The sequence below is a fragment of the Apodemus sylvaticus genome, chromosome 19 (genome assembly GCF_947179515.1).
Source record: "Apodemus sylvaticus chromosome 19, mApoSyl1.1, whole genome shotgun sequence".
NCBI classification, from domain to species: domain Eukaryota; kingdom Metazoa; phylum Chordata; class Mammalia; order Rodentia; family Muridae; genus Apodemus; species Apodemus sylvaticus.
In genome coordinates, this window is record NC_067490.1 from 44,087,852 (window position 1) to 44,159,940 (window position 72,089).

At 45.1% G+C, this 72,089-nt stretch overlaps 1 protein-coding gene and 1 pseudogene across 1 annotated transcript; both read right to left on the reverse strand.

Moving 5' to 3' along the window:
* Positions 1 to 4,461: 4,461 nt before the first annotated feature.
* On the reverse strand, positions 4,462 to 28,206 carry LOC127669215 (sperm motility kinase X-like; annotated as a pseudogene).
* Positions 28,207 to 49,799: 21,593 nt separating this feature from the next.
* Gpr6 (G protein-coupled receptor 6) lies at positions 49,800 to 50,891 on the reverse strand. The gene has a single exon (XM_052164318.1). It carries the CDS (start codon positions 50,889 to 50,891, stop codon positions 49,800 to 49,802), a length of 1,092 nt encoding a protein of 363 aa, XP_052020278.1.
* Between the last annotated feature and the right edge of the window lie 21,198 nt (positions 50,892 to 72,089).

Here is a 72,089-nt window from a genome sequence, read left to right on the forward strand (position 1 = left end):
TGAGCTTTAGGGTTTTAACAGTCATGTAAGAGTCGATGCCAGCACTTGGGAAGCAAAGGCAGGTAGATCTCTGTGAGTTTGAGGCCAACCTGAGTCATAAAGTGAGTTCCAGGACAACCTTTCTTGGTATTCAGTGTGTACTCTCTGCTTCTTGCTTGGGGTTCAAGATGTGAGCTGTTAGCACTTAGATTCCAGCTCCACATGTGAGGTCTGCTGCCTGATGTCTCTACCGTTACAAACCTAACTCCCCAGGACTGAAAACCTCAGATGAGCTCTTCTATAAATTGCAATGGTGTTTCTATAAGAAATTCAGAAAAGCGGCTAATACAGTCCAATTCGCTGTTCCTTAGAAGCATTGCAGCATCCGGGTCACTGAACTCAGGAGGGACATGGTCCATGGCTTGTAACCTTCCGAGAATCCCGGTTAAGCACAGAGCCCTGGGCTCCACCCCCACAGTAAGCATCTCTAACAAGTTTTTAGGTAGTATTGAGTCTATTGATACCAGATTTTACCTGGATTGACCAGAATTGGAAATTTAGGAGCCCTCTCTTGAGGACTAAAGGAATGAAGATGCCCACTGACCTTGTCCCTTCCTGTAACTCCGTCCCCAAAAGCCCTAGGTACTAATATATCTGCTAGTGCACATGGGTTCCCTGACCATCCCAGGGTTTCTATGAAGAGGGGAAAAAATATTGAGCAGGTTCATGACCACGTCCCTGCTTTGCCCCACTGACGGTCAGACACAGGGCAACCATAGTGTGCACTTTCTCTCTAGGCATGAAAGTTAGCCAACATCTGGCCATTGCAGCACCTTCCTGACCTGGTCCCCTTGCAGGATTTGCTTCTGTGAGCTTGGGGCACTTGGCTGAGTGTTGGCCGCTGTCCTCTAACCTGAAAACCCCCTCCATCCAGCAGACGGGCCAGTGCAGTGGCCCTGACAGCTGTGAGATCTAGAAGCTACTCATCACTGCTTCCGCCCTTACCTCCAGGCTACCCTGGCCCCGCCCCACACGCGTTGCCAAGTTACCAGCGGCCAGCACTCTCTCTCCTCACCAGCCTGTTTGGTTCCGCCTCAGACCCTGGGAGTTCCCCTACTCTAGCATCACCAGGAACTGTTCTGCCTGCCAGCTTCCACCCCCCAGCCCCCACCCCCGCCATTGACTCCTCCCAGTTCAGAGCCGGGACTTGGCCCGATTCCTGTGTGACTTTTCCTTGCCCAATTGTACTGTTTTGCTTTGTCTTCTCTCTCATTGGGCTGGTGTCAGGACCTTCCAATGCCCACCGCTCCGTTGTCCTCCATGTTTTATTTCACGAGGGTAGTGTCAGGCGAAGCAATTGTCGGTATACATGGTGTAATTTGTATCTGTTTCCTAAGAGATTCTTAGCCTAACTCTACAGCCTTGTTTCCTGTTGAAACTTAGCAACTTGTGAAAACTGGGTTTTTACAGACTCTTCTTTTAATAGCTTTATTGAGATGTAATTCATATATCACACAGTTACCCATATAAAGTACCCAGCTTAGTGGTTTTTAGTGAACTCACTGATCTGTGTAACCATTATGTAATCAACTTTAGAGCATTCCCAACATGTTAGAAGGAAGCCCTGTAACCTTGTCTGTCATCTCCTATTTCCTACCTACGCATGCCGCTAGCCCCAGGATACACTAGTCTGCTTACTATCTCTGTCAGTGGCTTCCAACCTGAGGGTCTCGATCTCTTTGGCAAACCTCTATCTACAAAAATATTTATGTTATGATCCATAATGATAGCAACATTAGTTAAGAAGTAGTAACAAGAATAATTTTGTGATTGAGTCCTCACAACATGAGTAAGTATATTAAAAGGTCCCAGCATTAGGGAGGCTGAGAACCACTGCTCTGTGTAGATTTCTCTGTTCTGGGAACAGAATCATAATATGGAGGAGGCTTTGTGTGTGACTTGCTTCTTTTGCTTAGAACAAGGTTTTTGAGGCTCATCCATATTGAACCATATGTTGGTGAGACGTTCTTTTTCACAGCATAATAATATTCTGTTGGGTGGATATACTACATTTGTGTTTCCCCTGGGATGTGTATAAATAACCTACTAGTTACTGAGTTTTCATAAATTCTTAAGAGGATGCAGTGGAGATGGGCCTTTGCATCTGGGAACCTAACACTTGGTCTTGTCCAGGAGTGGAGGACTCTGAGGCACAAGATCCCTTTCTAATTTCACATCATGATTCCCCTGACTGAGCTGAAAACAAACCCCCAGAGCCACCTGACTTACTGGTGGGGCCTGTCTGGCACTTATGATAAGAAATGTGGAAGTCGTTCTTGGTTTCGCAATATTTAAAAGTTTTTCCCTCTTCTTTTTCTTTATCAATCCTACATCTGATAGAGGGCTAATATCCAATGTATACAAAGAACCCAAGAAGTTAGACTCCAGAGAAACAAATAACCCTAATAAAATTGGTGTACAGAGTTAAGCAAAGAACTCTCAACTGAGGAATACTTGGTGGCTGAGAAACACCTAAAGAAATGTTCAACATCCATAGTCATCAGGAAAACGCAAATCAAAACAACCCTGAGATTCCACCTCACACTACTCAGAATGGCCAAGATCAAGAACTCAGGGGACAGCAGATGCTGGAGAGGATGTGGAGAAAGAGGAACACTTCTCCATTGTTGGTGGGATTGCAAGCTGGTAAAACCACTCTAGAAATCAGTTTGGTGGTTCCTCAGAAAATTGGACATAATACTGAGGACCCAGCTATACCACTTCTGGGCATATACCCAGAAGATGCTCCAACATGTTATAAGGACACATGCTCCACTATGTTCCTAGCAGCCTTATTTATAATAGCCAGAAGCTGGAAAGAACCCAGATGTCCTTCAACAGAGGAATGGATACAGAAAATGTGGTGCATTTATACAATGGAATACTACTCAGCAATTAAAAACAATGAATTGATGAAATTCTTAGGTAAATGGATGGAACTAGAAAATATCAATCCTGAGTGAGGTAACTCAATCACAAAAGAACACACATGATGCACTCACTGATAAGTGGATATTAGCCCAAAAGCTAGGAATACCCAAGATACAATTCACAGACCACATGAAGCTCAAGAAGAAGGAAGACCAAAGTGTGGATACTTTAGTCTTTCTCAGAAGAGGGAATCAAAATACCCATGGCTCACAGCCAACCAATGAACTGAGCATAGGGACCCCAATGGAGGAGCTAGAGAAAGGACCCAAGGAGCAGAAGGAGCTTGTAGCCCCATAGGAGGAACAACAATATAAACCAACCTGTACCCCCAGAACTCCCAGGGATTAAACCACCAACCAAAGAGTACACATGGAGGGACCCATGCCTCCAGCTACATGTGTAGCAGAGGATGGCCTTGTCAGACATCAATGAGAGGCCATTGGTCTTGTGAAGACTTGATGCCAAGTGTAGGGGAATACCAGGTCAGGAAAGTGTGTGTGTGTGTGGGGGGAATGGTAAGGGGGAGGGGGATGGGATATGGAGTTTTCTGAGGGGTAACAAGGAAAACAGATACCATTTGAAATGTAAATAAAGCACATATCTAATAAAAAAGAATACAAACAGGTTTCTAAAAATGAAAAAAAAAAGGCAAGGTAAAATAAAAACAAGCAAAGCTGAATAGAACCAAACAAACAAATGAAGAGACAAAGGCAGAGCACAAGAAATACATAGATGCGGAAACATAGTGACAAACACAGAAATCCCATAATGCCCCGGCCTTCGGGGGTTTTCGACAGGGGACCCTAGAAGAGACGGGCAGAGAAATAGAGACAGGAGACGGGAATAATGAGGCCAAGACCAACTTTGTTCAAGGCCCCCAAACTGTATTTTCTCAGGGAATTTATACAGGCAGGGGAAGAAGTAAGGCAAGTGGGATTTTCCACGTAGCCTGGGCATTCTGCCAAGGTGAATCTCTGGCAGCTGTAAGAAGTTTTCTTCTTCTGGGAGGGCACAGTGACCATTGATCACCTGATCTCTCCAAGGTCTGTAGCTGAGGAGAAGTCAAAACCTAAGCCTATCTTTAAAATGAACTCTAAACATAAAGTAAAGTCAGTTTGGCTCCTGGCACCATAAAGACACAAAAGCGGCAAACATGATAAATAAGCAAAAGATCTGTAGGGTCAGACCAATAAACAAGCAAACAAAACCACACAAACCCCACAATTGGATTTATTTTATGGGCCTGGCCTTAAGAGAGGTTTGTACACCCAGTACGACTCCATTGGAGAAAAATCACCTTTTCATTTACGAGAGGCCATCAGTTAGAGATGGCTTCTGGGTTAGGGTTGGGGGTGTGGGCCCACTTCCTCTCCCAGCACTGAAAACCCCTCAGGCCCAGACCTGTGCAGGCCCGGTGCATGCTGCCAGTCTCTGAGTTCATGAGTGCTTCAGTCGTTGTGTGTTTAGCAGGCCTTGTTTCTTTGGCGTTCTCTACCCCTTCTGGCTCTTACACTCATCCGGCCTCCTCTTCCAAAGGGTTTCCTGAGCTGTGAAGGCAGGGAGCACTGGAGGGGGAGCACTACTGGACAGATCATCCGCTGTCATGTAATGCCGCTTCATGGTGGTTCCGATGTCTTCTGCCTTCTCCGTCTCAAGGTTTCCAGATGCCAATGCACCCCAGCTTGAAGGATGAAACAGTCTGGAACTGACAGGACCTGGATCGGTGAGAAGCGAGTGCGGAGTGGGGCACTTCTCCACGGATCTTCAGTGAAACAGCTGAGACGATCTTGGTTCGTTCATGTATCGTTATTTGGGGTTGGCGTCTACACACACACTTTATTCGGAGTGAATCATGGGTTGTACTGCTTTGGGGAAGGGATCAGGAATATCCAGGGTGGGCAAAGGTCCTTGGCCGAAAGCTAAGGCCACTGAGATGCCTTATTAGCATGGGGATGCACTCCAGAAATCTCGGACGCAGGACGAGTGGGATCCCAGAGAAGAGGAAGCCCTGTTGATGAAGAGGGCCGTTCAGTTTGTACTGAGCTCTAGCGTGGACGGAGATGTCAGACTTTGATCTTAGCAGACGTTCCCAACGTTCATTTCTTTGAAGTTACCAAAAAAGAAAAAAAGTCCCCCAAACACTTTTATGAAGATAAAACAACACCTTGAATCGCATAGGCCTCCTCCAGGTAGCTTCCAGCTACACACTTCCCAGGGGGCCCGTGTCCTGTCATTCATTTCAGATTTCACCCTTGGACCCACCCTGCCCCTGGACACCTGTCGACGAAGCGCCCATCGCCCAGGAGATCTGAGATGTTCAGGGATGCGAAAAATGGCCCCCTTTGCCTTGGAGATTCAAAGTTTCCTAGTTTAGTTTATAGTGGTGTTTCCATAAGAAAAGGATGATTAATTAAGGAAGAAAACCAATCTGATTCTTGAGGGGGAAATTGCATTGGGTAATTTTCCTTTCTATCTACTGTCTTTTGTGGAAACCAGATCAGTGAGCCACTGAGGTGACCTAGTTCACACTGAGCACCCTGATGACAGGAAGGCCGGCCAGGTTGTTTTGTATTAACATGAAATTGTACACACAAGTATCCTAAAATATATCTAGCAAGAAATCCAAAGGTGTTAGCAGCTATTTTTATACGAAGAAGAGAAACCGAAAATGGTATCAGACTTTTAAAACCCAGAGGACATTTAGGAAGTTTACATCCAGTGAGTCTGGTATGAGTTTTGAATTCGTGTTTCTAAATAGTCAAGGGAGGGAGTGGTTATGTAAAGCGGCCAGGCAAGGGGGTGCGCATGTGTGGAAGGCTGCTGGTTTACAGCCCAGCTTCTTATAAGGCAACATGGGACTCCACATGGGGTCTTGTCACTGGATGTTGTTGGGAAGAAAAGTTCAGTATCAGTATAAGGTTTCTGAAAATTGCAACTAGCAAAAGTAATCCAAACCCTAGTGCCTAATGGGCCCAGGGGGTCTATGGACGCACACTCCCGTGTGTCACGTGACTCCCGTGCACCCTTGCTTCTGCACACACTGCAGGCATAGTTAGCATTGCACATGCTGTCCTGCCAGGCGATGACACCAATGACCCTGCTTGGATTGCAGTGGCTCAGCTTTGAGACTACTGTGGGTTACAAATCATGGTGTCCTTGATGGTGTCGCCTGTGGCTGTGACCAAGTGACATTTTTTTAAATTTTTATTTTAAAAGCTGTTCATTGGCTCACAGTTTGGATGGTGATTGGTCATACTGCAAAACAGCAATCAGGAAGTAGAGAACAGAACGCCTGCTCAGCTAGCTTTCTCCTTTTACAAGGTCGATTTTATTACATTATGTGCATGGGGGTTCTGTCTGCATGGTTATCTGTGCATCAGTGGCTGGCCTGGTGCCTGCAGAAATCTAAAGACTGCATTGGATCTGTAGCTGGAGTTTTAGATCTGTGAGCCACCCTGTGGGTGCTGGGAATTGAACCCAGGTCCCCAGGAAGAGCAGGCAGCACTCCTAACTGCTGAGCTATCTCTCCAGCTTCTATTTCTCTCTCTCTCCCTCTCTCTCCCTCCTTCCCTTCCTCTTTCTCTTTTTCTTTCTTTCTTTCTTTCTTTCTTTCTTTCTTTCTTTCTTTCTTTCTTTCTTTCTCTCTTTCTTTCTCCCTTTCTGTGTATGTGTTTACGTGTGTGTGCACACAGTATACATGTGCTTACTGTGATGTACATGTAGAAGACACATGATAATTTGCAGAAATAGATTTTTTTTCTTCTACCACATGGGTCCTGGGAATCAAATTCAGGTCAACATGTGTCTTTACCTACTATCTTACTATCCCAACTCTCTCTGCCTTCCCTCTGTCTCTCTGTCTCTGTCTCTCTGTCTCTGTCTGTCTCTCTGTCTCTCTGTCTCTCTGTCTCTCTGTCTGTCTCTCTGTCTCTCTGTCTCTCTCTCTCTCTCTCTCTTTCCAGCCTAGGACCCTGTCCGGGGGAATAGTACTGCCTGTTTTTAGGATGCGTCTTCCTATCTCAGTCAACATAATTCCTTACAAGTGTGCTCTGAGGCTTGCCTGATACACAATTGCAGAGTCCATCAAGTGAACATGGAACTAACAGTGCTTTTATTGCACACACAAAGCCTTTTGCTCTCACAGAAACAAAATGGTTTAATTATGGGAAGTAAGTGCTGTAATGCTTTCTACCCCATTTATTGGTATGTAAGTATCAGTGTGTCTTTGGACTCGGCTGTGTTAGGATATTTGATTTTAAAAACGGAGCTTTGAGTTGCTGACTTGAATTACACAAAAAACCATTAAATTTATGTTAGCTTGGGATTAAGACAGAATTCCAATAATCTCTGAAATGGCTGTAAATGTACTTCTTTCAATTTATATCATGTGTTTATAAGAAGTGGAGTTATAGGAGCAATAAAGGTGACAAAGTGTGGAGCAGAGACTGAAGTAAAGGCCACCCAGAGACTGCCCTATCTGGGGATTCATCCTATAAATGGTCACCAAACCCCTGACACTATTATGGATGACAAGAAGTGCATGCCAAAAGGATTCCATGGTTGTCTCCGGAGGGGCCCTGCCAGAGCCTTACACATGCAGAGGCAGATGCTAGCAGCCAACCATTGGTCTGGGCATGGGGTCCCCAATGGAGGAGTTGGAGGGTGGTCCAGAGGAGCTGAAGGGATCTACAGCCCCATAGGAATAACAACAATGTAGGCTACCCAGACGCCCCAGGACTCCCAGGTACTAAACCATCAACCAAGGGGTGCACATGGTTCCAGCCAAAAATGTGGCAGAGGAAGGCCTGGTCGGGCATCAGTGGGATGAGTGGTCCTTGGTCAGGCAAAGGCTCAATAGATGCCCCAACAAAGGGATATCGAGTGGGGGAAGGAGGTGGGAGAGGATATGGTAGAAGGGCATATACTTGGAGGCAGGGGGTGGGAGGAGGGGTTGGGGGTTTTCAGGAAGGGGGAACCTGGAAAGGGTTTACTTTTTGCAACATAAATGAATGTTATATTCAATAAAAAACAAAATAAGAAGTGGAGTTCTCAGCATTGAGGATTATAAAAATCAAAATCTGTCACCTATGAAAGCAGTTAAGATGTTCCCTGTTCTGCAGAAGCAAACTTTCCACTGAGCTTTAAGTCTTATGGAAGCTAAGCAACCCCTCTCTCTCCCCAGCTCATTGATTTACATCTTTCCTTTTCTCTTTCCTAGGCGCCAACGTTACATGCATCTCCCATGATTACTTTAAAGACATTTTTAAAAGATGTACTCTCAGCAGATGTTTGATGTGTGCTCCTGGGGTCATGCAGAGGTTTCTCAGTAAAACGGAAGTACTGGTAGAATTTTCAGTATTTTTTTTTTTTTGTTTTGTTTTGTTTTTTGAGTCAGGGTTTCACTGTGTAGTCCTGGCTGTCCTGGAACTCACTCTGTAGACCAGGCTGGCCTCGAACTCAGAAATCCGCCTGCCTCTGCCTCCCAAGTGCTGGGATTACAGGCGTGCGCCACCACTGCCCGGCCCAGTATTTTTTTTTTTTAATTTGATTTTTTTTATTATTATTTTTGATTCTCTCCACCTTTCTTTCTAAGACAAGAATATATCCAGGGGGAAATTTCCCATCTGAACCAGCTCCATAAATTCACGCCCATTTTCTCAGTACCATGTCTGGAATGGCCCGCGCTGCTCACAAGAACACTTCCAAAAGAACAGTTTCTAGAAGGCTTTAACGAAATCAGCTCCAGCAGGATAATGCTGCACCCTTGCCTGCAGATTCTACCTCTGCACATAAAGAGTTCTTTAGATAACAATCGTAAAGAGAAATAAACAACCGCCTCAGCCCCTTCTCCCTCCCTTGGCCCACAAAGCCTGGTCAGTCTCTTAGCCCCACCCTCGCCCCTCCCTCCTGGCATAACCTGACGAGTCTCTTCTCATCCCTTCTGCAATATTCCTTTGATTTCAAAAGCCAGTGGGAAATAAGCAAGGGAATTTGGAGAGAGGTTATTGCTTTTTAAATTTTCCGATGTACTTGCTAAATCTTTTCTTTCCAGCTCAAATACACTGGAAAAGAATGAGAAAAAAAAAGATTGTTTCCGTGAAAACTCATACTCTGTAGTTGTCTGTCCTTGGTTGTTCATCTGTCCATTCACAAAGGTTAAGGAGACAAAAAGACACAAGTGGACTCAGAGAGAATCACAATTTGAGGTCTTCCGTGTCCAGAGTTCTCCACATGGGTAGCTAAGAGGGGAGCCCTTTGGGTTTCTGGCCGGCTGAGATACTGTGTTTAAGCTGACCATTGGGAAAGCCTCAGGCTGTGGTCAGACACAGCTTCCTAGGAAGAGGGCAAGTCACAGCCTCCAACAGGAGCGGATTTCTGTTCAAAACCTGAAAATGTGGTGAGGTCCACCTACCTCTGTACTCATTCATGCTACCTCTTGATGACCCACCTGTACGAGCCACCCTTCAGCAAACCTGGGTTCTCACACCACCTCTCATCCCCTTCTCCCCAAGGGGTGCCAGTGCCTCCCCAACAGCAGGCACTCACTCACCTTTGGGAACTGAGGCGGAGGAGGCTTTGTTAGTGATGTGGCTGTCACATCCTATTAGCGCATGGGTGGGTTTCACTGGGTACAGGAGGTATGTCATTTATAGACAGAAATTGCATAATTAATCTTGATAGAATTTTGACTCTTCCTTGGCATGCAATTTTTTCGTCAAGTAAAAAGCCTTAGGAAGCAGGTCACGTGGAACCTGAAACTCTAAAGTTCAGGCCCAGGTGCTTCTCATAACTTCGAGCAGCCCTGTGGGCTCCTGGAGACACACTCACCCTCGGCTTCCGGCCTTCTTCCCTCAGGTCTGAGTGGAAGACAGGATGGTGATGAGGACAGGAAGTTCCCCAGAACTGCTTGAGAAGCTTCCCTGACTCCTCTATTCATTTTCTATTTATTGTAGGAATGCTATAACTCAGATAATAAGGGCCAAATGTATCTACATTGGTCAAGACTCTCTGGCCTGGTTAGAGTGGATGGATTCAAATCCTATGTCTGGCGTCCAACACTCGGGGTGGGAGACTTGTCTGTATTCTTCTGTAGCAGTGATTTCTCACTTCCATTGCTTGTTGAATTCCATTGTGTGAGGCCTCTCGATTCACCCATTTCCCTATTGATAGGCATGCCGACTGCTTCTAGTGTTACTGTGAGGAGCACCTCTGTGCACCTGCCTATCTGAGACACTCAATTGATTAACGATGTTCGGGTTCCACCTGGAAACTCTTTGACACTGCTGAAATGAACATAGCACAGGCTTAGGGTATCCATAGTCTCAACTTTAGTAGACTAAAGCCAAAGAAACAGTGGCAGTCATCTGGAGATGTTTCCACTAATAGTTTTATTGTCGTAAGATGTTCACTTCCAGGTGGGCATTGATGGCATCTCCCCAGGTATAGGTGAACGTTCTTGTCAGTAGGATGGCTTGGCTTTGCCTGTTTCTGATCAAATCCTTCAGGAAATGTCTCCAAAGAGGCATGGTCCTCTGAACATTTGTCCACAAGAATCAGCCAGGAAAAAAAAAAGGATGGTTTATAGTTTGGATTAAAACCACCTTTCATTTGTTTTCTAGAACTTGACCAGCAACATTTAGGTTTTGCATAGACTAGTGAGAAAATAAAATCCATTTTGAATTGCAGCAGACACAGGCATAGAAAGCAAACTTTTGACAACATGGAGTTCTGTAACAATGTCTGAACCTCCAGCATCCTCCTCTTGACACATACTCACATTTTGTCAGAATAAAGGATTTGGAAATAAGCAGCTACAGGCAAGTCTGATTCTGTCACTGCTGTCTGTCCCCCATGTGACTCTCCCGCAACTCTTTCCTGCCAGCTCTAGGTGACGGTTCTAGTACATTCCAAAGAGCAAGACAAAAAGACAAAAAGTTCATCCCTTGTCAGCATGGGACACACATACACACACACACACACACACACACACACCACAGACATACCACATACACATAAACAAAGACACACACACCACATACATACCACATCTATATACACCATACACACACACCACAAACATTCACACGCACACCACACAGCACACACACAGACACATACCACACATACACACACATATACACCACACATATACACATATCACACATAAACACACATATACACACATATACACACACCACTCATACACACACACCACACATCTACACACATCCACACACATATACACACACCACACATCCACACACATCCACATACATCCACACACACACTCATACACACATATATACGAATCCACACACACCACAGATAACACACATACACACACACTCATACACACATATACACACATATACACACATACACATACACCACACATACACACACACACTCACACATACACCACACACACAGACACACACTCACCACACACACAGACACATACACCACACACACATATACACACTCTCACACACAGACACACACACCATACACACAGACATACACACACACCACACAGCGCACACACATAGACACACAGAAACTCACACACATCACACATACACATACCACTTACTCACACACACTCACATACACACCACACATATGCACACTCACACACACCACACACATCTCCCCCCCCCCCCCCCACACACACATATACTCTCACAACACAGACAGTTGTAACTGCTTGGTAACTGAGAAGAAGAAGCCAGCACAACTTTTGGTTTCCCATGGAGGTTATGCATTTCCTGTGACTAGCGTTTCACATGAATTTATTCCAGGCACGGCACCAGTGACCACTCAGCAATAGCAGCAGCATTTGCTGCGTCCATGTGAGCCTTTTGGCACATGACTGCATGTGCCAGCCTTGTAGCTGGCATTTTAACTTGAAATTGTACACTGGCCAAATTGGATACAAAGCACAAAGGCAGCATGCCCAGAGAGATGGAGTAGGAGGAAAAGAAGAAGGAGGCCTCGTTGGGCGGTGGGAGGGCACTGCCAAGGATTTTCACGAGTCAGCACTTTAAACATGTGCCCCAGGCTGGGAACGCCTTGAAAGGATTTGGTTTTGGCCTGGGGAAAGTGCTGAAGTCAGGTTGTTAAAACATTGTGGTGTGTGTGTGTGTGTGTGCACACGTGTGCATGGTGTGCGTGTGTGTGTGTGTGTGTGTGTGTGTGTGTGTGTGTGTGTGAGAGAGAGAGAGAGAGAGAGAGGATCATGCTACCATTGCAGGTAAATTAATTATGTTCCTACATTCTCCAAAGAGTTCTCAGAGTTTCCCAAAAGAAGTTGTCAAACTAAATAATTGCTTTAAATATTTAGTGAGCTGCTGTAGGCTGCAGTAACTGACAGGAAAGGCAGCCGCCAGTGCATGGGAATAGCTTTAGAAGGCAGCTCCCATCCCGGGGTCAGAGAACAGCTCTGGGGCGGACCCTTGCCTCCGTTCCTAGCCTGGGTGACCCGTGCAAGGCTGTTGGGCCACTTCTAGCCAGTTCGTAGGGTAATAGCATGGCTGCAGGCATTAAATGGCTGTGCTTAGGTCTAGACACACGTGAGCTGGAAAAGCTGCTCATCGGGAGGGCAGGGATGCTGTAGGCAGGAACGATGGCTAATCGAGGCTCTCATCCTGTTAGTAAAGTCGGGCCCAGGGGCATTGACTGTTTAGGGCCTCCTATGGAGATGCCTAGAATATCTAGTGGCTTCATGAATGCTTATCCTGGTGGCTTTCTGACAAGAGACCACTAGGCATTGGCCAACACTGAAGTCTGAACAGACTCCAGATCTGAAGTCTGGAGAGACTGATGATGTTTTACCATGCTGTAAAGAGACCCCAAAGGGCTTCTTTCTGCATCAGGGACCGTCTTCCCCATCTCAGAATTTTCATCTCGTTAATTTCTATAATTATTTTATACTTCCTCTTTCCATGCTATTTGTTGGGTTGTTCATTCACTTATGAAAATATTTATTAATATTATATTATATTACATTATATAATATTATATTATTATATTTATTAATTAATATTATATTTATTAATTATTAAATGCCAACAATGCTGTCCAAACACTGGGTCACTGCAGCTTTTGATTCTTGAGCAGGAAATGAATAAAAAGTGCTTGGACCCTGCCGTCAAGAGAAGTGGTATTCGTATATATGGAATCTGTTGGTGTTCTGTCTAAGCTCCACCCCACAATTACCTGGCAACAGCCAGGTATGCCCCGCCCCATAGACCTGGCCCACTATAAAAGGGGCTGCTTACCCCTCCTCTCTCTCTCATCGCTCTCTCTCATCCCACTCTCACCTCTCTGCCCCTTGGGTTCTCCTCCCCTCCCCCTCTCTCTACATGGTCATGGCCGGCCTCCACTTCTCTCCTCTCTCCTCTCTCTCTCTCTCTCTCTCTCTCTCTCTCTCTCTCTCTCTCTCTCTCTGCCTCTCTAACTCCCATCCTCTGCCCTGAATAAGCTTTATTCTATACCATGTCTGTGTGTGTGTGTGTGGTCCCTCAGGGGGGAGAGGCGCCTGGGCATGGGCTCGCCTAAGCACCCCTTCCCCCCACACTGCCATGCCAAACTCACTAAAGCCCTCTCTCCCTTTTTATGCCCTCTTCATTGGTGCCAAAACCCTGGGACAAACCCTTCATATGATGTCATAACTCAGACCGAGAAACACTGAGGGTTTGCCAACTTTGCCATTTAAGCCGCAACCTCGCTCACTAGCTGCGGACTGGTAAGCTAACCACGGGGTCAGAGCGACAGTTTACATAGTTCTAGCATAATTTGGAGCTACCACTGCTTTATCCTGAGGACTGCTGTCAGGCACTGCCACAGATCCAATTGGATATGTTCTGTCTATTTGGTGAATTTCATCTGCATGCGTTCTTGCCTCTTCCAAAACTTGCCTGCATTCATCGGGAAGTAAATTGTTAGTAAGAATCATATGAACATCATGGAAAGTCAAGCTGTAAGACTGAGTAATGTACTGGAAATCCTTAATAAAGTTAGAGGAGTTAGAAGTATAAGAACCCAGTCTACTTTCTATTTGAGAAAGTTCACTCAAGGAGAAAGGAACATGTACTCTAACCAGACCATCAATTCCAGCTACTTCCCTCAGAAGAAGGACTGGTGCTGGATCAGGTGTCCTCGGAGGAGAAGGAGAACTTGGGGGTTTGGCTGTAGCCTTAGAACAGGTAATAGGAGGGGTAAAGGTTGGCGCCAGTTCAGGACATTTGGAGTGACCTATAGCTGGCACAGAGGGAAAGGAGGGATCTGGGGAGGTTGGGTTGGTAGACTCCGGGACCTGGTGAGAGAGAGAGAGAGACGGAGGCTGTAGTTTGGGATTTCACAGGCCCAACAGACCTGCCACGGATGGGGGGGGGGCGTGGCTCGTCAGCGGGATCAAAAGTAGCATCATCTAGTGGAAGGTGGGTAGGTTTCATAGCTAAGAGAAGCTGGGATGGGGGACAGGCAGAGCAGAGAGAGGGTTTAGAGGGAAGATAGATGAAGCTTGAACATATAAAACCTCACCCCATTTACCGGATTGCTGGCAGTATGTATTAAGATCCCTTAAAACAATCGGGTCTAGGGTGCCATTAGGTGGCCATTTGGAATTATTGTCTAACTTATATTGAGTCCAGATCTTATTACAGAGGTTTATTAATTTTGACCGCCTCAAATTGGGCGTTAGTTTTAGAGACTTGAGATTTTCCAGGAGGCATCCTAGTGGAGTGCCTGGAGGTATGGCTGAAGACAAGCTGTTGCCCATTGGGTTGGTGGGGAAGTTGCTAAATATAATTTCAGCGTCCTGAAAGAAATTAGCAACATGGTGCAGCTAGGCTAAAGACCCAGGCCGTCTCGAAGGCCTTTAGGAGCTGAAACGTTCTCAGAACATCGAAGGAAGCGCCCCACCTGGACCAGGACTTTGTCGGCAGCTGTGAAAACTAAGAGGGGCTTTTGGGGTCGTTTCCGAGTGAGGGTACCCCAAGGGCTTAAATGTCCTATTATGAATGTTAGCTAGAAGGCCAGCCTGAGGCAAATCTTAGCTCTAGAAAGGTTGGCCAGGTCCCCTCTGTGGCTAAGATTTCCTCCAGCTAACCCAGGTGCCTTACCGATGTGGGTTTGTAAGAATGTGCAATCTGGGGTTTGTAAGAATGTGCAATCTGATAGCTGGGAGTGTGGAACTGTTTGGTTGGAGACAAATCCATGTGGCGAGCCTTAGTGCACAGCTCACATGATGGAAGTTTGTGAGTCTCAGGCTGCAGCAGTCTGCCCAGTGGTGAGGAATCAACTGACAGCAGCAGTGGTAGCGGTAGCGGCGGCAGTAGCAGCAGAGGCGGCTGTGACTGCTGTGGTGGCGGCTGCAGGCAGAATCTCGTGGCTGGCTTGCCAAAATGTTGGTTTTTCTACGCAGTTCATCTGCCTGCACGCCGTGCAGGTCACCGTTTGCCCCCTGCACTGGCTGCAATGAGGATGTCACACCAGGCCAAACAGTTTCACATGGGGCTTTATTTAAGATAGGGAAAGGGTGCAGCGGGTCGGAAGAAGGAAGGAAAAGAAAGAGAGGAGAAACGCTACCCAATTATATACGGGTGAGGACATAAATTACAGGTAAAGGTGGGCCCATTGAATTCTGGGTATATGGCGGCTGTTGCCTTGGCAACAGGCCTATGGTCCCACTGTGCTAATTGTCGCCTATGCGACATCACAGGTCTCGGTACTAACAGAATCCTGCTGTGGGAGCAAGTTGTATTCCAGAAGGAGCCAAGCGGCTGGACTGGGCAGGAACAGAGTGAGCGGAGAGCGATGGGAGGTAAGGGCAGGGGAAGAGCAGAGCCAGCCTGCAGAATTCATCTCCGGAGAGGGAGGTAGGCTCCCCGTCATCAGGCTGCACAGCCTTTCTGGTACAGAGAAGGCATGTCCGGTGTGTGTCTTCCATCAGCTGTCACCATACAGGGATACAGCTCATACCGCAAAGGGTTGTTGGTACCCTGTGGTGGTTGGAGTCTGCAGTGAAGGTGAACCGGTGAGAAGATTTGGAAATGAAAGCTGGTAGAGGCCCCAGCTCACGCTTGCATTGGATCTTATATCTGGAAGCAGCTCTTCTGTAAGAATCTTATCAAACGCTGGACACAACTTCCTTGAGTAACCGTGAACAATGACTCTCACTCAAATACAAGTTACGTCTGTAAATCTTCATTGCTTCACTTGCTTTGACTGTAGCATCCATCTTAGGATTTTATTGCTGTGAAGAGACACCATGACCAAGGCAACTCTTATAAAAGACAACATTTAATTGGGTCTGGCTTACAGTTTCAGAGGATTAGTCCGTTATCATCTTGGTGGGAGACAAGGCAGCGTGCAGGCAGGCATGGGGCTGGAGGGTTTGAGAGTGCTACATCTTGGCCAGCAGGAAACTGATTCCATACCGGGTGGAGCTTGAGCATGGGAAACCGCAAAGACCCTAGAGTGACTCAAGTCCTCCAGCAAGGTCACGCCTACCAACCGTGCTACACCCTAAGGGCCAAGTATTCAAACACATGAATCTAGGAGGACATAGCTGTTCAAAGTGCCACAGCATCTGTTGCTGCCTGCAGCTACAAATGAACCGGATACCTGAAAAAGAACCCTGGGGATGCATGGGAAGGCGGCAAAAAGAAGGAGGGCCAGGGCATTGCTGGTCAAGGCTGAAGTTTTATTATAGGCCATATAACAGCTTGGGCAAGCCCCTCCCCTCCCCCCAGACTCTGGGGAAGTGATCTGGAATTGGCTCCATTGTCAGCAGGTGGCCTGCTGGAATCAGGAAACTGCAGGCCTGGTACATCAGTGGAAGCTCAGGGTGGTGGCTAGCAGTGGCTCTCAGGTGAAACAGGAAGCTGTATTGTTCTATTAAGAACAAAGGCCAGGAATTTCCTGGGCTGAGAACTAATGATTAAAGCAGGGATTCGAAAGCCCAGCTCAAATGCTGAGGGAGGGGAACAATCGTCTGTCACTTGGGTTAGACATGGTAGCACGTACTTGTGGTCCCAGCTCTTTGGGATGCAGAGGCAGGAGGATCAATTGAGCTCCTAAGTTCCATGTTAGCCTGAACAGCATAGTGAGATTGTCTTAAAAGGAAACAAGAATTCTCCACTCAGGCACAGCTTTTCTTGACTGAGAATGGAACAACATTACATTTCATAGCAAAATAAGTACATTTAAAAATCTGTCCAAAAAGAGGGAAGCTTATCACCCCAGAAGGAAGGCAGCTGGGTTTTTTAAATGCTGTATCCTGGCATCTACACTGTATCGCGTGCATTATAGACACCATGCTTTACGTGGTCTGCACCTCAGAGATGGGAACGGCACCGCTTTTCTTAGACCTCACACCTGTGGAGGCACTCACAGCTACCCCTCCACAGCCACACGGGCCTGAGGGCAGTGTGTGTCTGAGGACACACCCCACTGTGCAGTAGACTAGGCTGAAGCATCTGCTGTGCTGTGGTGTGCTGTGCTGTGGTGTATTGTGCTGTGCTGTGCTGAGGGCCAAGGAATGGTAGCCAATTCAGTTTGTCACCCTCCAGCCTTACAACATACATCAAGTGCTCTCAGTCTGTGCCCTCCCTGGCATCTAAGCAGAGCTTTATCTAGAGGCATAAACCTATGCCATCCTATAGGATTGCCTAGTGAGGATCCATGATTGTTTTTTTGGGGGGGGGGAGGGGGTTTAAGCACCACGTGTCAGGGCCAATGGTGTGCCTTGGTGATACGGCACTTCCTTACCTAGTAGGGATGATGACCTGCCTCCCACCCACAGCACCACTAACAAACAACCCAATAGACAAAAAGTCCCAAATACATAATACAAAGTCTCTTTCTTTTTGGCCCTCGCTTGCTTCGTTAAAGGAAACCTCATTTGTCTTCCATTATTCAAACTTTATTAAATTTCTTTTTGATTCATGCCTAAAGACTCTAGACATAAGAGGAAAAAACCAGTTCCTTTCTCAAATAAGACATTTTGTTGTTGGGGGGGGCAATATCTTCTCTTTCACCTTCAAGGTAAATTGTAACCCATCCTTCTGGCTCTAGTGAAAAGAAAATGCTTCAGTACAACACAATCTGCCGTTCAGACCCGACTGCAAGTGTGAGCCCAAGCCCTCTTAGTGTCATGGTAACCGGAAGTTCAGAGCACCCCAACCTCCTCCGGGGGCTTCATTCTCAGGAGTCCGTGGCATTTGCTCGTGAGGCTGGTAAGCAGTTTCTTATTGAGTTCGACTCCATCAGGATCAGCATCTTAATAGCTAATTTCCTTAGGTAATGTAGTGAAATCCCTTGTCCAAGCCTTTATTTTGCGAATTAGACAGATCTAGGTCAGAAACCACTTATAAATTTCAAACTGCACAAAACAACACAGCTGTGCCGATTTCTCCCTGCATGGAACAGAAATGGGACATACCGGTCACCTGGGATTCTTTTGGAAATGAAATGAGATGGGGTGTCTAGAATGCCAGCTTTCGAGTTTGCCATATTCTAGAACCCTCCAGAGAGTTGTTCGAGACATCAGCGTCTGCATGTGATTGAGTTGGCCTGAGGTCTCCGTTGAGTATCAAGACTCTTACAAGGCACATGTGTCTGGATGCTGCAGCCTCAGTGACATCCTATTGTCTATAGCATGCGTGCACACTCGGAGGGCTTGCCAGAGAGGTCGGCAGTTAATGTCGCAAATGATTTGGAGAATTATCTCTGCTCTATACGCTTAAAAAGGAATCCCCTCTGCTGTCTCAGGTGGCCTTTGGGGGACTCTTTGTCCATCATTGGTACAGTCAGCAGCCTTCCATTGTCCTGTTGTCCGAACTATAAAATGCTCCCTAGTTCAGTAATGAGAACTGACCTCCATGGTGGGACAAATCACAGGTCCCAGAGGCACAGCATGGGTGACCAGAATTTAGACATCTTTGAATTCTGAACCTATTGTTTGTACCTGGCACTGGTCAGCAGATTGGAGCAATTGTGCCTGAGGGGGACCTGCCCCTCTGGGTTACTCAAGCAATCACACACTCTGGTTGCTAAAAGACTGACTGGAGAGCTTCAGCCACGTGGAATTCATTCTGCACACTGATTTTAAGTGGGAGGAGTGCAGTAATTCCCAGCTTCAATTGAACATTTTTTTCCCTTCCTACTTTTAAGCCTTTGAGTAGTCAATGCTGTCTTTGGTGATTTGGTTCCTTTCTAATTTAGCAAGGGAGTGGCTACATGGTTTAATCCTCAAGCTTTTACAAAAGATGGGGGGAAGACGGTAAAGCCACTGCAGAATCCACCTGTCCAGCATCGAGGAGTAGGGGTGACCCGTGTCATGGATGAACCCAGAAGGCCCCCCCCCATATTTCTGACCCCAAACAGCTCAAGAAATCAGGACGCAAAAATTTGCAGTAGATGTTACCGGGAAGCAGCAAAATTCGAAACAAGGTAACTTTTCTGATCTTAATCAGAAGCAAATGTAACACTCTGTATATAAATAGGAACTTCGTTCATCACAAGCTTGAGTGATGTGCACTGACTGAACAAAAGGGTCTCATGACAAGGTGTTTGCCTTTTTTATGCAAATGGAAAATAAATATTCATGGGGCTTTATTTTAGGGAGAGAAATTTTAAATGGCAAAACTATTTAAGTTTGATTTCACATGGGCACAAATATCTTAAATCCTCTCAGGAACAAGGAAAGGGTGTAATTATACATTTTTAAAAGTGCAGGTGTGGGTGTGCTCGTGCCTACACACCTAGTCTCACAGGGAACCAGAGTCAGAATCATGATCAATTCTGACCAAGTGAGGGGTCTGATGATCGGGGAAAAAAAACAAAAACCACAGGACACTCACACAGAAATCCCTTCACTGTTTATCTAAGGGCCAATCTGAGGTGGTTGGGCTGAGGTGACCCAGCAAAGCTAGTAATCGGCCCTATTTTCTTCCAGCTATCATCAGCATGCATCCATTTCTCCTTTTCCATTTTCATTATGAAAAATATCAAATACACAAAGTAAAGCTAAGACCGGAAGGGACCTCTGTGTGCCGTCACTCAGCGGCATCACCTACCGTCTTATGGCCCACCTGGGCTCATCCATATTAAGCCGTCTCCACCCCCTGAATAGTCAGCTATAATAATATAATATCATTTTATCAGTGGTTCATTTTGGGGGAGTGGACAAGGGTCTCCTGTGTTCAGACTGGTCTCAGACTCACTATGTAACTCAGTATAGCCTGTCTATCTTCCTACCACCTTCTAAATGTTAGAACAGCAAGCGTGAGCTGCCGTGTTTTAATGATGGTTTAAACCTAGGGCTTTGTGTATGCACCGGCAACTCCACCAGCGGACTCAGAGCCTCCTCACCACGCTTTCTGGTTTTCAAACCAGAACCGAAAGAACCAATCCTGAATAAATAAAAGTTATCCATCAATTCCTATATAGTCATAAGCTATTGGAACCATCCAATCCTCTAACTAGAAAAATTCAAATAAATAGTTTGGGAGGACTGAATACTGTTCCTTAGATAGTGTGCAAACCACATGCAGCTGCCATTTATAAATTCTTCTCAACACAAAGTAACAAAACTAGGAACCAACTTCACGTTAGAAAATTCTAGATGCTGACCCTAACCTGGGTGCCCCTTCCAAGAGCTGTGTCTCTGTTTGCAGCTCTGCCCAAATGTTCCCATGTCTCTGTCTATTCACAAGACATATACAGACGACGGTGTTGGCGTCTGCACAATTGTTGCCTATGATGGCCATGGTTTACAGAATATGAAAATTGCCATCTCAGTGTTTTGAGGTAAGATTGTGGGAGGAACATGAGGATAATTGGAATGTATCAATGAAAGCTTTATACTTTGGGCTGGGTATTTAATATCTCACGTAACATTTCCCCATGGAAAACGACATTTGATCTCTGCATTACACAAAGGAAGGCTTTTAAATATAGCTCACATTTTGAATTGCACTTCTAAGAGGTAATTGTGCCTTTAAAAATATTTTCATGTTGCTTGAATCATTGTAGAACTATTCAGTCACTGCTGGTGACTTAATTAAAATATAATTAATGTGGGAAAAAGAATTAATTCTCATTAACTTGGGCAACCTGAGGTAGCTAGCTTAAATTTTAAATATGTTTGAAGAAATTCTTTTTTTTTTTTTTTTAAATTTTCAGCTACATTCACTGAAGCCAATGTTGAGGAGGCATGAAGAACAGCGTATACTCTCACACAACACAAAGTAGCAAAACTAGGAACACGCACATCCTGGGTAGCTCCTGCCTGCAGTGAGGCAGTTCAGAGTACACTGTCTACATGTTTAATAATCAGATACCATGCATGTCTGATTGGTGCTAGGACTTTTACTTGGCAGAGAATATCATAGAAAGATGAGAATTATAGACATTCCAGGATTTAAAATCCTGGATGCATGGAATGCAAACTAATGAAAACTGAACTTATTAAAAAACATTGCATGCCAATTTCCATCATAGAGAGTAGCCAGTATAGGAAGCCACATGGTCTAAATGTTTCAGGTTTTTGTCCTTTCAAGTAGAGAAGGAACAGTTTTCTTCACTAGAAAATTCTTTCTAAAACAGTCCAATACTTTGCTTGCTGCATTCTAAGTCAGAGATTTAAAACAAACTTTGAGCAACAGTTATCAGTCATTTTGCTTACTTAGAGGATTATCAAGGATATTGGAGTATTTATTATCAACTCAAAATCAAGTCCCCAAGAGAGAGAAAGAGAGAGAAAGAGAGAGCGAGAGAGAGAGAGAGAGAGAGAGAGAGAGAGAGAGAGAGAGAGAGAATGTATGAGAGAATTGTAAGTGTTCATGTATGAGAGTGTGTATGTGTATAAGTGTTTGAGAGTGTGTAAAAGCAAGTGTGTATGTGTGTATATGCATATAAGTGTGTATGTGTGAGTGTGCAAGAGAGACTGAGTATGTTTGTATATGAGAATGTGTGATAGTGTGTATGTATGTTTATATGAGTATGTATATAAGTGAGTGTGCATAAGAGATTGTGTGAGTTTGTGTGAGTGTGCATGAGTGTGTGAGTGTGTTCCTATGTATGCAGTCCTGTGCATTCCTCCATTCTCATACTTTTGCTGTTGCTATGGTTACTCGACCCACTAATAATTAGCCAATGTATCCTGCAGGCCCCAGACTTTAACCTCATAAGTCTACAGACTTCTCACTCTTGGGAAATCAGATGATGTTATTATTACAACACTGTGAACTGTAAGATGGATGTGGCTGTGGGTGGAGCTTCATGTTCCTCATTGAGAATGGGAAGCGGATGCTCACAGAGGCCTGCAGGACTTCTGGCTGGAAGGTTTGTAGCCATTCCTTCTCACTGGTGTGATCTTAACGGGTCCTGCCTATTAGGGCTGAACAGCGATTCTGAGCTGGAGTCCTACTCTTGTCCTAGGTCTCCCTGTTCCCCTTCAGAGAAAGGATTAGGACTAGAACTCTACATTAATCAGACATATTAAAGGACATGCAGTTAGAGCACGGTAGTGAGGGTTAGACATTCTTAGACCCCCAAATAAGACCAGTTCATTGCTAATCAAATCAAGTACTTGGAACATTTTTATCATTAAAAAAAAAATCCTATTGGAAGCATAGTTACATGAAGTGGAAACTTAAGGGTTCTTTGGAGAGTTGTGTTGGAAGGCGTTTTGCTGGGGCAAACACGTGAAGGAGTGTGTTCCTGAAGTGGACACAGGTGTGAAAGGCTAAGGCAGATTTGTGAAGGAACGTTTCACTGAAACAGGCACAGGAGAGAGGAGCTTCTGCTAAAGCAAGCATGTGAAAAGATATGTGATGAAGGATTCTTTGATAATGACATGGAATATCAATGAAAATTGGTCTACCTTACATTGTGTAGTTGAGCTCCATTTATCAGGATTCCATAGAGAGAAATGCACCAAAAAACTTCTAGTGGTGTGCTGCAGTTTCTTGCCGCTGCTTCTTCAGACTCGGGCTGATTGACGGAGTGTCGTCAGCCGAGACAGACACACGTGCTGAGACTAGACCCATGGAGGACACGTGATGTCTGAAAGGTATAAATAGGACTTGATAGCCAGTGATAGGGGCTGAGCTTGGCTTGGTTATAGGCTAGCTGTGGAATGTTTGCCGCATCTCTGAGTCTTTGCTGATCTTCATTTCATTGAGATACACAGTCAAGAACTTCTCCTGGTATTTCTCTCTCTCTCTCTCTCTCTCTCTCTCTCTCTCTCTGTCTTTCTCTCTCTCTCTCTGTCTTTCTCTCTCTCTCTCTCTGTCTTTCTCTCTCTCTGTCTTTCTGTCTGTCTGTCTGTCTCTCTCTCACACACACACACTCACACTCACACACAGTGTCTGTCAGTGTGTTCTATATGTCTTGTATGTCTGGCTCTTGCAGATGGCAGTCTTTCTTGAGACTTCTTGCTGGAGAAATGGTGTCCATGCCTAGGTGACTGAGAAGTCAGTAACACCAGCTGACTCTCCCTGCCCTGTGTACACAGGAGTTGAGGTGGTGGATGGAGGGAACGTGAGTGAGATGCTCTTACCCTGGTCACTTGACTCTTGCTGGAGAGAGAACTGCACCCCAGTGAGGAAGTTCTCCAAGTTGCCTCATGGTGTTCTCACACCACAAAGGGTCAGGGTAAGGTGCTGGGTGCTCCTGGGATCAAAACACAGTTTTCTTCTCTTGTTATTCCCAGTCCATCTGGCTGACGGTGCTACTTCAGTCAATCAGCAGGAGTCTCTTCCATCAAGGAGATCAGAAAACAGGGGGTTTGGTAAGATTACCACTTGGTTATCTTGGTTATCAGGGCTAACATGATTGGTTAGCCAATCATGCTTTCCCACGGCTTGAGCAAGAGAGAATCACTTGTATGTCCCTCTTCCCTCCAGTGTGTTAGGGCTTGAGGGGCAGCTCCTGCCCTATGCACCATGCAGATGAAGCCAGCTTCAGGCTTTGTCCCTTGTTGAGTATAGTCCCAGGAGGCCTTTGGTAACCCCAGCACAGGGTCATACAGGCAGCAAAGACACCCGACTTTCTCAGCCTGCTGCCCGAGGACCAAAAGCAACATCCTTATAGTGTGTCAGAAATCAAAAGGCTTGGATCTTTGTGTGAGATACTGTTGAAAATAAGAAAGGCAGGGTGTACCAGAGTGTGGGAGTAAGAAGGGGTATGAATCCGACCCCTTAAGTCCCTGAAGGTGGTGGAAAGTGGCAGGAGACCAGAAGCCACCCAAAGGGATGCCCTCGCTGTCAGACCTGAGGGCCTTAGTTGTTTGTCCAGGGTTCTTATCAGGGCCATGCTTGGAGCCAGCTCCAGCTCTGAATTCCATTGTCAAACCCCCAGGCTTCACCTTGGCGCCACTCAAAGCACCATTGGTGGGCCCCCCCATTGTTATGTGGTTGGATGCTCTGGGGTAAAGTGTGGCATTGCTGGCTTCGCGTGGCTCCTGTGGAGCAGTAGAGAGGTGGTTAAAGTTTCAGATGGGGGTGGAGACAAGAGAAACCTGATTTTGAGGGACTCCTAGTAGCACTTTGTGTAGGATGCAGAGTCGCTCTCTTTCAAGCAAATTTCCTTAGCATCAACTGTACACAAGGGAACATTCGGAAGTAGGTGTGTTTGTGTGTGTTCGTGTGTATGTGAGTCAGTGTGTGTGTGTGTGTGTGTGTGTGTTTGCCCCTGTCTGTCCAGATATAGAGTAGGGATGAGTACATCTAGATGACACAGATTGCAAAGCAGTAAGTAGGCTCACCATTACTAGTGCTGGGGTGAGTTGTGAAGGCTTCTGCATCTCTGAGGTCAGGAGCAGGCTGTCTAGCAAGCCAGGGTGGTTTTGGGAGCTGCACCATTAGCAATGGACTGGCCTGTTCATGCACCCTCTACCTTCTCTTATGAGCTCCAGAGGACACTCCCTGCACTCCCCGTTGCTCTGGGTCTGGCTTCGTTCTCGTCAGCAATAGTTGTCTTGGACACAAACTCACGCAGGCCAGGTACTCCTCTGGGTTCCTCCTCTGCTTCCAATGCCCATTCTCCCTTCTAATGGTTCCCAGGCACCTCTGGATACAGGCAGCTGAGAATCTCACCACGCGCGGAAGGTCCTCTGAGACGTGTTTTCCTGATGATGACCGGCATGCCATGGTACCTTGTTTCCAGAATTTCTGAGTTCCATGGCATCTCACTTGCCTGGTGCGACTGTGGAACCACCAGCCATCAGGAACCCGCCTAGAGGGCAGAGTCAGAACAACCATGAGCATAGGCCTGCCTCAGAATCCATGCTAGGTCCTCAGGTCCCAAGGGATCTGAGAAGCCTGTGGCACTGCCCAGCGCCCACAGAAACACACTGTTCATCTGCGGACACGGGAACAGTGGGCTCTAAGTTTCAGCTTGTGATGTAGACATGGCTTCCCACTGGTACCCAGCTATGAAATTCCTACCTGGCTCTCTCCTGTACCCATCCACATCCTCAGCAAGCTGCTGTCTGCTCTCTGATGTCATCTTCTGGGGACACAGTGCCTCCAAGAGCACCTAAAACAGACACAAGAAAGGGAACTCTTAGTAGGGATCTTCGGGACTTATGCTTGGCTGTGCTGGCCCCGTGCTGGCGTGGGCCCTCAGGTTGATTCCTCCTGAGTGCTCCATTGCTTCCTTCCCCCGCCCTTCTCCAGCATCCTAGCCCAACACTGCTGCTGTCTACATATAGTCAAGTTCTTCAGGGAAGATGTCGTGGAATTGGATTTTGGGTGTGATCATATATTATCACCAATCCCTAAAATATACATTTTTTAATAATTATTTATTTCAAAGCATATCATTTACTCCAGGAAACAGTCCAGTGAGTAAAGGCATTTGCTGCCAACCCTGGGAACCTTAATCCATTCCCCAGGAAAGATGCGGTGTCAAGACAGAACAGACTCCGCCAAGTTAACCTCCATTCACATATAGTAGATAATTTTTTTTTAAGCAAAGGACATTATGTAGAAGTGCATCGTAGCTTCTTTACCTACCTGTTACCACAGCTGCTCTCATAGCCCTTTTAACTCACAGCCAGGATTTTGTTTTTGGCCAGGATTTTGATTTTGGTCTTTTGGAATGGCAGTTGGCAACATAAGGTTCCCAGGCCTTTTATAACCCGTTCTTCAGCATCTTCCAGACCTGCCTTTTAAGGGGGACCCTGGGTACAGTGTGACACGTGCCACAGAGGTGTCCCTGGGGTTTGTCTGGGGGAGGACAGGCTTGACACCCTTTCTGGTATGGTGGGACCCTTACCCTAGACCTCCTTGCAGGAGAATGGGGGTGATCTATCCTGTGAGGTCATGTCCTTTGACCCAGCTGTAGTCATGTTGTGCAGCTGTCCCATGAGGTCCTCCTGAGGTGAGGTTTGTGGGAGAGATGAGTTGTTCTTCACTGGGTACGTAGGTGTCCTTACGCTGGGCTTCCTCCACAGAGGCATGGTAACATAACGCCTGAGGGCACCTTGCTCTTTGAGTTGTTAGGGCCAGCTTGGATACATCCGAGGATGACTGGACGGAGTAGACTTCTAGTGATGAGTCTATGAAGACACTCTGGTACAGCTTCCATCAGAGGTGGCACTGGTCTCTGTCTCCTCCCAGGTGCTGCTCATGAAGAGAGCTTTGTGGACAAGCTGGGGGCAGATTTTGCTAATGGAAGTTGTCTTCTTGTTTAAGCAGTTCAGGGTGGGGGGCATACTGTACGTCACTGTAGTCTTTTCCCCCTTCTCAGGACTTTCATGTAGAGTAGGCAAATTGAAGGTGGGAACGGTAGGCACACTAGATTCTCTCCGTATAGGTGTTTGTTGTTTCGTGCTTGGCCCTGTATGTTTCAAGGTTCGATGCCACTGTCTGGGCTTAGATGTGTGTGTGTGTGTGTGTGTGTGTGTGTGTATTTAATTAGATTGTCTTCCCAGGATGACTGTTGCATCAGCATCAAATAAGTAGCCATCACCTGGTCAACCTTTTTCTCCCATTATTTTGCCTTATCTTTCATTGCTTATATCCCATGAGACCCATGATGGCCATTACATTAGGTCTGGGTGGCTGTCTGTGTTCCCTCTAAAGGAACTGGGAGAACCTTCGTGGTCATGCTTCAACCACTGAAAGCTCACAATGTCATGTACTGTTGGCCTTGTCCACAGTTTACAGTTAACAACTTAGCAATCACATCCCAAAGAGCTGGTGACAGGTTGAATCTTAAAGAGTACTTTCCTGCCAAGTTTTTCTGCTTTCTTCCTTCACAGGTAAGTCCTTGGGAAGGGAGGCATCTGTTCAACATAAAGTAGAACACAATCCCCAAGCTCCAAACATCAGTTGCCAAGCCATCCTATCCTTTACCTTCAAAGAGTTCTGGGGGCACAGTCAGTGTGTTGGTTTATATATGCTCAGCCCAGGGAATGGCACTATTAGAAGGTGTGGCCTTGTTGGAGGAAGTGTGTCACTGTGGGGATGGGCTTGGAGATCTTCCTCCTAGATGCCTGAGCATGCCCAGTCTGTTCCTGGCTTCCTTTGGATAAAGATGTAGAACTCTCAATTCCTCCTGCACCATGCCTGCCTGGATGCTGCCATGCTTCTGCCTTGAGGACAATGAACTGTACTTCTGAACCTGTAAGCCAGCCCCAATTAAATGTTGTCATTTATAAGTCTTGCTTTGATCATGGTGTCTGTGCACAGCAGTAAAACTCCAACTAAGACAGTTAGGGAGAATCCCACAGAAAGTTCCTAGCTTCTGGCCCATGATCAGCTTGGTGCCCAATCCAAAATCGCTAAGCTTTATTTTTCCTTTGCTGTCTCCTAAAATGTTTTTGGGCTTTAAATCTCTGTGGACAATCCTGAATAGCCTGTGAGACTTCTCCTGTATGTAGCCAAAATTCACAATTCTGCCCAGCATCTCTCCCCCCACAGCATGCTCCAAAATGATGTAAATGTTTTATTAACGGTATTGATTATGTGCAAAAGTTTAATAATATGGGGATGATGGAGGGATTTCATTATTTCAACTTCTAATTTGATGTGGGGGCTTTTCCTGCTTTGGGGAGAATTTTTACTGCTACCATTGTTTGGGTGAGTAGATGGCTAGCCAGTTTTACTTCCCCGAATGTTCGTTGGCCAAGGGTCATTAATATTTTATAATGATCCGTTAGAGCATCTTCACCAGAGGAGTTGACCTTAGGTCCTGCCACACTTGTCACCTCTTCATCTTTGTTGATAGAAATGGTCAGTGTCCAACACCAACTAGTGATACAAGATAAAAGTGAATTAAAAGTGGGTCTAAGAGAAATGTTTATAGCCTTAAATTCCTGCAGTAAAAAAGAAAGGTGTCCCAAATAATCTAATAATGCAGGCCAACAAGCCAAATCCAAAAGAAATAGAATCAAGTTCAAAGCACAAAGTGATGAAATGGAAACTAAAATAATACAAAGACCAATGTAACTGTCTTAGTTAGGATTTTATAGCTTTGAATAGATGTCATGGCCATGGTAACTCTTATAAGGACAGCATTTAGTTAGGGATGACTTACAGGTTCATGAGTTCAGTTCACTATCATCAATATGGTAAAACAGCAGCATCCAGGCAGGCATGGTGCAGGAAGAGCTGAGAGTTCTACATCTTCATCTGAAGGCCGCTAGAAGACTGGCTCTTCTAGGAGGAGGACCTCAAGTCCCACCCCCACAGTGACATACTTCCTCCAACAAGGGGACACCTCTTAAAATAGTGCCACTCCCTGGGCCAAGCATATTCAAACCACCACAGTAACAAAGACTTCTTTATTTTAAAGATAAATATAACTGATGCAAGCTTAACCAAAATAACTAATAGAAAGAGGTGGATACACAATAATATTAGAGAAAAAAATAAGGCAGTATATCAGAGATACAACTGAAATCCAGACATCAAGCAATCACTAGGGAATGTTTTAAAAATGTTCCAGTGATTGGAAAAATCTAGAAGAAATGGATAAACCTCTAGACACACATTAAATTATCAAAAGTAAACTAAGAAGATAGAAAACATCTAAACTGAAAGACTGTCAGAGCCAGAGGCAGTGGGTGGTAACAGGGAGCAGTGTTTTCTGGGCACCATAGGGCAGTTGCACACATGAACTCACAGCATTGAGACCTGCTCAGGCTCAAGTCAGTCGAAGTCTCAGCATGAAGCTGGGAGGTAGACAAGAAGCCACACACCTAGCTGATGAGCTAGTCCCATTTGATAGTTGCCAGGACAGAGAGAACACATTTACAGGGCATGTCCAGGTTGGACAGACCACTCTTCAGCAGAAGGCCACACATCTAAGGGTATGAGGACAACAGTCACTGTACTTCAATGGCCCAAAATAAAACAAAACAAAACAAAAAGACTCGAACCAGGATAGTAGGGAAAGGGGTGTGGACACTCTGGGAGGAGTTAGGGGCAGGGATAAATATGTAAAATTCTCATGAGCCAATTTAAAACAAAAAAAGCAACGAATTTGAAATAGTAATCTAAAGGAATCTCTTAACAGTAATAACTACAAAAAAGGCCAAACCAAGCAAGCTCATTGGAGATCTCTATCAAGTCTTTAAGGAAAAGCCCACATCAATGCTTCTCAAACTATTCCATAACATAGAAAGAGGAGAGAGGCTTCCAGAATCATCCTTTGAGCCTCTAGTGCTCAGATACTGAAGCCAGGTGAGTATAATAATGAGAGAAAACACAATGAACACCATGAACACAGACATGAGAATCCTTGGTCAGAGTGCATAATACCTTCCCCAGAATCCAACAGCACTTAAAAGGACCACACTTCCTGGTCAAGATGGGTCCATCCAGTCACACCAGGGCTGTAACACCCACCAACTGATTGACAAAATGCATAGAAATGGAAGGCCAAGCATCACATGCTCAGCTGAAGAGTGCGATTGCCATTTAAAAAGAACACGGATCTGGAAATTGCGCTGTTGTGTTTAACAAGCCAGTCCCACAAAGATATTGACTCTCAAGTGCTGAGGCACAGGTAGGGAAGGGGCCTGAGGTCAGAGGGGTTGGTTAGAGAAGGAGAAAGACGAGGGGGTTCAGGATCTTAGAGTAGAATAGTATCAAAGCACATTATGTGTGTATACAGAGACGTCTCAGTGAAACATCTTACTTTGTATGCTTAATTTTTATTAACAAAAACTTTAAATGTAAAAAAAAAGGCAAAGAAAGTGAGTAGGCAGAAAAAGACAAATTGAAGATAAATATTGAAGAAAATTTAAAATATATAAAAATAAAAATCTAAAAACAAATTGAAGATAAGAAAATTTAAAATATATAAAAATAAAAATCTAAAATCTAAGACAAACTAAAAAAAATGCAAATGAAAAACTAAAACCAGTACCTGAAAACTATGAGCAGTAAAGTGAGAAAAGAGCCCACTGTGTCAAAGTCCAAGCAGGATCACCAGCATCCAAACCCAAAACTCCAGCAGTATCCAAGCCCAAAACTCCAGCAGTATCCAAGCCCAAAACTCCAGCAGTATCCAAGCCCAAAACTCCACCAGCATCTGAGTCCAAAACTCCACCAGCATCTGAGTCCAAAACTCCACCAGCATCTGAGTCCAAAACTCCACCAGCATCTGAGTCCAAAACTCCACCAGCATCTGAGTCCAAAACTCCACCAGCATCTGAGTCCAAAACTCCACCAGCATCTGAGTCCAAAACTCCACCAGCATCTGAGTCCAAAACTCCACCAGTGTACAAGTCCCAAACTCTACCAACATCCAAATCCAAAACTCCACCAGCATTCAAGTCAAAAACTCCACCAGCATCTGAGTCAAAAACTCCACCAGCATCTGAATCATAAACTCCACCAACATACAAGCTCAAAACTTCATGAGTATCCTAGTCCAAAATTTTCACCAAAGTCCAAGTCTCACAAATAACCACCAAACCACTCTCCACACTAGAAGGACAATAACCAGCCCTAGGCAGTATATTATAATTACATTTATCACAGTGGCTCCTCGTGAGGTCAGAGCGGGACATGGATTGATGAGAGAAGAGCGCACACCTGCCCCAAAGGACTGTCTTAGCTACTCTGCAGCCATTGCTACCAAGTGCCCAACCAGAAGCCACACAGGGTTCATTTTGGTTCACGCTCTGAGGGAACAGGGAAGGCATGGTGGCAGGAGTGGTGTACCATGTTAGTGTGTGCTCACACTGCAATGGTGGTCACCCTACCTCCAATGCCAGGCTAGAAAACTGCTTCCTAGAGCTAGAACACACCCCCATAAAGCTAGATTCCAGCTTCCCAAGACAGTATCACCTGCTAGAGACCACATGTTCAAACACAGGGGTCTATAGGGAATATAGTAAATGCAAACAAAACTCCGTTACCTGCTGGTAGTAACCCTAGAGGTGTCAAAGTAAATGACAATCGGCAGATGGATGTTTTCCATTTTGCAGAATATGGACAACAAAGATATATCCACCATACCATCGACAGGTACTCAGGGTTTCGGTGGGCAACTGCTTTAAGTTCTGAAAAGGCTGATTGTGTGATTACACACTTAGTGGAACTACTGGCAATTATGGGGATGCCTGCACAAATTAAAACAGACAATGCTCTCGCATATGTATCTAATAAGATGAAGCAATTCTTTGCCTATTACAAAGCATGTTACTGGTCTACCTCACAAAATCCCAAAGGACAAGCAATTATAGAAAGAGCCAATTGTGCCCTAAAAGAGATGCTTATTAAACAAAAAGGGAGAGCAAAAACTCTCAGAGACAGAGTAAATAATGTGTCACTAACTCTCAATTTCCTTAATGTTAGTGAAAAAGGAACAGCTGAGAGACACCGGGTTATAGAAAAAACCGGAGGAAGTAGGCCAACCAGTAGACTGTAAGGCCGTGCTGATGTCAGACTGGAAACCTGCGAGAGTGTTAAGATGGGGGCCTGGGCATGCTTGTGTATCTGCAGGGAATGAAAAATACGGTTACCAACAAAACTTATAAAAGTCAGACGGGACCAAGGAAAACCTCTTGTAACCTGACACGTGGATGTCTTCACAAAGCAAATGGCCCAAATAATTCACAGACTGTCTCAATTACTGATTCCTCAAAAAAAAAAAAACCATACAAATCAGCTTCAAAAGGGCTAGTCCAAGTGATCTATCACAAAGAGATGGACAATACAGAGACTGGACAGACAATATGGAGACTGGACAGAAACAGAGACTGGGCAATACATGCTACAGCTTTACTCAGACTAATCATTTCTCCCTTGGGGACCCGAAACAGGAATTCTTTACCCCAATTCATCAGGAAACAAATACACACACACACACACACACACACAAATATATAAAGACCATTGTCCCAATCTTTTAACTTGGGGCGATGGTTTTGGTCACTTAGTATTGTTATGGTTGTTATCATTTAGGATGGTATGTTTTGTTTAATTATCATATTCCCTATTGATAGAAATATAAGTTTTTTGGGTTTAATTATTCTATCTTAATAGTTAAGGTTTTATTTAAATATTCTATATTAATAGATGTTGATAGAAATGTGGTTTTGTTTAATTACTATATATTAATGGAATTTAAGTTTTTGTTTAATTATTATATATTAATAGGAATTTAAGGTTTCTGTTTAATTACTGTATGTGATGACCTGTATGTGCTCAGCCTAGGGAGTGGCGCTATTAGAAGGCCCTGTTGGAGTAGGTGTGTCACCATGGGCGTGGACTTTAAGACCCTTATCCTAGCTGCCTGGAATTGAGTCTTCCACCAGCAGCCTTCAGATGAAGATGTAGAACTCTCAGCTCTGCCTGTACCATGCCTGCCTGGATGCTGCCATGTTCCCACCTTGATGATAATGGTCTGAACCTCTAATCCTGTTTGAATTATTGTATATTGATAGCTATTTAGGGTTTTTCATTGTATATTGATAAAAATTTAAGGTTGTTTTGTTAGACTATTATTTGACTCTATTGTACATAAGCCACTTATGAAAATGTGATAGCTCTTATAATTATTTCTACGTGGAGGTTGTTAATGTTAGAGAAAAGGACAATTCTTAAACAGAAAAGGGGATGTGTAGTAGAAACCTAAGCGATCTTGGGAAAGTCAGCTGTGCTGTGCGGTGTTTTGATGGACAAAGATGTGAAGGAATGTTTTCTTGAAGGGGACACAGGTGAAAGACTACGGCAGACGCACGTGCTGAGGCAAGACCCGTGGAGGACACGTGATGTTTGGAGAGTGTAAGCAGGACTCAAGGACAGTGATGGAGCCCGAGCTCTGCTTGCTTACAGAGCCAGCTGTGCAGTGCTTGTGGGTCTCGAGTCCTCACTGGTCTTAGCTTCCCTGAAAGGCACAGCCAAGAGCTTCTCCTGGGGTTCCTCCTGGTCCCTCCTGCTGACTTGTGCTGAGGCTGAGGCCTGGCTGTCTCTGCTAGGTAATCCCACGACTGCTGATTCACATTGCTATTCCAACTCTACCGAACCGGACTGCTGGCGTATCCATGAAGTGTTTGCAGGTGGATCAAGCTACCCCTGCTGACCTGTGACCAGAACTGCTGATTTCCAGACAACACAGATGGGAGTTGCTCCAAAGGACCATTTCTAAACAGGGCCACTTTCCTGTATCCCTTCTTTCCCTCTACCTCTGGAGGGTGGTGGGCTAAATGGGAGATTAAAGCATGTAAGAACCATCATTAAAAATAGGCATTGAAAAAATTACAGTTACAGTTACAAGATGGAAGGTGAATTTATTTTAAATGTTTGTCTTTGTCAAGAAAATCAACAGAGGTAGTCAAAGATGAGTAATCTCTAATTTGGAGATATTTCTGTGCCGTTCTGTGACACATATCAGGTACTAGTGTCTTTATTATCTCTATATTTTCAGTAGTATTCCTTAGTTATACCCAGAAATAGAGCTCCATCCCATGGACTTACAGGTTAAATAATGCCCTCTGTCTCTCTAAATTGTCCATATCCCAATTCTTGGGACTGGTGACAACTACCATAGATGTCAAGATGGATGGTGCAAATGTGAAGGACCCTACTGTGGGAAGAATGTCCTGGATTACTTACACAGGTGGAAAGAAATCATAAGGATCTTTGTAAGAGGAGGCAGGAGGATCAGAGTCTGGATGGAAGGCACGGAGGAGGATGGGCATGGTGTGTGTGTGTGTTTCACATTTTATCCACTGCATATGTGTGTGCACATTCACATGCCATTGTAGCCATGCACAAGTCAGAGGACAACTGTATTAGTTGGCTCTCTGCTTCCAGAATGTAGGGTTGAACTCAGGTTGTCTGGCCTGAGTTTCCTGTGGTTTTTAATGTCACTGAAATTAGAGTGGTTTCTTAGAGCAGCAACAGTACATCAATAATACATAGAAAGAAAGGTCTTTTCACCAACATACATGGAAAGAGAGGTCCTTTCGACCTCCAGCTTCATGCTCATTAGAATGAATTAAGCCCAGAGGACAGATAGTCAGTGAAGGTCTTCCCTACCATTGTCCTGTTTGTTCTTAAGCACAACAGTAGGCTGGAGCTTTCTTTGTCTTTTTCAATTTCCAAATGAATTCTTAATTTAGAATGAATCAACCTGAAAGAAGGAAATGTTCTTCTTAAGCGTTTACAAACCCTCTGTGGATCAGAGCTGGCCTTTCACTCCCGCAGGCTACCATGGGCATAGCTTCGGGGTTCTCGCGGGCCTTTTGTCTCTCCCCACCAGCAAGCCTGTATTGGAGTGACTCATCCTTCCTTCTGAAATGTGTGGCAGTGGGAATGCTCACAAGGAGATGATGGCCAGAGCCCACGCCATTGCCGTTCCACGCTATGGCGATTACGAGTTGATTAAGAGCTGACCTTGCTACTGTGCATTAAGAACTCTGGCAGGAAATTGAACTAGAAATTTGGAACAAAGAGGCCAGGACTGCATTTGTAACTGGAAGTAGGTCACTCTGCTGCATTGTCTTAATACTAAGGCTGGATTCCCTCCCCTAAAATTATGCTTTCTCCACTACAAGTTCGGTTATTAATACACTGCATCATGCATGATTTTAAAGAGAATATTAGAAAAAAAAATGAAGCACAGATCTGTCTTTGAGAGTCAAAATTTATTGTTTTTTTTTCAATATTTTGCCCTTTACAAGTAATTGTTTGGTTTTAACCTACATCCCATGCATGTTGATAGATTTGCATCTTTTTCTCTTTCTGTCTTTCTCTGTCTCTTCCATATCTCTCTCTCTGGATATCAATCAGTATGGAACACACGACATCTTAGAACTTTAAAACATCTTCACACATGAATCTGAGTCTGTGCCTTGGTTCTTTGCAGTAGTGCCCAATCTCACTACTCAGTGGATCCCTATGGAGGCTCGTTCCTCACTACGGGCCCCAATGTTCCGGGTTCCCGAATGAAATACACACACACACACACACACACACACACACACAGCCTTTATATTTTCATACGCCTTAAACAGCTCAGTGACTGGGCCACTTCTAAACCTCCAATTGGCTAATCCACCCCTCAGATGTTCCCAAGTCATTATTTACTAAAACCTATATTCCATTTTTGATGGCCTAGATCCAGTTGGGGGCCTCTCTTGGGGCCACTCTTCCACGGCTCCTACCGGGCAGCTATACCTTCTTGGGTGAGGTATCTTCATTCTCCTTCATTTGTCATGGTGGATCTACCACTTTCTTCTCCTGTTAATCCCTAGCACGGAACCCTAAAAGTCCCACCTCTATCTGCCCTGCCCAGCCATTGACTAACGGCATCTTTATTTACCAATCAGAGCCAACTGGGGGCAAGGTCCCTTAGTGTCTTATGTAAGGGACCCAGCAAGTAGGTTTTTGGATAACATGATTACCATGAGAACACAGACAGCTACAGTTCTTCATATGAAACAGAAACCATTTGAATATCTTATGCATGAAACGTCTACACTGGAGGAATATCAAAAGTTTACCTAATGAATAGGAAGATGAGGACCCGTAGGTGGGCCAAGAGTATGCGCAGAATGGATCTGGGCATGCAGGCAGCATGTTCCCAACCTTTCTCTCTTGACCGTAGTTCCTGCAGTGGACACATGTGGAGGTTTGTGATGAACTTCTAGGAAGGGAGGACAAGATTCTGTAAAGCAAACATCCATGAGATCACAGAGGGAACTAGGTAATGCTGGGCAAAAATTCACCAGAATAACCATTGGACACCAATGGCTCACTGCAGTAGGCTTGGTTGATGTTACAGCAAAATGGGATAAGATGACCTCCCCTGTCAAGGGAGATGCAAAATAGGATCTTAAATCATTGTTTGGATAGAGGCATTTCCTTTATTTTTTTCAAAGCCAATTGAGTTTCAAATTACATTTAAGAAATCAGTGTGGAGTCTTTTAGTTAATTCTAATGGGAAAAATAAATTTTTGTGTGTGTGGAAACAGTGGCTGCTTTGAAGATGTAAGGAGCATGGCTGTGCTGGGCTCTGCATGTAAACGGTCTCCTGGGCAGTTGCTAGGTCTGTGGTATATATTTATTCAAGTAGTAGAGCCTGAAATACTCATGGTTTCTAGGGCTTTCCAATGGGGTTACTTACTCACTTTGCCTCCAGCAACCCAGACTTTTCATTACTGGGATGGGGGTGTACAGGGTATGGTAGGATTTGAGTGGAGGTGGTATTTTTAACTCTCATTTGACATGTATGTTTTGGGTACTTTGTAAAAAATCTTTTTAAAAAGATGTATTTATTTTATGTGAGTACACTGTCACACTCTTGAGACACACAAGGAAAGGGCATCAGTTCCCATTACAAATGGTTGTGAGTCACCATGTGGTTGCTGCGAATTGAACTCAGGACCTCTGGAAGAGCGGTCAATGATTGTAACCGCTGAGCCATCTCACTAGCCCCCTTGGGTATCTTTTATATACAAGACTTCCTAAACCTTTTAGAGGTAATCAGATAACAGGGTTCTTTAAAATAAAGTCTCTTATGGAGAAAATCAATTTATAGAAATGATTCTCATAAGTGATGAAGAGTACCAGACTTGAGGATGCTCAGGGCACTTAGAGGAAAGTCTCATGGAGAACTAAGTTGGCTTGGCGTAGAGGGATGTGGGGAGTGAAACCCAAGTACGGAGGAAGATGGTGGGAGCCGAGACACTGAGGAGCCACCTATTAGGACGAATGGAGGAACAGAAGGGAAAATACAAACAAACCGGATGAGGCCATAGCTAACAGTGGATGCACACAGTCTTGTAGGCTGATGAAAGCTAGCATGTTCCAAACGTGTAGGCCACCGGGCATGACGATGGAGGGGATCGATCTGAAGAGATTGCAGGGATCAGATTACAAATGGCTGGTCAAGCTAAGGCGTTGGCTTATTCTAGGGGCCACGAGAAGCTACAGAATATGCAGGCAGAGTTGCTGATAAAAACAAAATACTCCCTCATCCTCCTTCCATGTGGTAGGAATCTGGGAAGGAAAGCACTGGCAAAGGTATGAAATTCACCACACCTTAAAGCACCTCCACCTCCATCAAAGCCAGGAAGCACAAGACATCCTCTGGGTATGATGAACCTCCTCCGGAGATACTGAAGCAAAGGGCACCTGAGATCCTGAGGGGTCAACGAGGGCTGGGTAGCACAGCATCTCCTCTACCCCACCATGGATAGGGCACTGGCCCATCACCCGAGGAAAGAAAACTCTCACTCAGTTCATCTTGGGCCCAACTTCTCATTCTGCTGATGTTTGAACTGATGCCTTTGGGCCTCCTTGAAGTCTCACAGCCTTTCAGTGGAAGGTTAAAGCATTACTCCCAGTGTACCAATCGTGGTCTACTAGAAATCACATCCTTCCTTATCTACAAACGCTTTGCTGTAAAACTGCTTCTTAGAAGATGCTCTGAATTTTAAGAGAGTCTTGGTCCTGGTGAACCCCCCCCCCCCACTCTGAAGATAGCCAGTGATCATTTTAGAGAACAGGGTGGTGGAAAGAGCAGGGCATTGGTATAGAGCTGGGGCTGAGTGTCCTTCCTCTCTTGCCCTGATGTCTCATGACTGCGACCCAGCGCCTTGAAGGAGTGCTCTGTTCTTACCCCAACATGGTTCTCAAAACTTCCTCTAATGCCAAGGGTTAGGAGTTTGAGCACAAGAAAAGCCAACTACATCATTAGGAAGAGCCTCCTCCCATGAGATAGGTTTCTACAAGTGTTCACACCCCACAGGGCTGAAAAGAGTTGGCTGAGTTTTTTTTTTTTTTTTTTTTTTTTTTTTTTTGATAAAACCCCTTTATATGTTTGTCAATTTTCTTATGGAGTTATAATTTTCTTAATTTGAAAAAAATGTATGTGCATAACTGTGCCATATACTGTTAGTGTATTTAAATGTATGAACTGTATTTGATAAACTTCGCTATGTTCTTTGTCTTTGGATTTTGTTTACCATGGGGTTTGACTATACCTGAATTTCTTTTGTACTGTGTGGTTTTATTCACTGGGAAGTCCTCTCTGCTTCACATACTTGATAGAGAGGTCCTCCCTTACATTTTTTTTTGTCTTTCACTTTACTTATTCATCTACTCTAAACTAAGTTGGGAGAGGCAGTAAACTCTTGCTCTTGAGGTTAAAAAGCTTTACCTGAATGTCCTGAGGTATCTAACTGCACGGCATTATTGTTTAAGCACTCAGGCACTGACTGAGACAGAGATAAAGACTTGGACCAAGCCCCAGTTCCAGAGGCTGAGAAGCAGGACTAAGATGGACAGATGTTAAGTTTCGCTCACCACGTCAGACAACTTGGTCTTTGGCATCTCACGACCATCTACTCTGATCCTTGGTTTTGCACTTCTGGAGAGAGAGAGTTCCCGACTTTGCCAGCAGCTCCACTAACCTCTGCTTGCCAAGGGTTAGACATGGGAGCTACCCCTGTCTCAGGTGGGCACCATGTCTGCTGTGAAATCCTACCCAGCTTTCCCAAGAGGTAAGGAAGCAGAGAGCAGAAGAAGGTGGAGAGAGATCTACAGATAGGTAGGAGTGTTCCTGGGCCTGTTTGAAACATAGACCTATTAAACATTTCATGTGACTGGTTAGCAAAACCAGGAACTCTGGGTAAACTGAACTCTAGCTATCCACAAGCTATGGAATCTTGACTAAGACTTCTCACCAACCTCTTTTGAAACCCCAACTCAATGAAACCCAAAGAAACTCTACAAGATGATTCTAAAGCCCTCTCTGTTCCTGTTTTCCTATCTCTGTTGCTACAGCACAACTCCCCAGCAGATGTAGCTAGCTACCTTCCTGGGCGAGGAAAGTGATACCTACACGGAAAGGGACAGGGTTCCAATCAGCCACAGACCCCTTGAAATTGAGTATCGTCTACAAGCCCAGGCAGGGTGGTTATCACATGCACTCTGCATGCTATGCAAAGTTCTGCTAGCTTGGTACCAGCTGTGCCGGTGACATCTGTCACACAGGGATTAAATGCCTCAGCAATAAAAGATAACACTATCAGCTGTCAGCTGTTTCAGTAATAAAGTGGATGTGGGTCCACAGCAGTGAAAATGAGATTTGTTGAGATGGACTAAAACAAATGTTCCTTTCATCGTTATTAATTCTGCCTTCGTTTTCATAATTACCTTTGTGTGTGCAGTGTTTACAAAACAGGCATTTAATAACCTTCCAGTAAAAGAAAGAGTACTGCGTCATGCTCACTTACTCTGGGCTCTATTAATAACAGCAATCTAAAAAAACTAAGGGAGCAATTATTCTTTTAACACAGAGCAGACTCCAATATTACAGTAACACCCAAGGGGCTGTAATCATTGTTGGCTTTGGTTACACTGTGACATAACTTAATAGACAGTAGGGGGTAAGGGAGGAGAGCTATTACCTGCACACCCAGGTAGAGACAGCCTCCCTAATCCTACAGCCAGGGGCTGATGAGTGATTGAACACAGAGAGGCCATGAGAGGACTCTTGCCTCTTCGTGCCATTGGAGAACCCAGAGTCAATGCCAATGCCCAAGCTGGGCATGCTAGACTGCTTCTGTGTACTGTGGAGTTTGTACTAAACAGTTTCTTTCTCGAAGCTGCATTGTTTAAGGGAGTGATCCATTTTCTTTTCAGAGTACACCTGAATACAAACCTCCTAGGAGTGTAGTATATCCCAGTGAGCAGGTTTGGTAAGTAGCAATGACTCCCAAGTACATGGCCTGTGTGTGCATACGTGCATGTGTGTTTGTGTCTGTCTGCCTGTTTTTGCTAAAGAAACAGAGATAGAAATGTATGTGTCTGTGTGTCTGTCTGTTGACCTGCCTGCTTGCCTGCCTTCCTGTCTGTGACAGAGGAACAGAGATCTATATGTGAAGAGGATGGTTTTTATTTTGTTACTATACAATGATTCTTGTCTCCGGAAAGCAGAGGCGAGGATGCTAATATTATTACTAAGTGTAAACAGTTTGTTGGGAGATTTATTAACAAGTGGATGACAGTAAATATGTACACTTTAGTTTCAGCCCATTGGGAAAATGGCTGCAATATTGTTATGAATTCCTGTCTCAGAGATACAGCTTTAAACATTGTTATGCTCTGGGGATCAGAAGGGCTCTGCAAATCAAGACACCTGCTGCCAGGCACGGTGGGGTTTGATCCCCAAGACCCACACGGTGAAAGGAGAGAACTGACTTTCAAAACCTGCTCTCTGGCCTACACATGTGCACTATAGCACCCACTTAAGTGATTAATAAACAAATTATAATAATTTTAAAAAGATTATTAGAAAGATATTTTAAGGCAGCAACTAAAGTATTACGATGGCAAAGTTTGAGACTTGCAAGCTACTAAAAACAGGAAACACATGAGAAATGCTTGGAGTACAATGTTGGGGGGAGGAACCTGAAAAATGAAAACGTGTACTTAAGACTGTAAAGATCCAGATCCTGTGAACTGTTACAACTGTATCATCTCCTTGGTAACAACAGATGCTGTGCTGCCTCCGGTCAAGCGCCCTTCTAGTCTCATAAGCTCACCCAGTCCTTACAGCAACTTTGGAACAGGCTCATCCAGGGTGAAGAAAAGTTATGGTTTGGACTGAAATTCTTGAAACCTTTGTGGCTTCAGAAAACGAACAATTCAAGATTGAGGAGGTAACTTACCTGACAAGCATAGGACTGAGTTCAAAACCTTTAACAAATATTTATAAACATCTAAAAAAAAGGAGCAGGGTGTTGGAGCACGGAGCTGGAGAGGCGCTCTGTGATGGGCCAGCTGATTGACAGCTTCCGAGTTAATGAGAGCCTTGTCTTGGAATCTGAGGAATGACAGCTGAGGTTGTCCTCTATGTCTGTCTGTCTGTCTGTCTCTCTCTCTCTCTCTCTCACACACACACCATTTAAACAGCCTCACTCAGCTTCTAAATATGATCTAATATATACATATAACATATACACACATACATATATACATCATATACATATGCATATACATCATATACATGTATAAACACACACACATACACACACACACACACACGTTGAAGCCACAAGTCACAGCCATTGCCATGACTTCCTTCCTCCAACTGTCTTTAATGGTGACTTGACACTGATCCTTACTCTGCCCCTAAAGGACTTGGTATACTTACTGATATCACTCACACATTTCCAGAACTTCTGACCAACATCAGTCATCAGAGTTGCCCCCATTGATATATCCACAAAACCCCAGCTGCACACCTGTTGGGTATCGCTACTGGGCACCCCACTCCCCAGGCAGTCCATGATAAGGGACAGTGCTTGGCAAAAGTTAGGAAACCAAGCTCCTCCTTTTAACACTTTCTTTGCATCAGTTTTTGACATTTTTTTTAACACCATGCTTTGCTAACTGAAAATGCTAAACAAGCCCATTACATAAGTTTTACTAAAAGAATACAAGCGTCTGTTTAGTCTTAAATAATATTCGAATCTTTGAGTTTGGAGTTTCCAGACTCTCTTCTCTGTTTGCATCTTGATGTTCATTTAGGGAAGGCAAAAATGATGTGGTCAAATATCAGACCCATTCACTTCTATATCTTTCTTTTTGAGACCCTGCTTATTACCCTAGTCCCCAGGTGGAGCCGTGGGACTAGTCCTACATGCTGAGCTGAGAGCAGGAATACAGTTTATGGCCTAAGGACTTAGTTACTGGCAGGACCCCCTCTAGGGCAGTGGCTCTCGGCCTCCCTAATGCTGTGACTCTTTAATTCCTCATATTGCAGTGACTCCCAACCACAAAGTTACTTTGTTGCTACTTCATCCCTGCAACTTGCTACTGTTATGAATCACAATGTAATACCCGATACACAGGATATCTGATATGTGACCCCTGAAGGGGTCATGACCCACGGGGTGGAAACCACTGATCTAGCCCTCTTTGCTTTGTCAAGGTAATTGCAAAGATCTCAAGGTGAGGGTAGATCCAGATGTGCAGTAACCCAAGGTGTCTGGAGACGGCAGCCAGATATCGCAAACATGAAGCACTGGGCCTGTGGGCTCTTTGTTACGGCAGCTTACCTAACGCATATTGGCTCCTATGGTCCTTACCAGAACCTTACACACCACTTAGAACAACTTCAGTTCACTCTCCATCCTACTACCCACTGGACCCTTTAATGGGTAGCAGGTGGATATGTTTGAGGAGACTGGACCACCTTATCTCACTAATTAACTGTATCATATTTGTAGTTTTTTCATACATATGCTATTATACTGTGTTTCTTTTGCTAACCATTAGTTACTTAGTATGAATTTGCTGAGCTACAATTGATGCAAAATGAATGCTAGTTTCTATTTTTATGCAATACCAGAGATTGAAGCCAAGGCTCTGTATATATTAAGTAAATGCTCAGCCACAGAGTTTCAGCCCAAGCCCTTGGATAATGAATGAAGGATATACTGTATAGCCAACGCTGGCCTTGAACCTGCTATGTGTCCCAGGCTGACCTTGAACTTGCAAGCCCAATGTTCCAGCCTCAAAAACACGGCATTAGAGGTATTACAGGCATGCGCTACCACTGAAGGCACAATCTGCCCCAACGAAACAATCAAGATTAAGATAATGACAATGTGCACTGTCTCAGAATTCCCTTCGAGACACCTTTTCAGTCTCTTCCCCCTTTTCACATCCCGGCACGCCCATCTCGGCAGTAATCTAGTTTCTATGGCTATGTATTTTCAAGAATTCTGCATGTTGTATACTCTTCTCTTCTTGTCTAGCCTCCATCACGCAGCATAACTATTTGGAGATTCATTATGCACATTGCATAGATCACTAATTCATTCCTCTCTCTTCTGAGCATTGTCCAGTCAGATGGGTGGACCCCCAATTTACTACTCACTTGTTGATGAATATTTGAGTAACTTGCTTTTGTTTTTGTTTTGTTTTGTTTTTTGCTCTTACAAACCCAACTACTGTGACCATTTATATCCATGCCTTTATATGAACACATACTTTCACTTCTTTTAAAAATTTTTTGATTATGTGGTGAGAGGATGTTTTATCTCTTAAGAAACCACCAAATCGTCTTCCAAAGTGTTTGTGCCATCCTGCATCCCCAGCGACAGCCTCTGAGGATTGTGGGTGCTCGACATCCTCACTACACCTGCTCTGATCTTTAACTTGGATCAAGTGTTTGCGGCATCAGCAAGTACCCGGCTTTGTTCCAAAACTCATCAGCTTAGGTTCGTGAGGCTTCTTACAATCATCTCTTAGCTGGCACTCCTCCTTCAGACAAATGGAGATTGTCAGGTAGGAACTCTGTGAACTTACTCCCACCGCCTATAAACTTAGATCTCTCAGTACCAATTATCCCCTCCTTGCCTCCTGGCAGAGCAGAGGAGCTGTGTCCCCACCAACTCCCTGCACTGTGCCTCACAGCCCCTCCTTCCTAATCAAGTCTCATCTATCAAGCATCTTTCTTGTCTTTTTCAACTACATTATTGCTGCCTCCTCGGCTGAATAATATATTCAATTCTTGGCTTTCAGAGAGAGAGAGAGAGAGAGAGAGAGAGAGAGAGAGAGGGAGAACACTATATTCACGAGGGGTGGGGGTGGGTGGGGGAGGGTGATGTGTCCCTCCTTACTGTACCCAGTCTCAGACTCTATCTTGCTGACCATGGCTCCCCTGTCTCCGCCATGTTTCTAACGGAACACTTCCCAGTCCTAGGTTCACTTGTTTTCTCAGTACTTTCCACACTTGGCACTTGCTCTTTAACTGTCTGACATCTCGGGCGGGGGGTGGGGGGCGTGACTCTCCTGGGTTGCTTTTCCCTTTTGTCTGCCATGTTTCTGGGCCTCAGGCTAGAACCTTGGCACTGCTCTCAAAGGCTCTATCTGTTACTTAGAAGGCAAAGGCTTCACAGAAGTGATTAAGGACCCTGGAATGGAGACAGTATTAAGAATTTCCTAGCCAGAACTTAAGTGCAACCACTGCATCTTCACAAGACAAACACACAAGCGATCGGACTGCGGAAGAGGGCAATGTGGCCACTGTGAGGGAGGAGTCACGAACCAAGGAACACCACCTAGAAAACTGGAAAAGTTTGATAGGAATTATTCCCCCTGTAGAGATGCTGGCGGGATCAAGGTTTGCTGCCATTCAGATTTCTGACCCTGGGACATTGATTTCTGTCTTCCAGGTCCCAGCACTGTAAAATGTGTGCTGTTTGATGAGTATTAACAAGGTTGATGTGATTTGCTACATCAGCGACAGAAAACGAATATGCTCTGCCGAGTGGAGTCTGGCGCTGGGCTTCAAGCTTTAGAGAATCCTGCTTGTTCCAAGTTCATACGCCTTCTATGTCCTTGTTTCAAGGCTAGGCATCAGGTATCTATGGAAAGGTCCATGCTTCCAAGGTCCATGGGCTCCTCCCCAAGTTTGTCTCTTAGAGACAGACTGTCCCCCTGAATCAGGCCAAGGGAGCCACTGTTGATTGACAGGGACTTGTAAGATACAAGAACTGCAGCAGAAGTCCTGATGGAAAGCCACTGAAGTTATCTAGACAAGAGGCAATGGTGCCAGTCCAGAAATGTCCCTGGTGAGGCTCTCTGTGTGTTTGAAGTCAAAGATGATGGCATTTGATGGCACATCAAGGAAGAAACAGAAAGGTAAACATAATTTCTAAAGTTGTTGTTTCTCATAACCATAGATGACATCACCCTTAACATTGTAAAGAAGAACTAGATAATGGGGTTAGCGGGGGTAAACTCAGTGGCCGAATGTAGGACACTCATTAGGTAATAAAGTGGAGAAGTACCTGCATGTTTGAATGAGGCCTGTGTTTCTCAAACTTGATGTGCTTCTGCAACTAGACAGGGCCTTGTAACCAGAGATTCTTAATTAGTGTTTGATAGGTCAAATGAATATGTGACATTTCTGTGTGGAAATGTTTTGCGATCTGCCCACAGTTTTATATTGTTACATCATAGGTTGGCTAATGTCAAACCTATTGACATGACATAGACTGAGCCACCAAGTAAGTCAGCATCATTAATAAACTGATTGCTTAGCTTCTTCCTGTGTTTAGTTCCCCCAAACCTTGATCAGCCCTGGGATGGACATTAAATATTAACTAACATTTAAGTAGACTGAAGTCAGATTCATAGCCTGTAGTAAAGTCTCACATAGAAGTGTCTCAATGTGCTTATTACAGAAAAATTTTTCTTTATGGTTATAAAATTTATCATACCATTAATGCCTTTGTTCAGTCTATAGAGTTAGATTATTTTCTCCCCCTCACATTTAGGGGATGCTGACAGTCATTTTTTTGTGTCCTGCACACTCCAACACATTCCAGAAATGAAGGGGTAAACGGACTTCAAGCAATGAGTGACAAGACTGGAGAGTCCGCAAAGGTTAGGACTTTAGAAAATTTTAATGCGGCGAATGAGCAATAATGGTAATCTTCCCACATCTAAGTTTATGGGCATCGTGAAAGTCTACATGTGCAAAGCACAGAGTGTTCCAGTACTGAAAAGGTCACCCTGGCTGCCCAGGCGACATCACCAGTGAGCTTTGTCCCCGGCCTTCTACAACCAGACTCCTCCTCCTCTGCCTGTTCAGTGGTTTTCTTTATGGAGTGAGTTCATTAGCAGCCCTGACATAATAAAATTTCCAAATCACTTCTTAAGACCCAATTTTACTCCTTTGCTCTTTCCTGGGGCATGGTTTCCTTCTTTCTCTGGGGGACTCTGTTTCTTCTTACCGCTCTCTCTCTTCCCTTTGTTTGATCCTCCTTGTCTTTTGATTTATGAACACTTCAGCTTACTAGAGCTCAATCCCTGGCCCTCTTTTCTGTCCAACAGTGTTATGTAGCAATGTCCTCCACACTGAAACTTCCCATCTTGGAGGATAGGTCCTTACGACTCAGCCAGCAAACAACTCCCAAGTCTCAGGAAGTTCCCGGAGCTTTCAAGGTTCCTAAGGTCCCTCTATCTCTGAGGGGATATGAGTAGAAAAGGCTACTAAGACAAGAAGGCTTTCCTGGCCTGTCAATCTGCATGCAGGCTGAGCCACAACTTTTGTGAGTTCTTACCTATGCTGATGAGCGTAAGTAATCCCTCACCCACACTCCTGTGAGTAACCCAATAAACTATTGTTTTTCTAAGTTAGACTTTAATAGAATCATTTCTTTGGGTCTGTCATTGAACAGAGTAAACATTTGTTCTCATCTCCTCTGGGAAAAATCACACAACAAATACTCCCAAGACGACCCTATCTAGACCTATAGATTTAAATACCATCATTGTGTTGGTAAGTTCCATTTTTTTTGTCAGCTCCAAAACTACTGACATGTAAGGGTAACCTCTCTGCACCTCCATTTTCTCATGAGTAAAGAGGGTATAAACCCAGTACCTATCTCACAGTGACGGTGGTAGCTGTTCTGTTCTCACTTTGCAGATCCGTCTCGCCCCACCTCAGCTGCTCCAGGGAAACGGCCTTTGTGCCTCTACATCAGTACTGCTTGTCTTGCTCTCCGGGTTCTGGCAGAGTTTAATTAATAAAAGTCATTGTCAAGAGGTAGCATGGGGCTAAGAGGTGGTGACACAGTAATTAACTGTCCCATCTCTCTCCATATCAGACTCTGGGTTGATAGGGTCTGCCTGTCTTTCTAAAGGTCACATGACCCAGGCCCCTACTCTACAGCAATTTCTCTTGGATCGAGAATCTGCTTCCTTTTCATTCCATTTAGTGAGCTGGGGGGTGGGGGTGGGGAGCTTCGGAACCTTTGCTGGCTTCGTTTGACCATATTCCCCTTTAGAGAGAGACCCTTCCTTAATCCACTTCATTACTTAGTTAGACCACATTATTTGTTTCTTGCTGGGAGTTCATCAATCCAGGCTTGGTATAGTGATTTAGATATTTGTCACGTGTTTAGATCAATGACTCATTTATAGTAAGTGCTATAGGAGTGTTTGTGACAAATTGCCCACATGTGCTCTCTATTTGGGAGACCAGAATTAATTTTTAAAACTCCCTCCCTTCCTGGATTAGGGTTTTCCAAGGACACAACCAACAGGATGTGTGCATCCATGAGAAGGGAGGTCAATGGGCTTTGTTGACACACTGGGCATGAGATAGGAGAGAAATAGATGGCTACATGAGTGTGAGGAATTTATTATAGGGAAGGGACCTGTTTTATTGTGGGAACTAGCAGACCCAGAGTTCGCAGAGCAGGTTGTTGCACTGGGGACCTGAGGAACCTGACGTGGTTTCCGCCTCAAGGCCATCTGCAGGAGGGGCAGAAAGACCCATTGAATTGGCAATGGTCATGAAGTGACTGACTGAGGTATCTCCACACATGGAGGGTGTTGGCTTTACTGATTGCCTCCCCATCTAGGTGTTAACCTCACCCCAATCTCCTTCAGTAAAACACTCCGGATGACTGGGTAGTTATCTGGTCAAGTTGACAGAAGACATTATCATATGTACCACGCCCCCTCCTATTGTCTCTTCCAGCCTCACAGCCCCGCCCACGCGGCCCTTGGCTCTCCCTCCCCCTGCTCAGTTCGTACAGCTCTGTTGACCTTGGGTCTCTTTGAACTTGCCAGTTGCATCCTAGCCTGAAGCCTCTGCATTTGCTGCTCCCTCTGCCCAGAAGGCTGTCCCCTCACATTCTCACACATCTCACACCACATCTCACTGCGGTTACCTCCTAAATGCTACCTCCTCGCAGCAGCTCCCCCAGTTCCCCCAACCACTGCACCATGCTCTGCTGTCCCCCTCCCTTAGCTTCTTCCTTGGCATTTATCCCAAAATAAAATTAGGAATTTGTTTGCTTTCAGGGCAGCCTCACCACTAGAATATAATACCATAAATATGGGGGGGGGATTTTTTTCTAGTTTATTTCCATATTCCCAGGCTCAGAATTGTACCCAACATACAGTAAGTACTCAGTAAACATGGGATCCATGAACTAATGCACATGTATGTATTTCCCTAACCTCTCAAATAGTAATGTATGTGTGGGCATACTTCTTCATATGAGCCCACAGTAAGCCCTGCTCCACTTAGCACTGATTTATTGACCCACTGATAAATAGGAATGTTTGCTGTAAGGTCTTTTTTTTTTAAGATTTATTTATTTATTTCATGTATGTGAGTACACTGTAGCTGTCTTCAGACATACTAGAAGAGGGCATCTGATCTCATTACGGATGGTTGTAAGCTACCATGTGGTTGCTAGGATTTGAACTCAGGACCTTCAGAAGAGCAGTCAGTGCTCTTATCTGCTGAGCCATCTCTCCAGCTCCCTGCTGTAAGGTCTTAATGCATGTTCGGAAGATGACATTCAGAAGAAAGGACCCAAGGACACATTTCATTTACCCCGTGAATATCTGGGAATCCTGTCTTAGGAGACTTTTATTCATTTTTATTAGGCTCTACACCTGGCTACCAGACCTGGCTAGCAACAGTGTGAATAAGTTGTGTTGATAAATCTTTCCATATTGGTAAAGCTATGCTGGGGAGTTGTGGCTTCAGAGTTTATAGCTGCATCTTTGTGTCTTGAATTGTTTTGACCTCTGAAACATTTCTTCCCAGTCCGGTCACCAAGGGAGCACATTAACTTACACCAGTAACATCCAGCCTTCACATGTTCTGGGAATGCCATATGTGACTGTTACTTCCTCCATAGCCCCACCCCACCCCACCATGTGGATCCGGTATTTCATGTGGCTTTCCCTGGAAGGAGATGATAGGTATGTAATAGACTTTTGAAATAAGCACACTCACAATTCAGCTTCCAAAGAATTCCACAATCCATCACATACCCAAGATTATATTTTTATAACGCGTTTACTCGTGTACAAAATATGTTGTAGTTTACTGATGCAGTTGCGGCAAAATATTCTATCACATACAACAAAAATACATCTTTGAAAAATCCCTTTCTCCTGCTCTTGGGGATGGCAACACTGTCTTGGCATTTCAGCAGCTAAAAATAAAGTGCTATTGTTAAGCAGTATTGGAATGTCTTCACTTGACAAATGTGATGTACAATTGAGTATACAACCACATTTTGTTAGTTTTTCACAGAACAGGAAGCTCCAGGTCCTGAACACCTCCAATAGATACAAATATTTGTATATATATGTACACATGTATACACTGTATATGTAAAATGCCAACAAGCCCTCTTTGTCTGAGTCAGTCTGTCACGTTCACAATCGGTCCCTTTGCTCCCGCAGAGTCAGATTCGCACCACTGAGACCTCAAGAGTTCATCATCAGGAAGCTCACCAAAGGCTGGCATGTTGGGTTCATGGTGTTGGTGAGGGGACACAGAGGAGCCCTTCAGACCTCACTAGGGGACCTGGAGCGGAAGGGCACTTTGGATTGGAAACAGCCACAGAACAGGAGCCACAAGGCACGCTGGATCTCCTGGTTGCGGAAGGCATAGATGATGGGATTGATCATGGAGTTATAGGTGGCAGGCAGCAGGGTGGCATACGTGTAGATGGCTGGGTCCTCTTGGCTACCTACCACACAATAGATGGCGAAGGGCAGCCAGCTGGCCCCAAAAGTGCCTAGCACCACGGCCAGAGTTCCCACGCCCTTTCTAGTGGCTGCTAAGTGGGGTGGTGCTAGGCAATGCTGCTGCAAAGCGATTTGGTGGGCGTGGCGCCAGACCACCTGGCAGATGCGCACGTACAAGTGCAGCATGATGCCAAAGACCACAAAGAAGTAAGTGGAGAGCAACGCCACATGGCTGCGTGTCAGGGGGCGCACCACGCTGCAGGACGCGCGGTCAGCCAAGCAGTTCCAGCCTAGAACAGGCAGCAACCCCAACCCGAGGGACACAGTCCAGGTGGCTGCTAGCAAGAGGTGCACGCCCAACAGGGTCCGGCGCGAGTAGTAGGTGAGAGCGTTGTAAAGGGACAGGTAACGGTCCACAGTGATTGCAAGCAGGCTGCTGACTGAGGCGGCGAAGGACGCCACCAGGAAGCCCACCATGAGCAGGCTCACAGTCTCCGAGGGCACCACGTACTGGAACACGAAGTGTAGGATGAGGCCACAGCCCGCCAGCAGGTCAGCAGTGGCCAGACTACCCACGAGCACAAACATGGGCGTGCGCAACGCGGGAGTGGACGCGATGAGCGCCACCACCAGCGCGTTTTCGCCTGCGATCACAGTCCCCGACACGCACAGCAGCACATCCCAGGGATTCACTGCCGAAAGCAGTAGTCCCGAGGACCCTGCCGGCAGCTGCGAAGACAGCTCCAGTGACCCGTTAGGTCCACCGCCGCCTCCCAGCGCCGCGGAGGCTGCTGGGGGTCCCCATTCGCTGGTGTCCGGTGCCCCTGCTGCTGTAGCCGCAGCCGCTGCTCCCTCGGCCGCTACTGCCACCACCTGGGACTCGTTGAGCGCGGCAGCGCTAGCGTTCATCGCCGCCAGATGTTGCTCCCTGCACAAAAGGGACCGCAATTGTCAGGTGCGCTGTCCAAGCTACCAAGGAACTTTGCCCTGATCTAACTGCCTCACTCAAATCGCATGTCTCACCTTAGGAGCGTGCATGGAGCAGAGTGGGGGAAGCGGGGATAAAATGCGAACCCCAAATAAATAAGCACCTGTTGAGTGAATGAATGAACGAAACACCCAGGGCTTCTGAGCTTCGGCAGAGGTACATGGATAGATTCCACTATGCACTAGCATGCAGGAGTATCCTACCTAATCATCAGCCTGAGCTGGGCAAAGCCGCTGTCCGCGGTCCTGAAAGTGAAGTTTGGCTCTCGAACTGGGAATTGAAAGACTAAGGAGGAAATCTGCTAGGGTGCGGTGGTCAAGCCTTGCTCCGATTCCCGGACTCCGGGACGGACTCACTCCGGGACAGCCTTTTACCCCTTCGCTTTTCCCACAAGCTCAAAGCACCCTTAGGAGCCCGCCGCTCACCTGGGGAGTCAGGGCTCCCGGGAGTCTCTGGTCATGCGCTCCGCGGCTGTGTGCGCCCGGCTATCCTCTCTGCGCGGTCCTCCCTGAGCGGCTGCCTGCAGGAGGCTGCCCCGTGTCGAAGAAGAGGAAGGTACTGGTCGCCTGTCGCTGAGCCACCGTCGCCTGCGAGTGAGAGGCAGTGGCAGAGAAGGAAGACTGCGAGCTGGAGCTGCGCGCCTGCCCGAGATTGACAGGCGGGGCCCGGTGACGTCAGGCTCTGAGTTCTGGTTCCAGTGGTTTACTCGCCACACCCCGCCAGGCCAATCCTTTTTGACATCTCCCCACCCCTCACGGAAACATTTCAGAGAGCTCCAGAAGGAAGGAGAAGCCAGAGCCTCCACCAGTCCAGATACCTCCAGGAATGGGATGGGGCTGAGAGGAGAGAGAGAGAGAGAGAGAGAGAGAGAGAGAGAGAGAGAGAGAGAGAGAGAGAGAGAGAGGATTGAGGATTGAAGAGAACCTGAGGCCGGGCAAAAGAGGTTGAACTGGAAAAGAAGGCAAGGGGCGAGGGACAACAAATCCATAGCAAAGGCCAGAGCCGAGCTGAAGATCACTGAAGCCAAGAAGCCACGGAGAAGGGGCGGTCGGGGCATCTGGAAAGAGAGAGAGAAAAAGTTCTCTTTGTACGAGTGTTTATAGCATTTGTGCCATTTGACTGTAGCCAGGGAAAAGACACAGAGCCGAGAGAAGACACAAGCTAAAAGGGCAAGACGGGAAAACAGTTTCTTTTTTGAGAGATTTACCTGCGGAATCTGCTGTGCCGTTATCTTTCTGAGCCCCAACCCCTGCAGGTTCCACCGCTGTCTGATCTCTGCCCTTCTTGCAACTGCTCTTTAACTGAAGACAAGGCCTGTGCCTTGTTAGAAAAGAAGAAAACAGCAAAATGTGATTTGCTTTCCTGGCAACAGACTTTGCCCTGTTAATTACTACCTTATAAAACAAATTATAGGACCAAAATAGTGATAACTCAGCTGCACCAGACTTCAGTAGGCACGGGTTTTATTTTCAGCCCAGATAAATCACCCTTTTGATTCAAAGGTGTTTTGGTTTGTCAGTAAAATGCACGTTTATGCCTCTTTCCTTTGTAACCAGACAGAATCTCCGATAGCTGGACTGGGGCCAAAAGCTAAAGCAGCTGACTCTGTTAGAGCCTCTGAAAGAAATGATTACACATTCCCATTACAGCGCTGGACTGGGGCCACTGCTGTGGCCTTCACACATTGCATGGTTTGGATAAAGTGAAATAAAGCAATGCACATTTGTAGGTACCTCTTGCCTCCTCCCCAGCCAGTGCTGGGCTCCATTGTCACATATAGCTCTAGGGATGCAAAGAAAGAGAAAACCACCCCCGCTCCTGCCTCAGTGCACCTGAACTTGCCTGGGAGAAGATTCATGCCTAAGAAAGTTCAGTTCTTCGTGGCAAAGGCTGATGCTGGGCTATGCGTGAATTCTCCCTCCATTTGAGGGGTTTCAAGACTTAACACATTCTGTCCTCGACATGAACCTAAGACTCAGCTTTTAGGTTCTTCACATTTCTGAAAAGAGACATTTTGAGTTTCAGTGGAAGACTGCCATGTCGCGGAGACAAGAGCTTTGCTCCGGAGCTGTCATGTGATCTGTCAAAGTGCTGCCTTAGCTCGAGGACTGCAACGTTTGCAAATGATTCTATCAGGTACAGGCCCAAATCCTCAAGGATGGCCAAGACAGCTAAAAATACAGGACAACACAAAATCTTATTATGAGTGTGTGTGTGTGTGTGTGTGCATGCGTGCACACACACACACAGACACAGACACAGACACACACACACACACACACACACACACACACACAGGTGATTTTTCCCTTGTAGCTTGATCTCATGGTTCTTTTTTTTTTTTTTTTTTTTGGTTTTTGGTTTTTGTTTTTTTTTTCAAGACAGGGTTTCTCTGTGTAGCCCTGGCTGTCCTGAAACTCACTCTGTAGACCAGGCTGGACTCGAACTCAGAAATCTGCCTGCCTCTGCCTCCCAAGTGCTGGGATTAAAGGCCAGCGCCACCTCCACTGCTGCTGCCACCACCACCACCACCCAGTTTGATCTCATGGTTCTTAAACATGAACATCAAAAATGATAACACTGTTGCAATACCAAAAGGTGGACATGCCTGGCAGGAGAGGTTCAAGACTGTTACGGTTTCACAGCCAGCCTACAGAGATTGGATCTGAGCTAACCTTATCTCTCTGCCCCTCACCTCCTTCTCCCTCCCACCTCCTCCCTTCCCCACCCACTCCTCTGTTTCCCTTCAGAAAAGGGCAGACCTCCCAGGGATAGCAACCAAACATGGCACATCTAGTTGCAGTAAAATTCAGTATCTCCTCTCATTTTAAGGCTGGACACGGCAACCGAGCATAAGGACAAGGGACCCAAAAGCAGGCCAAAGCATCAGAAACAGCTCCCCACTCCCTCTGTTAGGAGTCCCACAAAAAACACCACACTGCACAACTATAACAGATATCCTGAGGGTCTAGAATTAGACCCATGCAGGCTCCCCGATTGTTAATTCCATCTCAGTGATCCCCTATAAGTCCAAGTTTGTTGATTTTGTGGGTTTTCTTGTGGAATTCCTTGACCCCCTGGCTCCTATGATCTTCCCTGTCCCAGTTTCAGCATGATTCTTTGAACTCCACCTAGTGTTTGTCAGCAGTGGGTCTCTGCATCTGTTTCCTTTAGCTGCTGGATGAAACCTCTCTAACAACTGAGTTAGGCACCAGTCTGGGAGTATAGCTGAAAATTATTGGGCATCACCTCGTTGACTTTGTTTTGTCAAGGCAACTCTTGTAAGGAAAACATTTCATTGGGGCTGCTTTACATCGTCATCATGGCGGGAAGCATGGCCGCACACAGGTAGACAGAGTGCGGGAGAAGGAGCTGAGAATTCTACATCTGGATCAGCGGACGTCAGGAAGAGTGAGACATTGGTCCTGGCTTGAGCATTTGGAACCCCAAAGACCACTGTCAGGGACACACTTCCAGCAAGGCCACACAACCTGGTGCCACCCCCTAAGCTAATAGATGAACCCATGAGGGCCAATCGTATTTAAACCACTGTCAGGGTAAGATGTCTCATGGGATATGGTTCATGAATGCACTGGAAGGTTGGCAAACTGCCTATGAGTCAGGTAGTTATCTGTCTTAGATGTAGGTCCTGAGACCAGATGGGGCATATTCCTTCAACTCTCTCTCCCCAATCTCCTCATCTTTTGGGAGATAGATGGGAAAGAAAAAAGGGTTATAGTTCTTATTGTGTATATTAGATGTAGCTCATTGTCTACCCTATCTATTGATCATACACAAGATCCTGCTCTTGCAAGGCTCTGTTAGAATGTTCAGCCTGTGAATAACACACCGTGTTCCACTCCAGTCCTCCCCTAGCCCCACACAGCAGACCAGAGGAGCATGGGTCACCCATCCTTTGCTTAACTGGTGACCAAAATCTTTTCTCTTGAGACTTTTTACCTGGAGGTGACAACAGTTGGTCAGTGCTGGTTCTAGATTTGGTATGTGCTCATAAGCCACTCACGTTGGACTTAAAGTGGAGTGAACAGTCAGAGGAAGCTAGGTGGTATGTAGGAGGAGCAGGTGTGAACAGGTCAGCAAGAGCAAGCTGTGGGTGGTGTGACCTCAGCCCCTGAGTAGTGACTGGCATCCAGCCAGTGTCCAAGGAGCCTTGACACTTCTCCTTCTGTCTCCATCACAAATCGTTGTAGCTTTGAGTCTGTTTTCATCCTGTGAATTCTTTGGGCTTGATAAAAGTACCCAACGAAGTATATTATTCAGGTTCCAGTTTGTCTTATCCTGGTTACATTTCGGGAGTCCCCGCACATTTCGATTCCTTACTTGCAGTCACAGGTTAGCATTATTATAACCTGACCTGTGACAGGCCCGCTGTGGCCTCTACTTCTTCATAGTCCAGCACTCACCAGTGTGAGTGTGGGCAAACTTGCCTTGTCTGAGCTGATGTCTAATCTGTCAGCCCCACCTCTCTCTGGCCCCCATTAGCATCTCAGCCTATTTCAGTGGCTCTCAACCCTCACTGTGCATCAGAATTACCTAGAAAGCTGCTCCCTCCTTCCCTCCCACTCCCAGTCTCTGGATCCCTTGCCCAGGGATTGATTTATTTGATCTGAAGTGATGCCTAGGCATTTTATTGGCAACCTGTAGTGCCAAGATTGAGAACACTCATGGAGACAGTCACGCACTTCCCCTTTCAGGTAAGTGTACAGTGAATTCCGAGACAGCACCATGCAGTTCACAATAGGTGCAAGAAAGGAATTTTTGCAGCAAGTCAGCCGCAAGTCACTCTGTGAGTGTAGTTTCTGGTTTCTCCCACTAACCAAAGCTTTTCTGCAGATCTTTAATTTTCTACAGTCACACAAAGGCTGACACTTGATTCCATCTTGATCTAGAAGAATGGCCTCATCAGGAAGTAGTAAACTTCCACTTCCAAGGTGTGCCCACTCTGGCCTCAAGTCTTTGTGAATAATTGGTTTAATAAAACCAGAGCTTCAGTTAGACAAACTTTAGAATCTTATAAAGCTATAGCTGATCTGCCCCACCTCCGGGTATCTGCAGTCTCTCTCTCTGTCTCTCTCTGTCTGTCTCTCTCTCTCTCTCTCTCTCTCTCTCTCTCTCTCTGTCTGTCTGTCTCTCTCTCTCTCTGTCTCTCTCTCTCTCTGTCTCTCTCTGTCTGTCTGTCTCTCTCTCTTTGTCTGTCTCTGTCTGTCTGTCTGTCTCTCTCTTTGTCTGTCTCTCTCTGTCTGTCTGTCTCTCTCTGTCTCTCTCTGTCTATCTCTCTCTCTTTGTCTGTCTGTCTCTCTCTTTGTCTGTCTCTCTCTGTCTGTCTGTCTGTCTGTCTGTCTCTCTCTCTCTCTCTCTCACACACACACACACACACACACACACACGTACGTGTGTGTGTGTGTGTGTGTGTGTGAGAGAGAGAGAGAGAGAGAGAGAGAGAGAGAGAGAGAGAGAGAGAGTTGGTTCTTAGAGGCAAGCAATCCACTTCTTTCCTGGAAAGTCTAAGCTTTATCTGGTGACACCCTGGTCCTATTCCTGACAGGTCAGGAAGATGGAAAATGTTGCATGAGATATTTGAGGCTCTTTATTGAGAAAGGGAACTCCTGGAAAAGGCAGAAGTCACAAAGGATTACTGAGTCCAGGTCCAGGATGTTGGATGGAATATGATTCTTTGAGGATGTATGTTGAGACAGGTGAATTTTATTTTAAATGTCTTCTTTATTTATCTGTCTTGGTTTGGTTTCTAACTAGTGACAAGGAACTGAGGAGCATATTTTACATACCAAAACAGACCTGGCCTCCAGATTCTCCCAACATCCCTAAGTCCCTACCTGGCATACTATGCCCCCAACCCTGAAATTTCCAGCCCAGGGGCTGGGCAGTCTTTCCTCCAGAGGCTCCTCCCTATATAATCCAGACATTTTGCTCTCTCTCTCTCTCTCTCTCTCTCTCTCTCTCTCTCTCCCCTGCTCTTGTCTCTGTGCAAGCACACCTTTTTCTCTCTTTCTCTTTCCCTCTCCTAACCCCCCCCCCATTTCCTCATGGCAATTTGGTCCTTGGTCCTTGGGGCCAGCGTGTTCACCCACTCGAGAGCACTTCCCAATAAACCTGCCTTTAATATAATCTAATCTGGATTAAACAGGCTCACATCACCAGCATCGGAGAAATAACCCATCAGTTTCCACCTATGTCCAAACATCTTCTCATTCTCGGGCATCAAAAGTATGTCATAGTGCAAAGCTGGGCCCTGCTGCTGAAGGCCCACATTCTCCGTGTCTGGACAGCTCTCTTGAGCTCTGTGCAAGATGGAGGACTGACTCCATATTTGTAACAGAGCACCCCCTTCTCTGTCTGGGGAGCCCGGTCCCCACTTTCTATAGAATGCCATGCAGCCTTGATGAGATTACAGATTTGGCTTCCTTTCTTCTGATGAGAACTTAGAATTCCTGGAATGCCTCTTCCAAATAAACGAGGCATTTTTTGGTACCCTAAGCCCTAGCCAATGATACGAACCTACCTTAGAAATCCCTACTCCCTTCCCCAAAACTATACAGCCTTTTATTCACCCTGTCCATTGGCTCTGGTCTCTTTGTCCTCATGGGCTAGTACCCAACAGCCCCAGGGAGAAGGGAGGACCACAGTGCAAAATACCCACTCCTTCAGAATGTCCAAAACCATTACGGCCATGATTTCCATGTGCCAAGCAAGTAGTCTCTGTTCTACAGTGCTGATATCCTTGGAGGTCAGGACCACCACATGGTCTCAGGACAGTGACATTAGGACTCAGGACAGTGTGCCGAATCCTGTGAGGAGCAGCTCAGAGTTCAACTAAGTTGGCTTTTCTCTTTTCTTTTTTATCTTTTTGCATGAAAAAAAAACCAATCAGGAGAAAGAATGTCTTTAAGGTCACACATTTTAAAAAAGAGAGTAAAAGTATTGAATTGTATAGAAAAAATATATAGTCTTCCTTCTTAGGTGATGCACTGGATTCTCACATTGGATGCGAGGATGTTCAACTGGTGTATTTGAAAGGAAACGCAGAGGCAGTCTGCCTGTGCCCTACATATTCAAAGTGCTTTGACACTTGTGGGTTCATACTCATTGTCTCATTTTATTCTTTGAAACAATCATATGGAATTAGAGGCTGTTATCTTTGCTCCTGGAGCAGCTCGGGTTCAGTGGGGTGGAAGAAGTTGTTCCAGTGCAGCTAGGGCACAGGCAGGAAGCCGGTGTCTAGACTGGATTCCCTTCATTTGGAGTTGGTATTTAACAAGGGCTCCTTCAGGGCCAGGACTTGTCAACGGGGAAGATGAGGGAGTATTTCTGTTTTTCTCCTTGAGGGAGGGAGACCCTTGTGTCCTCCGGATGCTAATCTGCTTCTTTCTTTTTATCTGGGACCTGAGCAGATATACCTGGTGAGCCATGCCCGGCCTGCCATGGTCTGCTCTGCCCTCTAGAATAGGGATTCCCCGTGTGCTGGGGGTGGTACTGACCCCCACACACACACACACACAGAGTCTTCAGTCTAGGTTCCTTTAATTTTCCCTTGGAGGGTAAGCAAGCACACTGGCTGGAATTGAACCATCAAACTAAAATACAGAGGCTTCCCTTCCAATACAAGGTCCTCCAGGGCCTCTACTGCATGAGAAAGACAGGCTATTAGGACACATGGCACACTTAAGGTAGATGTGGGTGGCTCACCATTGAGCAATTAGATAGACTTGTAGCTAGTTACTGACACTCTCAATGGGGAAGACGGGCCAACATCCATCCATGTGTACAAACCTATGCATACACAAAACCTTGTGGGGGTGGGAGTGGGGGTGGGGGTGGTGGTAGTGGTGGTGGTGGTGGTGTTACCCTTCAAGAAATGGATCCAAAATGATAGGGGTGAAAATTATTACTATGAAGATAAATTTTGAGAGTAATTAATATGTCAATATTTTTATCAGCCAAATGAGATTTCTAGTTGGGTGGTCAAACTCTTGGGGTACTGGGACAGTGTTGATTAATCTTCCTGTTACTGTGATATGGCACAGGATCGGTGCTAAATAAGCCTATCAAATGGCTATGTCCAAGACTATCCTTATTTTATATAGTTATAGCATATACCATCAAGCACATAATATAATATATATGGACAATATGTACATATATGATATATATAATATATTGTACAATTTAATAAATACATTAGTAATAAAATGTGTATTGTTAACATTTTTATGTTTTGTCACAATCATGTGTTTTTATTAGTCATTTATTTGTTCAAGAGACATTTGTTAAACTCAAGCTGTATATAAGACATTGTACTAGAAATGAAGATGCTTAAATAGACAAAACACATAAATCAATAGACTCCAGGAGAAGAGCATCTTGCATGTTATCAAAGATGTGATCTCGAGAATTATGGCGGCATCCAGTAGTCTTGGCCAGCTTAGGTGAATCAGAGACTTCTCAGATGAGGTCTTGTCCAAGGTGAAGTACGAGTACTACTCCAGGAATAAAGATGGAACAGAAGAAGTTCAAGCAGGGGGAACTATGTCTTTATAGTGTGAAAGTTTAGGGAATCTGGCATCACTGGGGCTGCCGCCACTGACTCTGGTTGGCAATTAAGGTGAAAGGGAGGAACAGAGAAGTGATAGTGGAGGGGCCAGCATGGGTAGGGCCTCGTGTCAGGGAAGAGGAGGCCAGCATGGGTAGGGCCTTGTGTCAGGGAAGAGGGTACCAGTGCTGGTAGGACCTGTGTCAGGGAGGAAGGAGCCAACACAGGTAAGGCCTTGTGTCAGGTGATTTTCTCTCAAAGGTAATGGGGAGGAGTTACTGATAGATCTTAAGGAGGAATGATTGTCCAAGTCAGATATGGGTTCTTCAAACAATTCACAGACGCTCCATTCTTCCTTAAAGACAAGGAAGAATGAAGATCAGGTCAGCCTGTTAGGAAGCTGTAATGGTGATCTCTTCTTTTAAATGGATACGGAGCCGTAAGACGCCTTAATGGATGGAAGTATCAGTGGAGACTGGGATAGCTGATGGATCCTTTAAATAGTGTGGACAGTTTTAGTGAGAACAACTCTAGTTACTGTGAAAGGTGGTTATTAAGCCATTTGTGGCATAATTTACCAGAGAATTAGTTCTTGCTTTCATGAAATTCACAACAGACCCTTCTGCATGGCAGACAGTCCTAGAACCTAGCTCCTTTGTCCTGCAGTCTGTCCTTCCTCCTCTGGAACAGGAGGGTTTCTCTGCCTTTCACAGTCTGCCAGTTGATAAGGAAGCTTAGGAGTCAGAGAAGTGTCTAGACACACGAGATACACGGGGCGATAAAGGGCATCTGTTGAGGATGACGTCTACGTTATGGTACAGGTAGGTTTGGGGACTGGCAACACAGTTAAGACAGTCATAGCATGCTGAGTTTGAGTGGAACACAGGAGTTTCTCACGGCCCTGCAGATAAACCAGAAAAGCAAATTAGGACACTGGTGCTGCCAATCATCGAATGCCTAACAAAATCAGGTACCACATGAGGGAGGTTCTATTATTAGCTTTCATTTTCTAGCAAATGAAGGCCTAAAAGGCCAGATAGCCGTAGCACCATGGCCAAGAAATAAGAAATCTAGAGTTTGGACTCCATTTGTCTGACTCTAGTTAAAGAGAAAACACATGAAAGTCCCTTGAAACAAAGTCTCTGCAGGCGAAAAGAGGGAGCAACAGAGAACTCTTGACAAAGGAGAGAGTGAGGTGGATGGAAAGGGGAAGGGAGTCGAGGGGAGGTCCAGCCATATGATGAGGTAACGTCAAGGGAGAAAAGGTAGCTACTGCTGTTGTCACTGAAGATGACTGATTGACAGCCATGCCAAATGGGTGGTGCATGAACGAGGAGTAAGATAGGGCACTGCAGGCACATACAAGGAGAGAGGTTGGCTCAAGGGGAAAGAGCAGAAGGTTGCCTACTTCCTGGAGAGAGGAGCTAAGGGTGAGATTTCCCTTGAGATGAAAGAGACAAGAATAACCACGATAAAGCAAAGAGGATGTGGTGGATTTCAGAGAGCACAGCATGGGGAGAAGATGGTATAGGACAAGGCAGAGAGTCTGAAAGACAGCTGGAGAATGTATCCTGGTAAGGGGACGTCGAGGAAGAAGCACATGTGTTGTGGGAAACATTAAAAAGCCAGCACTCACAGTCCCTCAGCCCACCAACTATCAGATGGGGGCTCCTGAGTTTCTCTCGCTACCACGCAATGCCCCACACACCCCACAGTCAGCCATCACAACACCCAATTACCCGGTAGAATTAAAACTCTTAAAGCTTACAGTTAACCAATCAGATTTATGTATCAATAAAATCACAGTTTACAAGATGCCAATACAATAATTTCAGAGCCAAATGATAATGGTAAAAGCTTTATCCCAATTATTCTAGCCTTATGATGTCATAACTGTGGCTGGTTCAAGTCATTGTGATTCACATCTCCCTCCATTCTCCTTCTCCCTCTCCCCTGAGACACCTCCCTTTCTCTGCAACTCTTAGCTCCATCTCCCCTTTCCCTGTCCAATCACAGGCCTCCTGCTGCCCTAATGTGATTGGACAGGGAAAATCCTGCAACATTTCACCCTTTCTGTTTAATTTTTTTAAAAAAAAAGACTTTCTCTCAAAATAAAAATTGAGCACAGCTATTACCATTTTGTAATTCATAAAGTACAAGATAGACCTAACACCCAGTCCAACATTTTTGTCAGTAAAATGAAACACTGTCCTCTATCCTAACTTAAAAGACTATAATTTTGCACTTGACTTATGTCTTGGCTTTAGATTGTACGCCATCTGAATACCATCCTCTCAAATCTGTTCTCTCAAAGTAAATAGCCTGGGCTGACTAGAAGTAGTTTTTCAACCCTGTCAGAAATCCAAAAAACGACTAATATTACTCAAAAAGCACAAAATATAGCTTCCGAAATTTAGCCAATTTATAGAGCCCGCTAATCACCTGGACAGTCCCTTACTCCAAAATGTTGGAGCAATGGTCTTCAGCCTTCTATCCCAGGATCACCTGCAGACCTTAGAGAAACAGGAAATTAAGGACTAGCCTCTTCCACCTCAGCAGAACCAAGCTGTCCTAACCTGTAATTGTGTCCTATTTTTGAACAGTATTATGTCTGTAGATGAAATGAGGCAATATTCTTGCCTAGTGCCTGTCTCGCATCAGCTGGAGTAAGTCATAGATGCTCAATTTCTTCTTTGAATCCAAAAAAGGGAAAGCTGTCAGGAGCAGACGAGTCTCAACAAGTGACTGAATAACATCAAATGTCACATTCTGTGGGTTTCTGACGTTTTTTTTGAAAACCAGCTATCTGTGTAAAGTAATCTGGACTGGTCTCTGATAACTACTCTCAGCTGTTTCTAATTAAAATATCTGAAAATACCCTAACAATAAACTCAGAGCCATGAATTTGCTATTTGGCCTTAACTCACAGGCTTAAACATCTCAGAACAGTTTATTATAACAGTTATAGAAGAACTGGGTCTAAGCCCTGTACTTTCCAAATTTTAGTATCAATAGAAGAAATTTGTACCAATGAAAACCTTTGATTTTTGTATCAAAATAAAGTATGTACTATTTAAGAAATTATGACTTAGTAATAATTATAAATATCTCTACCAATTGAGATTATGGCTGTACCTATAATAACCCTCTCCAGCCCCAAAGCCCAGGGAGCTGGATTGATGACTCTTCGTAACTTCTTCAAGCTGAATATGGGCGCTGAGATATTATGAAGGGGTAAAGGGAGGGGAATAGGATTGATTAGTCTCTGATGCCTGTGTCTTGACTGGACCTGGCTGAAAGTCCAGGACATCAGGAGTTCAAGCAGGTCAGTTCAGCATGCCTGACGAAGAAATTCACCAAGGCCGTATATTCTGCAATATATGAATCTCAAAACAAAATTTTAGTCTCTGGAATCTAATTTTCTGGGGGTCTACATCTATCAAATCTGATCCATCTTATTCTAGAAGATGTATAGATACTAACCACCTTTCCTAAAAATGCAAAGTCCCTTTCTTGCCAAATAGCATATCCTTAATCCAGTAGCCAGAAAACCCTTTTGATCTCTCTCCCAGAGGAAAAGCATAATCACAAAACGTAAAATCACACCCATTTTGAGAATTAAAGTAATCTAAAAACAAATGAAGTAAGCTAAAATACTGTATGTGCCTATAATTAGGCCTTGTCTATTTTGCCCAACAGGATAAAAACACAATATTCCCATGTAGCCCACATTAGACAGAATATGAGTACCCTATGGCTGGTTAAGCAGTCTTACACCATCTATTGTTTGGTTTCTGCCTAGAGCCACAGACATATGTTATTAATACCTGTATAATAACTATCTGTTGTTCTCTCTACCAGGAGCCACAGACATTAATGATTAATACCTGATCAAAGCAGGCGATGATTATCACTGCACTCTCTACTCTGGAGTCAGTGACTAATATTCCCTATCCTAGTTCAAATAATCTAAAACAAAGTAAACTGAAATACTGTATGTGCCTATACTTAGGCCTTTCCTATGTTGCCAAGCAGGATATAAAACCCAGTATTCCCATGGAGCCTACATTAAGCAGAACATGGGTATCCTGCGAGGCGTGTAAAGCAATCTTATACCATCTTATGGTTCAGCTCTCTGCCCACGGCAGCCAATGTCCCCACAGAGAGCGTCCCAGGGGGAAGGGAGGAGAATGGAGGTAGATGTGAACCCCCATGGCTTGAACCAGCCACACTTATGACATCATAAGGATAGAATAATTGGGATAAAGCTTTTATCATTATCAATTGACTCTGAAATTATTGGCATCTTGTAAATTGTGATTTTTATTGATATATAAATCTGATTGGTTAACTGTAATCTTTGAGACTTAATTCTACCTGGTAATTGAGTGTTGTGATAGCTGACTGTGGGGTGAGTGGTAGTGAGAGGAACTTGGGGGTGGGGTGCTGGAGAGTTAGCAGGCTGAGAGACTGAGATCACCCAGCGGTGTCCTGCTGGTGTTGATTTACTTTTTTTTAATAATTGCCAAAACACACACCATATAAATTTTAAGTGAGAAGGCCAGAAATCAAGGGATTGTCATCTTGCCTTTGTGTAGTTAGGGATGAGGATACTAGGTGACAGAAAGGTGACCAGTATCCTCTGGTGACCAGTATATATATATACATACTAGTATACTGGCTGGGCCAGTAGCATGAACAAGCATGTTTGTATCTTTCTACATCGTCGGGATTTATTGACTAACGATAAAGTTACATTTCAGAGTCTGCAATTGGCCAAGTAGCCTCTGATTTCCTTGATGGTGGACCATTGTCAAACACAAACACAGACTGCTTTATTCCTATCTGAACTGCTAATATTATCTCTCTCACACACACACACATTACACAGTTATTACATGTATGCACACACATTACACAGCTATTGCATGTATGTATATGGGTATATATAGGTTAAAGATGCCCATGGTTTAGGTTAAGAACACATAAAGCTCAAGGCGTTCAAAGTGGCATTACCAGAGGGAGAGGCAAAGAGTCAACAGGGATGCAGAGAGGGTCACTGCAGTGGGAAGAGGAGAGATGGAAGAACCAGGTTGGAGAGAGGCATACCTAAGTTACAGGTTCTCCGTCTAAGTCAGGTTGCAAAGTTAAATCAGGTTCAGAGTCAAGGTACTGTGGAGGCTGTAGGGGAGGGGGTGTTGTGGTTTCTGCACCAATGTTGTGAGCATAAAAAGAGAAAGAGGTTTAGAGAAAGGGGTATACAGTGGTGTGGGGGAGGGGTGCCTAGGCATCCTAATAGGGTACAGGTGACGGTGTCCTGTCCCTCTTTGGTCTGGTGGCTGTTTTAGCATGCTTTTAATGCACCCACATACTCTTGGCCGTTCTCCGGGATAGTTAATACACAGCATCTTTCTGGCTTGGGAAGTGTTACCCGTCTGTGCTTGAGGTGCTGGCCAGCTTTGGTGTCTGTGCGGAAGGAGATGCAGCTATCCTGCCTCTGCGCTTACACTCCAGTGGGGTCACCCAGAGCAAGACACAGCTTGAAAGCCACTCTTCTATGCAATGGGGAGCTGCTGTGAGCTGGGGCTCAGCCTGGTCTCAACCGTATTGCAGGAGGCCATACTTACCTCTCCAGTTCTCTAACGCTAAGACATTTAGACTAGTCACATATTGCTATTATGGATAACCGTACAAAGAATACTGTCATCACATACTTTTTTTTCTTTTGGTATGAGTATCTTATCTTACCAAAGGGCAGAAATGTTTTCCTGGCTCTTGAGATGAGCTTATAAATTGTTTTTCAAAATCCAGATAACTATTTATGGTGTCAACAAGACTGTGATTGTAACAGTCTCTCGGCTGCTGTAGCTCTGGGTTCTAATATATTAATTATTATGTTAATCCAGTGGGCTTAAGTGGTACCTTCTTAAAGGCTAAAATTATATTTATTTGATTACCAATGACACTGGGCTTCATTTCCAAGACAATTTGTGCTTCCTCTTACTTAAAGGACCTGTCCTTTTCCTTCCCTTTGTTAGGCTTGGGTGGTTTTAAGGAGCTAAAGCAATCTGCTGTGAGTACAAATCCTTCGCATGTGAAAATTAAGGGTAATGTTTCCTGTTTACGTTTTAGCTTCAGCTTTGATTATCCAGGTGAATTGTATTTCAACAGGTCCTGTATACACGTGTGTGTACTTGCATGTGAGTATGGGCATGCATGGACTGTCACACACGTGTGGAGTTCAGAGGACAATCTCAGGCGTGGATTTGCACCTTGAGCTGCAGTCTCCTGCTGTCTGTCTCCCACAGCATACACACTATCAGCCGGCTCACAAGTTTCCAGAGATGGTCCTCCAATCTCGCCATAGGAGTCCTCGGGTGACAGATGTATTCTTCCACATCTGGCTTTAAGAGGGTTAAGTTCGTCACGGTCACATGCAGGCGCTTTGCCACTGAGCCATCTTCCCAGCCTGAATTGCATTTTCGTAACATTATTTTAACTGTTTTTTGTTAGCATGCAAAATAATAGACTTCATTATTTCATCATATTTATCTCGTAGTCACTCCCTAATACCCTTTCCTCCCCTCTTTCCTTTCTCGCTGGTCATGTTCCCCCTCTAAAATAGTATCTGTGACTGTGTGCATTTAAATCTAGGTTCTGCATACAAAGAAGAAATAGTAATACATATCTTTCTTCCTTATTACTTTCTCTTGTGCCTTCTGACACTTTAGAACCCTGGCTCTTCCCATGTAGTCCCCCTCTCTGTTTTCATATATATAATTATATGCATATGTATATGATGTAGATGTGAAGTGTGTATATGAAGTATATGATGTGTATGATGTATGTGTATATGTGTATGTGTGTATATATATTCATATATGTGTGTGTGTGTGTGTGTAAGATAATGTACATTGGATCTTCTAGACTCAGAAAAGCGCTCACAGTCATTTCCAAGAGGGAAAAGGACTGAGATATAAGGAGGTCAAACGTCCCCAGAGGGCCTGGACCCAGAGCAGATACAGTCATCACTAGCCTGGCAGACTCTCTCTCTGGCTGAGGCTGGTGCAATTGTTTCAAGGATGGTGGCATTTAAGGATGGCACAGACTTTGGGCATAGCCTGGAAGTTGCAACCTTTAAGTGCTGACACCAAGCTCCCCAAGACCTCAGCAGCAAGGGCATCTGCCAGGCTCTGACAGTTGAACAACCGGGTGGAGCAGGAACAACGTGCAGACACCAAACAGGTGGCATCGAGGTGGGGCACAACTCTGTACCCCGAAAGCCTGCACAGAGAGAAACAATTACTGAAGAAAGGGTGGGGAGAGGAAAACTATTCTTTTTGACTTCTCTATCGCAAACCAGACGTGCATGGTCCCAATTTAGTCACATCTGCCCCCTGAGGCTGTCACCATCCCACATAACATACAAGGAAATTAAAGCTCAAAGAGTTAAATAATGTTACTAAGTGGAATTCATTTGATTCTCCTTTTTTTTTCCAAGACAAGGTTTCTCTGTGTAGCCCTGGCTGTCCTGGAACTCACTTTGTAGACCAGGCTGGCCTCGAACTCAGAAATCCACCTGCCTATGCCTCCCAAGTGTTGGGATTAAAGGCGTGTACCACCACTGTGCTGCTCATTTGATTCTCAAAGTCTGACTTTGTTTTCAGAGTTCTGAAGATGAACCCAACAACTTGTAACCCATTGAGCAAGTGTCCCACCACTGAAATATCCTCCTGCCTCTGCTCCCTTCAAGTATTTGGATTACAGGCATAGGCCACCGCACTGGCTGCAGCCTCTCTTCATCAACGACCTTGATTCTGAAACAGGAACTGAGCTACTACTGGCTTCAGTGTAATGTGTAGTCTGGGGAGGGGAAACCAGGAGGATTGAGGAGACCATTGTGGCAGGCACACCAGCGTAGGAGAATGCTTGGGAGTTGGTATGTGAGAGGACAGAAACCGCTGGACGACAGTGAGCAGAGAGTTAGTTGATTTGAATCAATGCTTTGGGAGACACTAGGAATAGCAAGAAGAAGTAAGATGCTTTTCTGTGAAGTAGAGGAGAGCAAGCTGGTATTCTGACTTGCCGCTGAGATAAGTCCCTGTGCTTGATACTGATCTGAGTGTAATCCCTTGATTTTCCCTGAAGGAGTCTAAATGCTAGATGAAGTTTCCAGGGAATAAAGCCCAAAATATCCTAACAACGGAATCTATCGAATCATTTTCCCAGAATATCATGAGCTCCAGGCCTTAGCAATCAGCTCTTGAGGCTTGGCCTAGAGGTAAGGGACAAGCCAACACAGACCCGTTCCCCCGCTGCCTTCCCAAACACTTCTTTCTGCTGTATACAGAGATGCGTTCATGTGATTCCTCATACCTACAAGCTCAGGAGTGTTACACACCCTCAGCTGTTGGAGGTCAGGGATCCTCTCCTCCCACAAGTCCTCAGCATTTAGCTTTTTGTTCCGTTTCCTATACTGAGTGAGATGCAGCAAGCAAGACTGTTTGTTTGTTTGTTTGTTTTGTTTGTTTGTTTTTGAGTTTGAGGGAACTGTGTGTGTAAAATGTTTGTTTTGTTAGGTAGAACTGAACTACATTTTACTTTGTGATTTTTTTTTTAAAAAATCAACATGTACACCTGAAAAGACACACATGTAATGAGACTAAAACAGTGTATTGTATAGACTCAGTCCTATAAAGGAAATTATATACACACTCACATATACCACATATAGAATACAGTAATTACCCATGGTTGGTGAGTGTTTTCATATTTTTTTTAAAAATATGTGCAGAAACTAATAGCTATTACCTCTGTCTATCCTCTATTTACCCACAGTCAGAGCTTTGCATGGGAGAGGCCTTGCACTCAGTCACTTCTGCTTCTATTCCTGGCCTCCCTTGCAGCTAGGTATGATCACGTGATTCTGGCCAGTGGGGTGTAAGCACATGCTGTATCTTACCTTCCAGAAAGTCTTTGAAAGAGAGGAGAATGTCCTTCTTTTCCCCTTACTCTTTTGCTGGCTGATTGTTGGCATGACATCAAAAATGCAAACAGTCAGGTAGACTTTGACGCGAAAGTCATAAGCTGAAGACGAAGAAACAAAGCGAGAAAGCCTGTGTTTGTAATGATTGTTGAGTCACCATTCCTGTCCTGGATAAGATACATGCAAACACACACACACATGTAAACATATGCACACACATATAAATACATGCACATACACACACACATACATACACACACACACACACACACATATATATTTTCTGCTTTTTCTTCTGTTTTGTTGAAGTTGCCAATATTCTAAGTTTCTGTCATTTGTCAGCTGGATTTAACCCTAGCTTATACACATACCTTATTATTTTTAATTTTTCTTCCTCTCTGTGTGTGTGTGTGTGCGCGCGCGCTATGACAAGCCTCTTCCTGATGAGACACAATACATGTCTTTTCACCCCAGATAGGGATCCCACAACAGACCAAAGTATAGATACCACTAATGTCCAACCTCGTGAACCAATATATTTTATTGGGGTTATTTATAGGAATATAAGTAAAGGGTGACTTAAAGGAGCAGAAACGACTCAAAGCCAACGACATCACTAAAGCCAACCCTAGCACAGGTGACAGCTTACAGCAGCTGGGAACCTGGAGCACACCGCGTGGCCTGCAGGCAGCTCGTTAGGTTCAAGCATGACCTTTTCAAGTGACTTTGTCTATCTAAACCTCTCCCAGACATTTGAGTGGCTCTCTGCTTCTTCCAGACAGCCAATTGTGTCTTGGGAGCATCTTTGCAGCTTGTCTTGTCTGGGAGTGGCTCTCAGTGGTCTTCATTGTTCACTCTTAGGGGAGGGTAGTGAATATGGTCAGTTTCAGGAACTTCCTGAGGCTATTTTGAGTTGTTTACTCAAATATGTTTCTGTTTTGGAGAAAACACACACACACAGCACACACACACACACACACACACACACACACACCACACACACACACCACACACCACACACACACACACACACACACACACACACACACAGCACAGCACACAGAGCACACACAGAGCAAACATGAGTGCGGGTACGTGCAGAGGCCAGAAGAGGGTGATGGATTCCCTGAAGCTGGAGTTCCAGGTACCTGTGAATGACCCAGCATGGGGGTCAGGAACTGAACTCAGGTTTCTGGAACAGCGGGAAGCTTTCTAACTACTGGGCCATCTCTTCAACCCACGTTTTTACATATTTTAAAGTCACAAAATACACAGGGATATAGTGCGAATTCAAGACTAAGTCTTACACAGGGGGTGGTTTTTCTAGGTGCAAAATCGTTCACTGCAGCTCCTTGTCTCTTCTCTAGCACTTGAAACAAATCGCATCAAATCTGCACTTCACACCAAGTTCTTGTTTTTGTTTTTTATAGAAAGGACACATTGTCCCATCCTTAATCCATAGACTGTCTCAATTTTAATTCAAAAGGCTTCACAACTGTTCTGGGAGTAAGCTATTGATTATAGTTCCGCTGTTATTATCTTGAGATATTTGTGGTAGGCTCCTAGATTACTGAGGAATCCTTCAGCTGAGACAAAATGTAACTTGAAGTGGTCTAGGCAGTACTTTCCCCCGACCAAGTAAGCAACTTCTATCCCTGCATTGGAACTGTGGAGTTTAAAAGTCAAGAAGGAAATGTGTGTGTGTGTGTGTGTGTGTGTGTGTGTGTGTGTGTTTGTCTGTGTGTCTTTGCGTGTGCATGTGTGTGTCTGTGTGTATGTTGTATTTTGCAGTTCTGTGTTGTGCTTGATTTGTGTGGGCATGTGTTAGCCAGATGCTGTGTGATGTTCCAAGATCTAGGGTGTTCTGTGTTTACTAGCCATGCATTTGCTGAGCCTGTGTGCTGTATAGGGCTGTGTGCACACAGATATGTGTATTGTGCACTATTCCACATAGTGCTACATATGTAACTGCATACAGAAGATCTAGGTGTGAGTTTGCAGTGTCCTTGTATATGAGTTTGTGTTTGTATATGTGCAGGGATGTGTCCTACGATATGGACAGAGGAAATATGATATAGACTGCAAAAGAAAGTTATATTTGACTCAGAAGTCATACTACGATGAGACATAGTGGACAGTCTCCATTATCCCCATTCACTGGTAATAACGCACCATTTAGGCAGTGTATGGCTATCTAAACAGTGGGCGAGTAGCACAATTTAATTTTAGATTGACTTCGATTCATCTGGTACATTCGCTTTCTCTACTCCAAATGACAAGTCACTATTTCAAGTGAAATTAATTTTCCCCAAGCATTTGCTTATCCTTAAGAGGGAGCAATTATCCAGAAACATAAGGAATTCTTAAAATTATAAGAGAGGTGCCCGTTGAAGGGGAAGAGATGCCAGGTAAACACAACGTTGGTTGACATTTTAGCCGTCTTCATGAATTGGTGTGAGAAGCACTTTCTACACCAGTCGTTGCCTGCTTGTTCCCCTTCATCCCAACAGGTCTAGGCTGACAGTGACTCTCTGAGTGGGGTGTGGCAGGGCCGCCAGTCCTGTGAGAGTATTGGAGGGTAACACGCCCACAGACCTGGAGATTCTTGGCTGTATGTGTTGTTGCTCTTTTGACGCTCCTGGAAGTCGCCGAGAACACCCGGTGCTCTGCCGTGGTGCAGCAGGGCAGACACACCCGAGAGGAAGTCACTGAGGCACCCCTGGCGCTCCAACTGGGGCTTGGTTTCCAGCAAGACGTCAGTTTGCCTAACCCTGGCATCTTAGGGGCTCTAGGGCCTGATCTTGGCTGACTTTGGCTGCATCTGAGTATGTCCATAGACTACAAACACATCACAGGAGCATGCTTTTATTGTATGACCCAATGTTGATTAGATTATTACCATAGTTTAAACTGAAGTTCTGTGCCCCTTGCGCAAGGTCACACAGCAATCAACGTCTGCGTTTGGATTTGAACCCAAGCGGCTCCTGAGTTCCGCTCTTAAAGTGCCGTTCTTTCTTTAGGGATTAAGACAAAGGGCCCAGAATTTTGGGGTGATCTTGCGAGCAGAAGTCCTCACTTCTGAGAAGGGCTTAAAGGTTGGTTGATGGTATGGAGGGAGGAAGAAATGTCACCCGGGAGATTTCTTCACATCTCCCAGGTCATTGGGACATCCTCTGGGCTAAACAGGTCACTTTCCTCCGTGGATGGCCCTGGACCACCTTCCTTCCATCCTCAAGGAAGGCAGAGCTTTGCAGCTGCAGCACACATGGCAGGACAAGTCAGGCTGTAGCCTCTGCATGGAACTCTCCAAGGTCCCCATTCTGAGGCCGACACAATATCCCCCTCCTGTTCCCTCTGTTTTCCCTTTCTATTCTTCTCCAGCTCTGTGGGTTGCTCTATTATTCTTCCAACGCAGCAGACAACCATACTCCTGATAGAGGGCCTTTGCACCAGCCACACCCATTACCCAGAATGCCCTTCTCCGGGATATTATAACTAGTGCCGTCATTTCCGACAGGCCGTTCCTTTCCAAGCTGGGCCCACTGCGACTGCTCTATTCAGAGT

What these genes read in the sequence shown, in the direction of transcription:
- Gpr6 (XM_052164318.1), bottom strand. Translation starts at nt 50,891, where the DNA reads ATGAACGCTAGCGCTGCCGCGCTCAACGAGTCCCAGGTGGTGGCAGTA.